The sequence below is a fragment of the Mirounga leonina genome, unplaced genomic scaffold (genome assembly GCF_011800145.1).
Source record: "Mirounga leonina isolate KUSES-001 unplaced genomic scaffold, KU_Mleo_1.0 Mir_101799, whole genome shotgun sequence".
Taxonomy (NCBI): domain Eukaryota; kingdom Metazoa; phylum Chordata; class Mammalia; order Carnivora; family Phocidae; genus Mirounga; species Mirounga leonina.
Window position 1 is genome coordinate 2,538,790 of NW_023270210.1, and position 72,089 is coordinate 2,610,878.

Genomic DNA, 72,089 nt, shown 5'->3' on the forward strand with positions numbered 1-72,089 from the left:
AAATGGGCACAGGCTGATGTGGTCCCTGGGATCTTCATGCAAAATGTGCCCTAGCAGGACAGCTGAAGCTGAATTGGATGCAAGCCATGGTGTCCCAAGGTGTTTAGCGCAGTCGGTGCCCCGGTGGAGCTACTGAAGCCAAGGCCAGGTGCAGGTGGGCATGTTCCAGGGTGCTCCATGTAGGGGGTGCCCTGATGGGTTGGTTGACACTGATGCTGGCGCAAGCCTGGGGTTCCTGGGGTGCTCCTCTTAGGGGACACCCTGGCAAGGTGGCTGGATTTAAAACAGACATCAGCTGAGGTGTTCCAGAGAGCTCTGCACCAGGGCTGCCCTAGCAAGCCATCTGAAGCCAAAGTGTGTGGGCCTGGAGTGTTCTGGGGTGCTTTGTGCCTGTGTCACCTTGGCATGAAGGCTGGGGCTGTAGTGAACACTAACTAGTGGTGTCCCAGTGTTCACTGCTCTTTGGCCACCGTGGTGGGTCAGCTGGGGCTGGTGTGGGCTAGGGGCCTGGGGTTCACTGAGGCAACAGGCCAGTTAGGGTGCCCAGACTATGCACTGGTCTGTGATTTCAAGGTGGAGGTGGAGGTGGAGTGTAGAATGTGTCTGTTAGCCCCTCCCACCTGGGGATTGTTCCAGCAGCCCCCGCCACTGGTGGAGTTCTAGGGCTGACTCTTAATTTTTTTAATTTTTAATTTTTAAAGATTTATTTATTTTATTTGGGGGGGAGGGGCAGAGGGAGAAGGGGAGAGAGAATTCCAAGCAGACTGCCAGACAAGGGCAGAGCCTGTCTCGGGCTTGAACTCACGACCCTGAGATCATGACCTGAGCAGAGATCATGAGTCTGTTGCTCAATGGACTGAGCCACGCAGGCATCCCAGGCCTGACTCTTTAACATGATAGTTGATATTTAAAATTGTGGCTTTTTAAAGAAAGAAAATAATAATATAAAATAATTTTTAAAATAAATAAAAGAGAGAAAAGAAAAAGAAGCAAAAAAGAAAAGACAAAACAAAACTAAAAAGAACAACAACGAAAAAACCAAACAAAACAAAAACCAAAAACCAAAACCAAACAAACGAACAAAAAACCCCAAATAACAACACACCCCATGGCTTACTTTCTGTTACCCAGTGCTACTGGGGCTGGTGTGGGCTTGTGGACTCTGAGCTCACTGTGGTCTCAAGCTCGCTGTGATGACCAGAACTGCCAGTTATGGCAGTTGGACCCTGCTCCCTTCTGGGCTTTTAAGCTGGAGCGGGAATGTAAATGTGTTTTTTTCCAGTCTCTCTGACCTGGAGAGTGTTCCCACAGCTCCTCCACCATTTGGCAGAGTTCTAGTGGTTGTCTTTTTTACATGCCAGTTGCTTTTGTTTTTGTTTTTGTTTTTGCTAATTGCTCTTTTAAACTGTGGCTTTCGATAGTATGTACCCTTGATATGATGTCATGAGAGTAGCACTTTCTCTTTGTGTTATTCCTCCCCAAAAACCATAACCCCAGTATCTTTATGACAAAATCATCAGAAGAATTTCAAGAGTGGCATCCTATAATATACCTGGCCAGTAGTCCTCAAAATTGTCAAAGTCATAAAAAATAAGGAATGCCTAAGAAACTGTTATAGTCAAGAGTATTGTAAGGAGGCATGATGACTAAATGTATTGTGGGATTCTGGATAGGATTCTGGAACAGAAAAAGATCATTAGATAAAAACTAAGGAAATCTTAAAGAAAAAACTAAGGAAATCTGAATAAAGTATGAATTTGTGTTATTAACATTATAACGATATTGGCTCATTAGTTGTGACAAATGTACCATGTGAATATAAGATGTTAATAAAGAGGAAACCAAGTATTGAGCATATGGAAACTCTTTATACTATCTTTGCAAATTTTTTGTAATTCTAAAACTATTCTAAAATAAAAAGCTTATTAACAAATGAATAAAAGGGAAAATTTAGCCAACTAGATAAAGGATATGTATGAAAAATCTACAGTAAACATCATACATGTATGAGGAAAAGTTGAAAGGTTTTAATTTGAAATTGGGAACTAGACAAGGATACCTGCTGTTACCATCTATTCAATATTTTGATAGAAATACTAGCCAATGCAGTAATGAAAAGCAAAAAAAAAAAAAAAAAGACATAGAGATCAGAAAAACAAGAAACAAAGCTTCCATGATTAACAGATGATTAGATTGCATGTGAAGAAAATTCAAAAGTACTAAAGTTAAACTATGCAGTCAATAAAAGTGTACATAAAGGTTGCTGGGTTTAATATCAATGTACAAAAAGTAAACTTTTTTCCTACAACAACAAACAGAGAAAAATGTAATTTGTAACCTCTCATACCAAAATATCAACTAACAAGAATAATTCTAGCCAAAGAATATCTAAGAACTTCATGGAAAAAAAATACAAAAATGCTATTTAGATAAATTAATGAAGAACTACACAAATACAAAATATAATATGATCATGGGTGTGAAGATTCAACAAGTTAGTTCTCCCTAAAATTAATCTATAGATTGACTGTAATTCTAATACAAAACCCCAAATCTGTGGGTGAATGTGTGTATTTATGTGTATGTGTGTATGAAACATGACACAATGATTCTAAAATTTAAACTGAGGTGCAGTAGGCCATAAATGGCCATGGCACTTTTGAGATAATAGCAGATAAGGGGAGTTACACTACTAGATATGTGAGAATTGTTAAAATGCTATAGTAATTAAGTTTGTGGTGGATGCAGGGGTTAACAAATAGACGAATGGAACTGAATAGAGCCCTGAAACAAAGATGCTTATTATAGGCCCTTGATTTATGAAAATGGTATAATTTCAGAGCAATGGGGAAAGGACAGTCTTTCAAATAAATGACAACAAAACAATTGGATATCCATATAGAAAACAAAATGCAATTGGAACCCTCCTGTCTACACAAAAGTCAATTACAGAGGAATTAAAAACCTCTATTTAAAATTGTTATTTTTTAAAATTTATTTTTATTAGTTTCAGAGGTAGAATTTAGTGATTCATCCATTGTGTACAACACTCAGTGCTCATTCCATCAAGTGCCCTCCTTAAAGCCCATCACCCAATTACCCCCCCATCTGCCCTCCAGCAACCCTCAGTTTGTTTCCTAGAGTTCAGATCTCTTATGGTTTGTCTCCCTCTCAATTTTCATCTTATTTTTCCTTCTTTTCCCCAATGTTCATCTATCTGTTTCTTAAATTGCACATATGAGTGAGATCATATGGCATTTGTCTTTCTCTGATTGACTTATTTCGCTCAGCATGATACTTTCTAGCTCTATCCATGGGGTTGTAAATGGCAAAATTTCATTCTTTTTGATGGCTGACTAATATTTCGCTATATAATATTCCTATACACACACACACCACCTCTTCTTTATTCATTCATCTGTAGATGGACATCTGGACTCTTTCCATACTTTAGCTATTGTGGACATTTTTGCTATAAACATTGTTATTATAAAAATATTCAACTGCACATATAAGTATACACAACAGTAAAATGATCCTTTATATTTCTATAATCTGGAGAGCCGGCAGTCCCGGTCAAGTAGGACATGGATAGTGCTGGAGAGGAAAAGACTAAAAGAGGCTGGGGATATTGGTCAAATCAGTAACAAAAAAGGTGGAGATTATATGAATTAGGGAGGAGGAACAAAAATGGTAGCCTCTTTTGCCCCTTTGTGGCCAACATTGATGGCTTTGCCACCTTCATGGGCCTTTGCTTTCAAAGAGCAGGACCTGGTACTTAGCAGTGGCTTGGGAGAAAGCTACCTGGGCCAATAATCTGTTTATTGGGCCTCCTACCAGACCAATCTTTCTCCTGATCTCTGGAGCTCTGGAGAGTATGTCTTGACACACTCATACATGTATGACTTGACAGTACAATTCCAGAGACTCATGGCAATGAGATGTTGGGCTGACTACAGACACCCTGAACCATCCCACTGGTCCTTTACTGACTTAGAGTCAGTGCCAGGTTGTTGACATGTGATGGGAGCAGAGTCCTCCCTCCCTCCCCACTTGGATTAGAGCTCTTGCTAGGGGGAAGGATTTGGACGCCTTGGCCCCACTACTTTTTTGCTCTGGTGAAGGTGACCTGCAGATCCTGTTGTCTTGTAGAAAACCCTTTCTGTAGACCCCCACTACTGGGGCTTGGGGGACTTAATGGAGTAATGGAAGGGTCTCGCTCCTCCCTGAGGTCAGGAGTACTCTAAGTGGGGAGAAGATAGGAATCATGTAATGATTCCACAGTGGTCAGGGAGCTAGTAAGAGCACCTCCCCTTCTACCACATGAACTACCACCAGTCTGGGCAGGATGTCATGGAAGTGTCTAACAAATCCCTCCACCATAAAAATAGGATTTGAAGCTCCTAATTGGAAAGGCTTCAGGCTCACAATCTTATTGTCTAAGAATGGCATTACCCATAAATAGGGCCATAAGGTTATTAGCTGAGGGGACCCCACAGGAGGAAGGAGTCCATTTTGATTATTTGATTCACCCATGGGGAGTTGCTACTCAGAAATGAGCCCATCCCGTGGCTGCTCTACACACCTTTTTTTTTTTTTCAGCTGCTCTCACTCTTGACAGGACTCACAGAAGAATTCAGAAATATTCAGAAATCCTGAGATCCCAAAAGAAGTTTACTTGTAGTTTTGTCAGAGATTTCAGATTTCAGTGGAGGCTTGAGTTATCTCCAGGTCTACTTTGCTCAGGACCAAGTCAGCCCAGAGTGGGTGAAAAGACAAATTGGAGTCCTGTCCATAGGGAAGGGGAGGGTACAACTTCCTCCAGAGGCCAGAAGGTTCTCCTGTAAGAATGGCAAACACTCGGTTGCAGGCTGCCCCTCCAAGAGCAGAGGCAGCAAGAGGATGTGTGTGTCTTGCACAGGTCCATGTGGGGAGAGCAGTGGGGACGGAGACTGGCACCACCTTCTGGTCTCCAGATGTCCAAAATTGGAAGGAGAAAGATGGTGGAGGAGTAGGAGACCTAAATTTCGTCTGGTCCCAGGAATTCAGCTAGATAGGGATCAAACATTCTGAACACCTATGAACTCAACAGGAGATCAAAGAAAAGAAGAGCAGAAACTCTCTGAACAGAAAAGCGACCACTTTCTGGAAGGTAGGATGTGAGGAGAAGTGCATCTGAGGCGATATTCGGGAAGATGGACCACGGGGGAAGGGAGCCTCTGTCGGCCACTACCAGCAAGTGATAGAGCAGCGGAGCATAAAATTGGAACTTTTAGAAGTCTGCTCCGCTGAGGGACATCACTCCAGTGGCTAAGCAGGGGGTGGAACCCTCGCTGGGACAGTGTGGTCTCAGGACCCTCGGGGTCACAGAAAGACCGGGGGTGCCTGAGTGCGGCAGAGTGCCCAGGTATTGGAGCAGGGAAGCCGGCCACAGAGACAGAGCCGAGGAGTGGGCTTTCAGCTCAGGGTTGCCATAGACCATGATCTGCGGCACAGTTGGGCCACTGCTCTTCCAGCAGGGACCCAACAAGCGGCAGATCCGGGGACACTCCCCTTCCTCCCCCGGGAGGAGTGGCACGGTAGCACACCGCATGGATCTGCTGGGTTTGGAGTCTCCACACGGGTTTGGGTGCCAACGATAGAAATCCTTGGTAACAGGCCGGGTGAGCATGGAGTGCGGCTGGAGACGGGGGAGACAGGAGTGATTGCTTTTCTCTTGGGGTGCACTGGGGAATGGGGCCCCGAGTTCTCGGCTCCTCTGGGGTGGAGATGGGGAGGCCACCATTTTCACTCTTGCCCTCCAAAGCTGTGCTGAAAGCTTGCAGGGAACAAAAGCTACGGAAACCAAACCCGAGCAGATTATTTAGCCTGGTCCCAGCAAGGGTGGGGCAATGCTGCCTCAGGCAAAGGCATCTGAGAACCACAGCAACAGGCTCCTCCCCCAGAAGATCAACAAGAACAGCCAGCCAAGACCAAGTTCACTGAACAATGAGAACGGCAGAACTCCAGTGCTAGGGGAATATAGCACATAGAATTTATGGCTTTTTTCCCCCCTGATTCTTTAGTCTCTCAAAGTTAATTTTTTTAAATTTTCTTTTTTTAAAATTTTTCTTTTTCCCTTTTTCAACCAACATCTTATCAACTGCTTTTTAAAAAATCTTTTTATTTTTCATCTTTAGAGTCATATTCTATCTCTTCATTGTAGTTATCTTTATTTTTGGTATACATATATGTTGTTCTCTCTTTAAAATTTTGGGATACAGTTTCTTCTAACAGACCAAAATATACCCTAAATCTTTAGTGTATGGCTTTGTTCTAGTCTCCTGCCTGATCACATTCTCTCCCCCCCTTTTTAAACTTTCTCTTCTTTCTTTCTTCAACCAATTTCTTATCTTATAAATTCCTTTTATAAAATCTTTTATAATTTTCATCTTTACAGTCATATTCCATCCCTTCATCGTATTTACCCTTATTTTTTACATATATAAGCTTTTCTTTCTTTAAAATTTTGGGAGGCAGTTTCTTCAACAGACCAAAATATGCCCAAAATCTAGTGTGTGACACTGATTTATTCACCAACCTGGTCATATTTGATCATATTCTTTTCTTTTTGTATCTTTTTCTTTTTCTTTCTTTCCCTTTCTTTTCCCCAGGTTTCAGGTCTCTTCTGATTTGTTTAGTGTCTATTTTTCTGGGGTCATTGTTACCCTGTTAATTTTGTTCTCTCATTCATCTATTCTCCTCTGGACAAAATGACAAGATGGAAAAATTGACCCCCCCCCAAAAAAAAGAACAAGAGGCAGTACCGACTGCCAGGGACCTAATCAATATGGACATTAGTAAGCTGTCGGAACTAGAGTTGAGAATGACAATTATAAAGATACTAGTTGGGCTTGAAAAAAGCATGGAATATAGTAGAGAAACCCTTTCTGGAGAAATAAAAGAACTAAAATCTAACCAAGTTGAAATAAAAAAAGGCTATGAATGAGGTGCAATAAAAAATGGAAGCTCTAACTGCTAGGATAAATGAGGCAGAAGAGAGAATTAGTGGTATAGAAGAGCAAATGATGGAAAATAAAGAAGCTGAGAAAAAGAGAGATAAACAACTACTGGATCACGAGGGCAGAATTCAAGAGATAAGTGATACCGTAAGATGAAACAACATTAGAATAATTGGGATCCCAGAAGAAGAAGAAAGAGAGAGAAGGGCAGAAGGTATATTGGAGCAAATTATAGCAGAGAACTTCCCTAATTTGGGGGACGAAACAGGCATCAAAACCCAGGAGGCACAGAAAACCCCCCTCAAAATCAATAAAAATAGGTCTACACCCCAACATCTAGTAGTAAAATGTATGAGTCTCAGAGACAAAGAGAAAATCCTGAAAGCAGCTCAGAATAAGAGATCTGTAACCTACAAGGGTAGAAACATTAGATTGGCAACAGACCTATCCACAGAGACCTGGCAGACCAGAAAGGACTGGCAGGATATATTCAGAGCACTAAATGAGAAAAATATGCAGCCAAGAATACTAGATCCAGCTAGGCTGTCATTGAAAATAGAAGGGGAGATAAAAAGCTTCCAGGACAAACAAAAACTAAAGGAATTTACAAACACAAAACCAGCCCTACAAGAAATATTGAAAGGGGTCCTCTAAGCAAAGAGAGAGCCTAAAAATAACATAGACCAGAAAGGAACACAGACAATATAGAGTAACAGTCACCTTACAGGCAATACAATGGCACTAAATTCCTATCTTTCAATAGTTACCCTGAATGTAAATGGGCTAAATGCCCTAATCAAAAGACACAGGGTATCAGATCGGATAAAAAAAAAAAACAAGACCATCGATATGCTGTCAGCAAGAGACTCATTTTAGACCCAAAGACACGCCCAGATTGAAAGTGAGGGTGTGGAAAACCATTTACCATGCTAATGGACACCAAAAGAAAGCTGGGGTGGCAATCCTTGTATCAGACAAATTAGATTTCAAACAAAAGATTATAATAAGAGATGAGGAAGGACACTATATCCTACTTAAAGGGTCTATTCAACAAGAAGATCTAGCAATTGTAAATATCTATGCCCCTAACATGGGAGCAGCCAATTATATAAGCCAATTAATAACAAAATCAAAGAAACACATCAACAACAATACAATAATAGTAGGGGACTTTAACACCCCCCTCACTGAAATGGACAGATCATTTGAGCAAAAGATCAGCAAGGAAATAAAGACTTTAAATGACACACTGGACCAAATGGACTTCACAGATATATTCAGAACATTCCATCCCAAAGCAACAGAATACACATTCTTCTCTAGTGCCCATGGAACATTCTCCAGAATAGACCACATCCTAGGTCACAAAACAGGTCTCAACTGGTACCAAAAGATTGGGATCATTCCCTGCCTATTTTCAGACCACAAGGCTTTGAAACTAGAATTCAATCACAAGAGGAAAGTCAGAAAGAACTCAAATACATGGAGGCTAAAGAGCATCCTACTGAAGAATGCATGCGTCAACCAGGAAATTAAAGAAGATTTAAAAAAAATTCACGGAAACAATGAAAATGAAAACACAACTATTCAAAATCTTTGGGATGCAGCAAAGGCAGTCCTAAGAGGAAAGTATATAGCAATACAAGCCTTTCTCAAGAAACAAGAAAGGTCTCAAGTACACAACTGAACCCTACACCTAAAGGAGCTGGAGAAAGAACAGCAAATAAAGCCTAAACTCAGCAGGAGAAGAGAAATAATAAAGATCAGAGCAGAAATCAATGAAATAGAAACCAAAAGAACAGTAGAATAGATCAACGAAACTAGGAGTTGGTTCTTTGAAAGAATTAATAAGATTGATAACCCCCTGCCCAGACTTATCAAAAAGAAAGGAGAAATGACCCCAATAAATAAAATCATGAATGAAAGAGGAGAGATCACAACCAACACCAAAGAAATACAAACAGGTATAAGAACATATTACGAGCAACTCTATGCCAGCAAATTAGATAATCTGGAAGAAATGGATGCATTCCTAGAGGTGTATCAACTACCAAAACTGAACCAGGAAGAAATAGAAAACCTGAACAGACCTATAACCACTAAGGAAATTGAAGCAGTCATCAAAAATCTCCCAACAAACAAGAGCTCAGGGCCAGATGGCTTCCCAGGGGAATTCTACCAAACATTTCAAGAAGAATTAATACATATTCTTCTGAAACTGTCCTAAAAAATAGAAATGGAAGGAAAACTTCCAAATTCATTTTATGAGGCCAGCATTACCTTGATCCCAAAATCAGACAAAGATGCTATCAAAAAGGACAATTACAGACCAATATCCCTGATGAACATGGATGCAAAAAATTCTCACCAAAATACTAGCCAATAGGATCCAACAGTACATTAAAAGGATTATTCACCACGACCAAGTGGGATTTATCCCTGGGCTGCAAGTTTGGTTCAACATCCACAAATCAATCAATGTGATACAATACATTAATAAAAGGAAGAACAAGAACCGTATGATCCTCTCAATAGATGCAGAAAAAGTTTCTGACAAAGTACAGCATCCTTTCTTGATCAAAACTCTTCAGAGTATAGGCATAGAGGGTACATACCTCAATATCATAAAAGCCATCTATGAAAAACCCACAGCGAATATCATTCTCAATGGGGAAAAGCTGAGAGCTTTCCCCTTAAGGTCAGGAACACAGCAGGGATGTCCACTATCACCGCTGCTATTCAACATAGTACTAGAAGTCCTAGCCACAGCAATCAGACAACAAAAAGAAATCAAAGGCATCCAAATTGGCAAAGAAGTAGTCAAACTCTCACTCTTTGCAGATGATATGATACTTTATGTAGAAAACCCAAAGACTCCACCCCAAAACTGCCAGAACTCATACAGGAATTCAGTAAAGTGGCAGGATATAAAATCAATGCACAGAAATCAGTGGCATTTCTATACACCAACAACAAGACAGAAGAAAGAGAAATCAAGGAGTTGATCCCATTTACAATTGCACCCAAAACCTAGGAATTAATCTAACCAAAGAGGCAAAGAATCTGTACTCAGAAAACTATAAAATACTCATGAAAGAAATTGAGGAAGACACAAAGAAATGGAAAAATGTTCCATGCTCATGGATTGGAAGAACAAATATTGTGAAGATGTCAATGCTACCTAGAGCAATCTACACATTTAATGCAATCCCTATCAAAATACCATCCACTTTTTTCAAAGAAATGGAACAAATAATCCTAAAATTTGTATGGAACCAGAAAAGACCCTGCATAGCCAGAGGAATGTTGAAAAAGAAAAGCAAAGCGGGCAGTATCACAATTCCAGACTTCAAGCTCTATTACAAAGCTGTCATCATCAAGACAGTATGGTACTGGCACAAAAACAAGCACATAGATCAATGGGACAGAATAGAGAGCCCAGAAATGGACCCTCAACTCTATGGCCAACTCATCTTTGACAAAGCAGAAAAGAATGTCCAATGGAAAAAAGACAGTCTCTTCAACAAATGGTGTTGGGAAAATTGGACAGCCACATGCAGAAGACTGAAACTGGACCATTTCCTTACACCACACACAAAAACAGACTCCAAATGGTTGAAAGACCTCAACGTGAGACAGGAGTCCATCAAAATCCTAAAGGAGAACACAGGCAGCAACCTCTTCGACCTCAGCCGCAGCAACTTCTTCCTAGAAACATCACCAAAGGCGAGGGCAAAAATGAACTATTGGGACTTCATCAAGATAAAATGCTTTTGCACAGCAAAGGAAACAGTCAACAAAACCAAAAGACAACCGACAGAATGGGAGAAGATATTTGCAAATGACATATCAGATAAAGGGCTAGTATCCAAAATCTATAGAGAACTTATCAGACTCAACACCCAAACAACAAATAATCCAATCAAGAAATGGGCAGAAGACATGAACAGGTATTTCTGCAAAGAAGACGTCCAAATGGCCAACAGACACATGAAAAAGTGCTCAATATCGCTCGGCATCAGGGAAATCCAAATCAAAACCTCAATGAGATATCACCTCACACCAGTCAGAATGGCTAAAATTAACAAGTCAGGAAACGACAGATGTTGGCGGGGATGTGGAGAAAAGGGAACCCTCCTACACTGTTAGTGGGAATGGAAGCTGGTACAGCCACTCTGGATAATAGTATGGATGTTCCTCAAAAAGTTGAAAATAGAGCTACCCTATGACCCAGCAATTGCACTACTGGGTATTTACCCCAAAGATACAAATGTAGTGAATTGAAGGGGTATGCGCACCCCGATGTTTATAGCAACAATGTCCACAATAGCCAAACTATGGAAAGAGCCAAGATGTCCATCGACAGATGAATGGATAAAGAAGAGGTGGTATATATATACAATGGAATATTATGCAGCCATCAAAAGGAATGAGATCTTGCCATTTGCAACGACGTGGATGGAACTGGAGGGTATTATGCTGAGCGAAATAAGTCAAACAGAGAAAGACATGTATCAAATGACCTCACTGATATGAAGAATTCTTAATCTCAGGAAACAAACTGAGGGTTGCTGGAGTGGTGGGGGGTGGGAGGGATGTGGTGGCTAGGTGATAGACATTGGGGAGGGTATGTGCTATGGTGAGCGCTGTGAATTGTGTAACACCAATGAATCACAGACCTGTACCTCTGAAACAAAGAATACAGTACATGTTAAAAAAAAAAAGAAGATAGTAGGAAAGGAAAAATGAAAGGGGGAAATCAGAGGGGGAGATGAACCATGAGAGACTATGGACTCTGAAAAACAAACTGAGGGTTCTAGAAGGGAGGGGGGTGAGGGGATGGGTTACCCCACTGATGGGTATTAAGGAGGGCACGTATTGAATGGAGCAGTGGGTCTTATATGCAAAGAATGAATCATGGAACACTACATCAAAAACTAATGATGTAATGTATGGTGATTAACATAATATAATAAAATTAAATTAAAAAAAAGATGTCCAAAATTATAAAAAAAAAGAATGGCAAACACTCTCTCTGATGATTGGCAATATTTTGGAATTTTAATATATTTTGCTGGTTCATGTGTCAAAGTTAAAGATGAGAAAACTACTACAAAGGAGGGCATAGGTACCTCTGAGCGGTGAGAAGAGCAAGTAATATCCCTGCAAAGATCAAGGGAAACTCCCAATGGTTGTCATTAGTACTTCTCAGTGATATGTGGTTCACCTCTCCTGGGTACATAGCAAACTAAATGTCCTGGCTATTCATAGTTATGTCGGGGTATAATCTCTAGTTAATGAGTTGTGAGTACATGTGTATCCTTTTTGAATGTAGCATTTAATCACTAGTGTGAGACCCCACCCCCAACTTTCCCTTCCTTCCACTACAAAGATTGGAGAAGCACATGCCAGTGATGCCTCTGTCAGCTTGTCCTCGAGTGGCTACCATGAGCAGAAGTTCCCCTGATGATGTGCATTGGACACACAATATGAGATGGAAGTACAGATATTTTGGGCTTAAGTTACTGGGATTTTGGGATTGTTATTACAAGCAGCACTCACCTAACCTTTCCGCATGGATTATCCTATAACTAGACATTACATGGCTAGCCATTCTCTGGTGGTGTGATGGGGTGGAGTCCCTTCTACTCACTGACTCATTGGACAGGAAGGTGGGGGTCTCACTTCCCTTAGCAAAGTATCCACATATTCCTCTATGTAGAGAGTGCCAGGATGGAGACTCTCCTGGAGCCCTGGTCTATGCCAAACCACAAACAGAGGGTCTTTGGTGAGGTGCAAAATTGTATGCTGAAAGAAGTATACCAACATTAGTAATAGTAAAATGTGTTTGTATTGTGGCCATGGAGGTGTGCCACTCAGATGTTTAGCAAGAGAATCTATTTTAGGGGGGCATAGTTACTTGCCATCCTCAGCTGCATTTGCAAGAAGGCTGCACTTCTCCTGGGCTGTTCCCATCCAATGATAAAGCATGGTAGATATAATAGTGCTGGCCTGTTTCAGCCTAAGTAGTACCAGAGGACTCAATGACCTGAGCAAATAGCTCAGACCCCCATACCACCCACTACAGTTGCACCTATAACGATATGGGATTCCTCTAGGCCCTGGCTGGTTTAAGCATGGGCTGGTTTAGTATGTGGGTGTAAGCTGAAAATGGATGGCACTTGGGGGTGGTCTTGAAAGAGTGGGAAGGGAAAATCTTAATGGGCAGAGCTTTGAGCAGAGCACCAGGCCTAGGGTAAGAATGGGATGGGAAAGGAGAGGACTGGAAGAGGCCCCCAAATGAACAGGGTCTTGCCCAAGGGCACACAGAGTATTCTAGACAGAAGGGGGACTGGAGTCCACTATCTCCAATAAATTTTTAACCTCTGTCCCCCCATGCGATATTAAAGGGAGACTTTCTAAGAGGCTGATTTGGTTTTTCTTAAAAAATTTTATTTATTTATTTGAGAGAGAGAGAGGCAGAGGGAGAGGGAGAAGCAGACTCCCTGCTGAGCAGGGACTTCCCCCCTCCCCCGCCCCACCTGCCCCACCTGCCCCACGGCTCGATCCCAAGACCCTGAGATCATGATCTGAGCTGAAGGCAGACACTTAATGACTGAGCCACCCAGGTGCCCCTAAGAAACTGATTTGTAATTGAAATAGAGAAATCTAGAGTCAAGGATGCTGAACTGCATTCTGTTGCAGCAAATCTTAGGTTGGCCATGGGAAGAGTTCATGTTCAAATTCTGGCACTTGCACATTGGGGGTAGTTTCTGAGCTGCTTTCAGACCATTGGACAGGAATGCATTTAAATCTCATGATAAATAGTTTCTTATCCCCTATTACTTTTAAAAATATCAGTATAAAATGCACTTAAGGTTATTAAAAAATAAAACAAATCTGCTTCAGTTCTGTGTTCCTTGCTAATTCTCTTGAGATTCTGGTCCGGAGGCAAGCTTAGGAGAGACTTGGACTGGGTAAGCAGTACCAGGGCAGTACCAAGGGGCCCCTGGGAGGCCCTGCTAGGGATTAGAGGAAGCTGAGCCAACATGGGAAGCTGGGAAGACAGGCCTTGCCGAAAGCCTAGAGAGATTGTGGCAAGGGCTCTTTTACCCTAAGGGAAGCTGTAAAGGGAGAGGGAGGCCATATCCCCCTTCTTCCACCCTATCCCTTAAGGTAGTTGTATGATCAGTGGGCGGCAAGTGACAGTAGAACCATTCAAGGGCAGCAAGCTCCACTTGGGGTCGCTGGCCACCTTCAAAGCCTGACTTATAAAAAAGTATACAAAACCTGACTTGTGGCAAGAACTTAGGCCCAGAACTCAGTAGCTAACAGTAGGCTCCAGGTGTGCTGTGAAAACTCTTTCTTACCTCCACATGCATTTTCTCCTGTGTGTACCTGTAACAACACCAGGCCCCTCCCACCATGGGCAGATCAGCAAAGCAGGGTGTGAAGGCACTGCTCTCCTGGCTTGTTTGGGCACAAAAGGGACCACAGAGGAGGAGCTATCAGGTTAGGGTTCCTGTTGTAACTCCAAGGTTTTCATCAAAAGGTGGTTGAAGGTGGATGCACCAGCAGCACGCTACCTACACTTGTGAGCTCATTGGCCAGCCAGGGGCCTCAACCCCAAGCTCTAACAATGTTCAGGACTCTACAAAGTTTTTAAAACCTGAGCATGCCCTCTTTGCACCCCCATAGGGCTTTCTTGCTCTCTATTCTGTACATCCACATTGGCAAAAGAGATTTTTTTAATGTTCTTAATAAAGATCCCCCTGCCAATGGAAATAAATGTTCACTTGTTTTACAATTTCTGTTTTATTTATTTATTTATTATTTATTGACTTTTATTTTCTATTATGTTCAGTTAGCCAGCATATAGTACCTCATTAGTTTTGAGGTAGTGTTCAACGGTTCACTAGTTGCGTGTAACACCCAGGGCTCATCAAAACACGTGCCTTTTGTTTTAAATGATTAAATGATTAAAATAGCTTGTGTGAAAGTGTAAAGTAATTTCAGTTGTATATTACTACTTCCACTCTGCTTGAAAACCATGGAGTCAAATATCTTAGGGCATGAGTAGGTCAATGTGCAAAGCCTTGGGGAGGCTAAGGTGAACAGTGGAAACCAGAGGCTTCCTGGGCCCAGGTGGAACTCCTTTCCAATCAGACAGAGAGGAAACACAACAACCGGTAAGTGTATTTGCCATTATATATATTTATTTTCTCCTTTTGACTATTTATAAACCTTTATTTCAGCATATTTTTCAGAAGCATAATTTTATGTTTCTTCTTGTTTTCCTTCTTTGAAGTCCAGCCTGGTCAAGGTCTTTTTCATGCAAAAATGTACATCTAATGAAGACAAAGAGGGAACTGGGTCATCTTGGGGGGGGGTCTCTGCTGTTCTGCACCCTTCTGCAGGTCAGGCCAATAAGACACGTGGGTCTTGGTCCTCCTCCTCTCTTGGTTTCCTTAAAGACCTCCATGTTTGTGGTGTTACTGTATTTCATCTGCCTCAGAATGGCACGGCTTTGCCTATCTGAAGAATTCTCTGGCACTGTCCAAAGTCAGGCACCACAGCCAGTCTCACTACACTCGGGCACCTTCAGTTCTGCTGACGACTCCTGACCCCAGGGATACAGTCCGGCAAGATATAGTGGGTGCAAAGTCTCACACATGTTGAATTAACAGAGGTGGCCCTGACCAACTGGGCCTATTTTATAATTGAAATATACCAGAGAGACACTGTAACACCCTCCCCCCTCCCTACCCTGAAAACCCAACACTGATAATAGAGATTTCATATTGATCACAGGACACTACACAACAAACACAAACACACTGCACTTTCAGTAGGACAAGTCACAATTTCCTTTGATGCTCATTACCACGGCAAGGCACCATGCAGGTTGATAGCTTAGCAAATGCATTCATTAGTTAATAGCTCAAAGGGTTAGTTCTTTTATGTACAGAATAAAGAAACCTCATTAGGAATGGCCACAGTCTCAGAAAGCTCAGTTCTAAATATGCAAAGACATTACAGCCTTGCTATTAACAAGATGACACAGACTGTAAGAATACATTTTAGAAGCTCCAGTAAGACCCAACAGATCATCCGTTATCTCTGTAAAGGCCCAGGTCCTTAGAACAAAATGCCGCTCTGAAGAGACAGAGGGTAGCCTTCCTGTGGTAGTGGTGGAGAAGGAATTCTAGGGGGAAAGTTAATGGGATGGCCCATGTGAGGAAGAGGAAAGATAGGTAGAAAAGTGAAGTGAGGGTTGCTCCATCCCGGACTCAACGAGATCCTTCCTTCTGCCCGAGCTCCAAATTATCTCACCACAAGCACTCTCTGATTGGCTGGGGCTGAGAAAGTCTCTGTGGGCTGAACCCTATTAGTGCCCTGCCAGATGCTCTGCATTTCCAGAGTTATTTGGTGCGAGTGAGGAGTGGGACGGGATGTAGGCAGCTAGCTGAGGATGGGGCTCCATAATGACGCTGACAACAGAACACACAGAACACAACAAGGGGAGATCTGGCAATTTTCAGGCTAAAACAACCAAGTCCACGACAAACTCAGAAGGTTCAAATTTCAGCAAAGCTGTCATTGCCAAACCTCCACCTCACCTTGACACATAACCTCACACAGTGTGAGTTGCAGTCGAGTTCAACTGCTCTCATTGCAGCACTTTAGGGCAAGATGTTCTTTTTAAGATATAAATATTTTTATCTAGCTACATGGATCTACAGAGATATTTACAACTGGCCTCTCTGCCCCTCTTCTGTGCTTGAACCTTCCTGTGCTTTGCTGTGAGACACATCTTCAAACTTACTTTCTGGTCCCCACTGCTCCAGTCTCTTTGTATGACATCACCCCAAGTAAACCGCTCATTTCCCACGGGGCTCAAAAGCCCCCCAGGGTTCTGGAAACCCAAATCCCAATCAATCAACCAATGTTCAGGCTCCAGGAAGCAAGTCTTTCAATAGTCATGATGGGAGCCTCAGATGTGGGGGTCATTTCTCTCCTCCCAACCTGGATCTTTCTGTGAGAGGTGTCCACAAAGAGAGAGGCAATCTTAGATATTCCAGTGGCAACTTTTTTTATTTTTAGCTGTTTTAAAAGTTTGTGTGTGTGCATGCACACGAATATGAGGGTAATCGTGTGTGACTGTGCATGTGAATATATATGTGGCTGTGAGCGTGCATGTGTTTGTGCATACCTCTGGTGCTGAGCGTGAGTGCCCACATGTGTGTACATGTATGCGTGACTGTGTGGGTCTCTGTGGGCGTGTATGTGTAGGAGGCTATATGTGTATGCTGTGTGTATGGAAAAGAAGAGAGATGGCAAACTGGGCTGATCTAGGTAGTCACACCCTGGGGCTCCTTTGCCCCTCTCTCCTTGGTCAATCCTCTCACCCCTCTGATGATCCCTTTCCCTGGAGTGGGTGGGAGGAGGGAGTTCTGGACTCCAAATCCAAGGCCATCCCAAGATGCAGGATGGGTTACTACAGTGCTCCTGCCCCCGAAAGGGCCCACCCCCACTGTCCATGCCTGCAGCCCTCTCCCAAACACCTTTGGTTCTCTGCATCCAGTGCTGCAGTTGATACCCTGGGCTATTTCCTCACATCACCCACATGCTTTTGGCTGCCTTCAGCCCCCACACGTGTCGGGCTTACAATGTGATTGCAATAAGGGGATGAGTTACAAAGGCTATACACAAGTCCCTCTCTAGTTCTTTAGCTTTCCCCACCCATTGTCTACATCATATATCTGTTCTTAATGCATCTTCAAGGCACCCCCCCCCCCGACACACACCCAAACCCTGCCTTTGTTACTCAAACATGTCGTTTCAGGACAAAGCAAAATGCTCTACACTCCCAGCTTATCCCATGTTTGAGCACTTCCTATCTCAAGGCACTAAACTGTCACTTCCTGGGACTACATTCACTTCTCCTGTGTCTTCTGTCCAGGAGACAGCACAGATGGGTGGAGGAAGGAGGAGAAGAGTGATTGGGGACCGGGAGACACTGCCCCCTGGAACAGGGAATTGGAAAGAAACAGTCAGTTAACCAGCCCGGCCAAATATGGCCGCCCACTTAGGTGAGAACAGGCCAAAGGAATTCAGGTGGTTCTAGAAGAGCCACCAACAGGAAATACATATGCTTTTGGGTGGATTTCCTTTCACACTCATTCAAATCAGATGAATAAACATGGGTGTGCACATATGCTCTCATACACACATAGCATATACCCACGTGCATACACACAGGCACACACACTCTTTCCCAGGGGTGTGCATACACAAACACGCATCCACACGTTGTTATATATACACTCTTATACACACCGATATAGATTTACATCGATATCCATAGAGCTGTACAGCTTCTCAAAACGGTTGTATGTACATACAGAATTACTCAGCTATACACAGAAACACAAACACAGAAACACAGTTAAAAGGGTAGGTGGCTGAGGGGCTGCAGGAGAGGCTGCCTAGGCAGGAAGGAGAAACATAGGCCGAGTGCTTGGCAAGTCTTGTTCCCCCATGGCCTCCATTAAAGAGGTGGAGCTGCTAGGAAAGCTGGAGTGCAGGCTACTTTCTATTTCCCTTCGTGGCCCCACTGGGTGGGCAGTACCCACGTTCCATGTGCTTGGTTCACACTCACTGGCTGGTCACTGGCCACTTCCTGCAGAGATGTTCCAGGTGCTATGTAATGAGGTCTGGGGCCTGGCAAAGAAGCAGAACCTGATGGAGCACCCCCATTTGTAAAGAGGGGAGGAGGAAGGGGAGCACTTTAGTTGAGAGAGTTAAGAGGATAAGAAGAAAGAAGAGCAAGTGGAGTGGCTCTACCACTTACTACCTTACTACTTCTACCACTTACCGTCCTTAGGCATGATACATAAGCTCCATTTTTTCCCCTTGGAACACTGGGGACAATGTGCTTTGCCTTCCCTGGCTTACTGGGCTCCTGTGAGGGCATAACAATGTGATGGGTCAGTGAGCTTGCTGACATTTGCTATGCACTAGACACACAGGGTTACTATAGAGATTCACAATTGTTCGTCTGCTGTTCTAGACCAGGTGATGAAATAGCAAGTCAGAAATTTCCTGACCCTCGTCTTCATTCAGCAAGTGCTTGCTCTGTCACTAGTGATCAAGTCAGCATCTGACCTAGACAGACGTACCCAGTACCCAGTCTGTATTATCAAGAATTGTGAAGCAGAATTATAGACAAGAGAAGTTCCAATCCCTCCATAGATGCCAGTTCAATCTGGGAATCTCCAACTTGACCTCATCACCTCCTGCAAGCTCCTGCTGGAAACATGATCTCTCACTTACCCTGACATCTCACTCAGTACCCCTACCCACCCACATTCCACTCCCAACCCCACACCACAACACCACACTCGAAATACAACAGAAAACAATAGTGGGGAAGAGATTTCCCCAAGTTGCCTAGAGCCAGCCCCTTGCACTTTCAAGCCATGGCTAGTGCTTCCCCTGTGTACCCCTGCTCAGCCCAGCTTGACTTTCTCCTGTAAAACCTTAATCAGGGGGTGAGCAAGGACTAAATTCTTAGGAGGGAAAAACAGAATAAAAAAAGTAATGAAAAAGAAAATTCAACACATGGTCGGGGGCAGCAAAACCCTCAGAAATGTTTATGCGCAGGGCTTGGATCCTTCCTCTGTCTCCCAGCCTGGCTTTGTCCTCCAAACATTTCCAGGGGCTTTTCTGTGCTTCACAGATATTAGAAGTCTTTGAAAAGGTGATAGTCTTCTAGCAAAAAAGGAAAATCAATGTGCTATTTACCTCCAAGTCCTCCTCAATCCCTTTCCTTCCAGCTAGAACACATCCTTTTCAACTACTTCCCACCTCATGTTTATAAAGAGAAAGGCAGAACTAATTCAACTGCCCAAATAACCACAAAATAAAATGAACCAAGAAAAGAAGGCAAAATGGAATCAAGAGGAACCATGAAAGGGGCACTATGGGACTAATTGATATGAAATGCCCAGTAGACAATGTTGAACACCACAAAGGAAAGAGGGAAGAGGATCCGGGACCACCTGTCAACCTCAGGGACATAGTCAGGGTCAAAGAGCTTGGAGGAGAACCCTTCACTGAAGGAGCACCCAGGACTCGGGGGGCAACTGTCATCAGACTCTGAGTTACTGTCCTTGCCTTGGTCAAAGCCCATGAAATCATCAACATTAAGGCTCCAGGTACTGTTAAGATCACACCTGAGTTGCTTCTCAAGGTCAAGGTAGCCGCTCTCAACTCTGATGTCATCAGGCAATCTACGGATCTCATCAAGGTTGCTATGAATCTCATTAAGGTTGCTATGGATCTCATCAAGGCTGCAGCTTGCTTCCTGCACACACCTGTGACCATAGACAAGCAGATGCCTCCCACTAGGGCCATGGCCATGACCCTCATCCGAGCTCGTGTTCTCTTCAGGGTCTTCTGGGTCACGGGTATCAGCATGGCCGTGGGCGTCAGCACGGTTGCGGATTTCAGTAGGAATAACACTGTCATCAATCTCAGAACCATTAAAGCGAATGCCATAGCTGGGCAGGGCCTGCTCTGAGGTGGAGGGGAGATCACTCAGGCTTTCTCTAGAGGCCAGCCAGGCCTGCTCTGAGAGAGAAGATAGTGAGCTGAAGCTTTCTGAGGTGGCCAGTGGGGCCTGCTCTGGGATGGAGATCAAAGAGCTGAGGCTTTCTAGGCTTGCCAGGCAGGCCTGCACTGGTCTGGAGGAAAGAGAGTCACTTTCATCTTCTATGCTAACCTGGGCATCCTTCAAGGAGATAGTAGATAGATTTCTGAAGTCAGGAGGTTCATATTCTACATGAATAAGCACTGGTGGTGGGGAGGAAGGAAGAGGGAAAGGGCTTTCCTCATCAGCACTTGCAATGTGACTGTTGATCTCTTCCACTGACAGAATCATCTCTTCTTGGGATCTCCGGTGTGCAAGGGGCTGAGGAACAGGACCAAGAGGCTGTTAGCATGTAAGGGAAATCCACGGTGGCTGCCAAGCCTGGGTCTTCCTGGGGCAGCTGCTCTCTCTGGAGTGCTATGTGGTGGATGGAGGCAAGGCCTCCTCAGGCGGATGTGGCTGGGCTTCCTGGGAAGGAAGGGGGCACTGCTGGACATTAATGTACTGCCAGCAACAAAAGTCTCAGCACGGCTTTGGGAATTGAAAGAGCAAAGGAAGGAGGGGTAGGCTAACCCCTCTGGTGTCTTTCTCTTCCTTTCAGCCTCCCTGTGCTCCTTTGCCCTCTGGGTCCTTCACCTGCCCTTGAAAATATGCTAAGTGGACTGGATTTGAAGTCAAAAGGTCTGGGAAAATCTAGTTCTGCCACTTACTGCCTTGGGACCTTGCAACAATGATTTGACCTATAAAGGAGTGATGATAAATTGTTCTATTTCTTTGCTATCTGATGTGTGCGTGTGTGTGTGTTGTGCGAGGATTAAAGGAACGAAGAAATGTGAAAGGGTCAAGGGCTAAGCTTAGGCTTAAGAAGGTGCCTAATCCCTAATCAGGGAAAGCTGATTGTTAATCAAAAAGCCAAACCTGCAGCATCACTTCCCGGTAGCGGTAGCGGGCCATGACTCTTTGGGCTCTCCTGTGTCGCCTTTGGTTGCGCCGGGATCCTCCTCGGCTGTAGAAAAGATAGTTGATGTAGACATACTCCAGCAAGGACAGGAACACGAAGAAGAAGCATACGACCATATAGATGTCAATGGCCTTAATACAGGCAACTTGGGGGAGTTTATCCCGCAGATGTGAGTTGATGGCATTCAGGATGAGCATTGAAGTCAGACCTATAAAGAACATGGCGCAGGGTTAGCCTCCTCAGGTGGCTGAAGTTCTTGGCAAGCCATCAGGCCCACATCCTACGGGAAGGGAGCAACCATCATCTCTGGAGCGGGGAGGGCCCTCAGCAAAAGGCCTTCAGTTCTCTAGGCCTGGGGACTTCGCTCAAGTGCTCTCTTTGCTCTTCCTCCCCAGCTCTACACCCAGCCCATGCTTTGATGATTCCATGACTTTCTCATTGCTCTTCGGATCAAGTCCAAAATCTCCAGCCATGGTTTCACAGTGGGACTTATATCTCCAGCCTCTTTTGCCTTCCAGCACATAGGCTTTCTTTTAGATCACATCCCTCAGAAAGGTTTGTGAGCCTTTAAAAAATTACACACATATTGAAGGTTTAGTCCAACATGTGCTCCTTAAGAAAGAGGCTGAGGAGTCTGCCCCAAAGACGGTGAAGGAAAAACCAGACCTGGATGTGGGGCACACTGGGACCAGATAAACTTGGGAGCTGATTCTCTAGGCCCCTCCCTGGTACTGCTCAAAACCCTCTGGTTCTCCCCATTGCTTGGACATGAAGTTCTAACTGCTTAAACTGGAACTTCAAGGTCTTTTCAAGTCACTCCTCCTGTCTCTCTGTGACTCTCCCTATTTCCCCACAGCTCCTGCCCTAGGCACCCTTTGACTTAGTCCCCTTTTAGGGCCCCTGTGCCTTTTAATAGTGATTTCCTATTTTGGTGAATGACAAGTCTTATGCCTCTGCCTCCTACAAGTCTTGAAAATGCAGCTTGAGCAAGACTTTTTTGGTGCAGTTTTAGCCAACAAGATCTGGGTCGTTTCCTTCTTTGGCATCTCACAGTATCTATCCCAGCATTCCACCAGATACTCATTGAGGACAGCTTCTCTGGAAGTCCTCTACTGCCATTTTGATGGGCATTTTGATATGTTGCTTAATCAACGTTTGTTGTATTGCATTTCTGATCTAAATTTATGACGTGTTCATTCATGTATCCAGCAAATAATGCATTCTAATACTTTGGGTCCAACATACCAAGATCCCAGCCCTGATGTTTTTTTCACACTTGTCTGCAATATCGGTCTCTCTGCTGGGGATTGGCTAAGCCCCTGGATAAATGCCTGCTGGGCAGGCACCATATTGCTTCCTTGCCCGTGCAGTCACATACCACCCCAAGTATTCCTCTCTTACTCTTGACTTTTTTTCTGAGCAAGATGATCCAAGTTCCTCCCTGGGATGAGGACAGGACCTACCAACTGTCACCCTGGCTGCAGAAGATTCATAGTTCATCCAAAACGATATCCAAGAGACAACAGTGGTGAGAACAGTAGGCCAATAGATCTGCACAAGGTAGCTGGTGACTTCCCTCTGGACCAGGAACCTCAGTATCAGGCGCACATAGGAACCTGGCAAGGAGACATCCTGGTATTAGGGTCGCAGGGCTGAGGGGATTTTCAGGGTCAAGTACAGGATGGAGGAGGGGAAGCCCCTAATATTCCAGCCTGGGCAGCCTGCCAATCTGACCCTATTTGCCTGCCGCCTTAAGGCCCGTGACAATGGCATATCAGTAGGCCCATATGGCATGGCAAGTCTGTTCTCTCCTCCTTCCTTCCTCACTTGTTTCATGTCAACTGGAGATTCGAAATGGGAGATATAGTAAATATTTCAAAGTGACAAATGGGGGCGGGGGGGAGGCTGGCTCATGAGAGGAGGCCTGTTTTTATCAGGAAGAGCATGAACATTTTACACCTGTAGAGTGTCAAACTTGGCCAAGTGCTTCCACACCCGTTTCTTCATTTGAAGTGGGTTTTGGAAAGTGTCTAGAGCCAGAAGGAAATAGGACAGGAGGCAACAGAGAGTGTAGAGGTCAAAGGCAGACAGATGTCCAGGAATGTACCAGGGTACAAAAGAAAGACGAAATGGGAGAGAAGATCAGACCCACCTGTGTAGAAAAACACCTCTTTGCTAGTCATTATCTTTCCCAGGAAGCTGAACTGAGGAATGTGCAGCTTCTCAGTCCCTTGGATGGCATTCCCATTGCCTTCCCAGTATAATACGATGTCTTCAACCGTGTAGCCATCTGGGAGAGGGAGAGAAACAGAGTCAGTCTGAGAAAGCAGGCATAGGCAGATTTCACACCAGGGCAGGCTGTGGAAACCAAAGGATGGTCGGAACCTGCACTCTTGGGGCACCTTTGAGGTTTTCTGAGTCTGAGCACAGAGGAGAGGGGCACTTGGAAAGGGAATTCTCACTTTGGAGCTTCTTAGCCAGGAAAGAAAACAGAGCAAAGAGATGTGCTCCTATCCACTAGCTTGTACATAATTTCCCAATAGCAAAGTACAATTTCCCCGGAGGACTGACTATTCACACATGAAAGGCCACCTTCTCCCAGACGTTTTGTATATACTTCTGTCTGTTCATCTGTTGAACAGAGAGAGAATGGGGAAGAAGGGAGTAGGGGAATAATGCCCTCCCTGTCACTGTCTACTCTGCCTTTGGTTTCTGGATGACTGTGACCCCAGGTAGGAAAGAAGAGGCCTTGGAAGATATACGTACAGCTCTCCACTTCCAGCTTGCAGGTCTGCTTGTCCAGAGGGAATTTTTGCAGATCCAGGGAACAAGCTGCTGTGGTGGTAAGTCTGCAGAGGAAAAGCAAAAGGAAGGGAAAAGCGAGTCAAGTCCAGGCAAGCAACCGTTCCTGAGAGAACTGGGAGGTACTCCACATACTGACCCACCTAACACTGTCCCAAACTGCCTACACTCGAACTGGGTCTTCCTTTCCTCCCTCCAGTTTTTCTTTCCCTCGTTTTCCTCTTCCTTTCCTTCCTCCTAGAGGAAAGCTGGGTCACAGTTGTGTAGGAGGAGAGAGGGAATGTGTATGTGACAGAGAAACCAAGAGGTCTGACAGGGAACCTCAGGGCAGCAGAATGGGAAGGGCCCTTGAGGAAACTGGATGGAGGGACAGAAAGTGGACCTTCTTGCTGAAGAAGGAGCAAGGCTGTCAATAGGAAATGGTGCCACACTGAAGCAGCTGAGGGGCCCGATCCAATGTGGAGTGCCCGTATGGATGTGAGTCGTAGCCCAGGCCCTCCTTTGGCTGTGGGGCCTCTGCTCCCACAGCGCTCTCTTCTCTATGTGTCTGCCCGTATGCACATAGGCCACTGGGGCTGAGCAACACGACAGTAGGAGGTATAAATGGGTAGGAAGTATTAACATATCTAAGGTGGGCTGTGGAGTGTTGGGCAGGGGCTTCAAGATGCCACATGGTGGGTCTGTGAGGGGAATCTGAAGAAGGATCTCGGAGGAGCTGCGGAAGTGGGAGAAGGGACCCACCACACAGAAGGGAGACGAGGCCTTGTCCCTTTCAACCCTTGAAGTGATTTCCATTTTGTACGCTGGGTAGGGTGTGTGTGTGTGTGTGTGTGTGTGTGTGTGTGTCCCTTCCATGAATCCTCCACGCAGCATTTATCAGCTGAGGCCCCCTTTGAATGAAACAAGTATGACCAGTGACCTTGTTCTCTGCAAGCTTTGTTGTTGTTTTCACTCTAGCACCTTGCACCATGGAGAAAGCAGAGAGAAACAAAGGGATAGAGCAGGAGCACCCCAGAGAAAGAGAGACTCAGAGACAGGGGCTGAACCCTGGTGCCACTACCTCTTGGAGAAATTTTCTGAGCTACACTTATCTCTTATGCTTGTCTTAAGTGATAGTTTGTAAGAGATGATGCCGTGAGGAGAGCCTCAGTGACTATAAATAAACCAGGGAGGATTTCCAGCGTGTGTGTATCCCATGTGCAGGGAACCATAGACAACAGACATATATTGCACACCCTGGGCCCCCTGCATGATGCAGATATGACCAACGACAGAGATTGGGCCCCCTCCCTCAGCATTCATTTGTCTCCCTCCCTCACATCATGGGAGAGAAAAGAAACAAAGATAAATAACAGAATGTGTACAATGCTAAGGTGGAGGGAGAGCTCTTCGAATTGAGAAAATCAAGGAGGGTGTCTTGACAAAGAGGGCATTTAAGTTAGGGACTGAAGGATGGGCAAGGTGTGGGGACAGGAGAGCCAAGGATGGCTGTGGGAAACTCTGAAGGTTTCCCTTTGACTACTGGATAGGATGGGTGAGGGGGCAGTGCAAGACAGCAACAGGGTCCTTCGTGTGTCCCTTACAGTGCATTCATAGGCTACTCAGGGGGAAGAAGGAAGCCTGCCAGGATGGTCCCCAAGCCCCTGGGGAAACTCACCGGATGCCATACCGCACTGTTCCATCTGGGTGAAGCTGAAACACGCGATTTTCCACAGTCACATCATGCACAAAATCATCCTTGCTATTTAGAAAGTAGCAGTCAGGGACCCACAACTTCTCCAGCATCCGATAGTCCAGGGTCAAGTTCAGGTTGGTCTCATGGTATGCTAAACGTGGATCTTTCCAGGTTTGATGAAAAAACATCGTGATCGTATAGTCCTGAGGAGAGAAAGGTAACTCCCAGTCTTAAGTGGGGTTGTCCAGCTCTCCATCTTCAAAGAGTGTGTGTGTGTGTGTGTGTGTGTGCACGCATGCAGGTGTAAAAAATACATCCCAAATATAGATGAGTATTGGAACATGCAAGAATGTTAAATGTTAAGAATAAACTGAGCTTCATGTAATTAAAATCCAGGTTAAGAAATCAAATATTACCAATAACTTTCGAGTTTCAATGTGTTTCTTCCAGAACATATTCCCCACATCTACCTCCCAGCAGTATCCATTATCTTAGGTTTTAATGATAATAGCTCTGTTGCTTTTTGTTAGAGTTTTATTGCCTATGTCTGTATTTCTAGGAAACATATTGCTTACTTGGACCTATTTTTAAATTTTTCTTCCAAATGGAATTATACTGTATGTATTCCTAATTTGTTTCTTTCGCTCAAAATTCTATTTGTGAGATCCTTTCATGTTGATGTCTGTAATTAAAGTTTGTTCACTTGCACTGGAGAGAATATTCTCTCATGTGAATATACTATGTATATACTATTATGTGAACAGACAATACGCACCAAAATCAACATGAAATAAAAGTAATGACATGAACGTTCCACTTTACCCCCTCACCCAGGGCAGATGAGAGTTCCCAATACTGGTATTGTCTGACTTTTGACTTATGCCAGTCTGGTGGGATGGAATGGATTCTTGCTCTGGTCTTATTTTGCATTTCATTGATTAATAATAAAGTCAAACATATTTGCACATGTCCATCTGCTACTTGGTTTTCTTCACAAAAGTGAAGTTCCTGTTCAAATTTTCTAAACATTTTTCTATTGTTTAAAAAACATTCTTATTGGGATGCCTGGGTAGCTCAGTTGGTTAGGTGTCTGCCTTTGGCTCAGGTCATGATCCTGGCGTCCCGGGACTGAGTCCCACATCGGGCTCCCTATTCAGTGGGGAGCCTGCTTCTCCCTCTGCCTGCAGCAACCCCTGCCTATGCTCTTTCTGCCTCCAATAAATAAATAATTAAATAAATATTCTTATTAATTCACAGGAATTATGTATATTTTCAATAGCAGTTCTTTCTGTTGCATATATCTTAGTCCACTCTGACTTATCCTTTTACAGCTGTTATACTGGTTTTATTTGTCTGGCAAAACAAAAGTTCTAGAAGTTTTGGCTAGATAGAATTTTTTAAAGATTTTATTTATTTATTTGAGACAGAGCACCAGGTGGGTGGGGAGGGGCAGAGGGAGAGGGAGAAGCAGACTCCCCACTGAGCAGGGAGCCTGAGGTGGGACTTGATCCCAGGACCCTGATATCATGACCCGAGCTGAAGGCAGATGCTTAACCGACTGAGTCACCCAGGTGCCTCTAGATAGAATTTTAATATAGTTGAAATTACCAGTATTTCTTTTTATGGCTTCTGTTTCCTATGACTTTTTAAAGAAGTCCTACCACAAAGACAGTATTCTATATTCTCTTTTAAAAACTTCATAAGCCTTTAACCTTTAGGTTTATAACTCACTTGGATTTATTTATGTTTTGTTCCAGGTGGCTGTAGTTTCCCAAACCTACCATGTTCATTTATGTGGGCTCTGTTGCAGGTCAGAACAATTGGAGTTGGCTTATGACCCTGCTCCTTGCCCCATGTTCCCCGTTCCCAGGCCCATGGCTGAAGCTGGCACACTTACCATAGTCATTTCTGAGATCTGTTCAATACTGGAGACATAGATAGATACTCCCACGGGCACAGGGGCACCTACAGCACAGGAAGACACTATTACATGCAGGGTATGATAAAGCATGGACTCAGGAGCCAGACTGCCTGGGTGTGGGTGTAAATATGTGGGTTGTCTATGGGAGCCTGTTTACCTGTGAATGTATTTGTCAGCAGGTCCACGTTTGAGTAGATGCATGTTCATGTTTGTATGTTAAAGATGCTTTTACATGAGTGTATGTATGTTTGTGTACTGAATGGATGGGTCTGTGTGTCCATGTGTATGAGCATAGTCATGTGTAAGTCTGTGTGTGAGCACGTTAAGTGCATGTGTGAGGGAATGTGTAAATGAAAGTGTTTGTGTGAGTGAATGTTGGGGAATGTAAGTGAAATTCTGAGTGTGTGACTTACAGTCAGTGTGAGTGAGCATGTTCGTTGTGTGACTATGTTTGTGTGGGTGACCTTATTTGTATGCAAGTTATAAATGTGATTAGTGATCATGTTTACATACTCACACTCATCACACTTATATATGTGGGTGTCTGAGTGTATACAAGCACCTTTATGTGCTTGAGTGGATGTGTGAGCATGTTTGTGTGTGATTAAATATGAGTGTACATGAGTGTGTTTGTGTGTAATTGAATGTGTGACCATGCTGATGTACAAGTGAGTCCATGAGCATATTCATGTGTGTTCATGTGTCACTGTGCAGGTATGAGTGAATGTGTGAGCATGTTAATGTGAGTGTGTGCATGTGGATGTGTACGTGTGTTAATGTGTGAGCCTGTTCATATATGGGCATGTCTGTGTGAACGGGTAAATAGGTGGTTATGATTGTGTGCGCATGTTCACGTGTGTGAGCAAGCTCCTATATGAGTGAATGCATTAGCCTGTTTGCATGCAAGCATGTTAATGTGCACGTATAAGCCTGTGCAGATCAGTGTATGTGTGTAAGCATTTTTTGCATGTGGGTTAATAGGAGTTATTTATCTGTATGAATGAATGTGTGGACATGTCAATATGTATGTCCATGCATGTGAATATCCAAGCATGCGTGTGTGCATCTTTGTATGTATATAAGTGAATTTGGCAGTGCGAGTGTAAGTGAATGTGGGAGCATAAGCATGTGAATATGTCTGTGTGTATGAATACATTTTTTGAAAGAGTTCATTTATTTATTTGAGAGAGAGAGAGCACGAGTGGTGGGGAGGGGCAGAGGGAGAGGGAGAGGGACAAGCAGACTCCCTGCTGAGCCGGAGGTTTGATCCCAGGACCCGAAGATCACGACCTGAGTGGAAGTCAGCCACTTAGCCATCTGAGCCACCCAGGCAGCCCTGTGTGTGGATAAACTTTTGAGTGTGTTTGTGAGAACATGTTCATGCGTGTATGTGTACACATGTTCGTATGTACACAGATGTGTGAGCATGTAAAAATATGTGAGCAGGCGCATGTGAGGGTAGGTAAGTGTGTAGACTGAATTTGTGAGTTTGTTCCTGCGAGTGCATGTGTGAGGGTGTCTGGGTATGTTAATATCTGAGTGTGACTGGAATGTGTGTCTGAGTGTCTTTCTGTCTCCGGGCTTTCTTTTTCAGTCCCAGGTGTTAGCACTGCCCACTCAAATGTGATAATGGATTTGAAAATATGTAGTAAACTCTAAGGTGCTGTGGTAAAACACTTTTTGTTGTTTCCTGTTGGCTGAAAGCTGTCTTTACCTAGCCCCACAGCTAAGCCATTATTCTATATGTGTTACGCTATGGGAACATGCATGACATAAATGCATGACACTTGCAATTTAGCCTGCTGGCTTCACTGCAGGCTGATAGCCCAGGAGCTGAGCTGCCAAGAGGGAAAAGTGTTATTCCTACCCCAATGTTTCAAGCAGTGACATGGGGTTGGGCATCAGCATACGAATGGCAGCTGAGAAGTAAATGGGCCCAGACTCCAGCAATACACGTAGTGACAGGGGTTTCTAGAAATGTAGTTCTTTCTTATAGCCTTTCAGGCTCCCTACATGCCTTTAGAGGGTGAAAAGCATGTTAAGCAGGCAACAAGCTCCAGAGGGGCCATGCAGCCCTCCCCGCCCCCACCTCACTCTTGGATCAGACTTCTCATCTTAGACCACTTTGTGCTACTCAGGCAACCCCATCCCTTACAGTGGAATCCTGGGGGACCTGAACCCTAAAGGGCCAGGACACAGTCCTGTCCAAGGGCCCTCAGTGGAAGGGGTATGTGGGAGCTGAAATGCAGTCCACATTTCCCTCACCAAGCTATGAGTCCTGGCCTGGGGATGTAGCCTGGAGGAAGGAGACCTGGGGCTGTTTTCTAATTTACCCATCTAGTGGGGACACCTTATGAGAGTTTAGCCACGGTATTCCATGGAGGGGGAACAAGAAATTTCCAGATAAGGTGTCTAAATTCTATCTCTGTTTTGATGGCCTCAGCCTCACATCCCTTTGTTACCCTCCTGATGGGCTCAGGAAGGCAGAAAGAAAATTTCGCTCTTGGAAATTTTGCTACCACAAGCCCTTGTCCTCCTTAGCAGCCACCAGAGTAGCAGAGGAAGAACAGATAAATGAAGGAATGATGAAGATGTCCCCCTCGTTCCTTCACTCTATACCTAGGTCATGCCAGGTGCTGAACTAGGTGAAGTCCTCAAGGGCCTGCCTTTGGCAACACTGTGGAATCCCACTTCTCTTGTCCAGAAAGAAGCAGCTGGCCCTTTCTCCTCCTCCTCTCAAGGAAGTAATGAGGCTCCCACAGCCTCATTACTGACCCACCGAACCTGACAACAGTCAGGTGAGGCCTCTGTATGTGGTGTGTGTGTGTTGTGTGTCCTTGAATCTCTATTTCACTTCAGACAGAGGGGAATTTGATTCTGTGTCTAGTGGGAGGCATTAAAGGGAGTCCTGGGCTACCCCAACCCTGAAACCCCTGACCCAGTGTCCCATTGATCGGCACCCCCCCCACCCCAGCCCATATAACAGTCCCAGATGGAGGATGTAGTGCCTCCTTCTCTCTAAATGCTAGACGGTCCTGCACTGTCCTTGCTCTGCCACCTTCATCAGGGACCCATCTTTTCTCATATGCTCCAGGTCTACATGCCCATAAAGTTTAGTGTAACTTAGGAGGTTAGGCATTGGGTGTAAATAAATCCAAGTTAGCTCAAAAGACGGTGGTGAGGTGCCTTGGAGCTACTGTGGACCAGCCACACCTGATAATCCCCAGAGGCTGGTCCTTGCCCCTGCTCCCTCCCCCTGGCCCCGGATGTCTGCGGAGATGGCAACCGGAAACAGTGGAAAGGGTGTGCTTGGTGTACTTGAATGGCTGTTGGTCAGCCTTTGTTGAGAAACGTGAAAATGAGGAAAGCAGAAAGTGTAGTAGAAACCAGTGTCACACAAGGTGCTGGCTGTGCCCTAGCATCTGAATCCCCACACTGAAAGCGCCTTCCTTCTGCCCTCTCCACTCCAGCTTTCTAATGCCCAGTGCACACTCACCTTGGATCCAGGACTGTACCTTCTGTCCCCACACTCAGAGGGAGCAACACAGCAAAGGTGACACCAGTTAAGTGTCCCACTTCCAAAGCTTTGGGGCTTTGGTTTTCCAGGTGGCCCTCCAGGCAAATCACAGAGCCCCACACTGGTCTACCACACTGTAGACCTCACTGGCTGTGTGCCCTTTAGGGTGAAGGGATTGTGTATTCGGAAGACCTCTATTCATATGTGCAAATGTGAACCATTAGCATTCATTAACTCTTTAGAGCAGGTGTCTAGTTCTACCACCTGCAGGAAGTGGAGTGCTTTCTCCAACTTAGCCACTCTGATTTTTAGCTCTTTCTCTGTTTCCTTTGAGCCGAAATGTGACTAACTTCTATTTAGTACACCCTTCCTTTTGTCTGTCCTTGGTCTAGGTTTCCTGGGTGGCCCCTGGGCCAAAGAATGCTACTCCTGTTCTGTGGGGTTGGAGCAGATTGCTTGTCCCTTAAAGCTGTGTGATTGAGCCCAGTCACCCTTTTGAGGGTGGAGACAGGCAGGAATTAAAGGAGAAACTGATCTATGGGCTTCCTGTTTCAGTTTCCTTGTCATTTCTCATCTCTGTGCTTGAGGTCTGAGTGTGAGGCTAAGGAGTTTGGATTATACCTGGCAGTTAAATAATGCCATCAAAAGTTCGTGAGGTGATCAGGCTGGATTTATAAAGATCACACTGACTGTAGTGTGTTGAATGAACTGAACTTGGTGGGAGCTGAAGGCTTTGGGAAGGGGTGGCAGAGGTGGAAGTGCCCGGGACCCCGGTGGGAAAAGTAAACTAGACGGAGAAGACCATGCCCTTAGTTTTGAACTAGCTGCACTAGCTAATCACTTTGCAAGTGTCTAAGGTGCAAAGAATGTGTGATCAAGTAGAAGAATGTGTGCCCCTCCCATAGATGTAGCGGAAAACTGGAGAGCCTGTGAAACCCAGCAGTTTTGTCTGTGGTTACTGCTTCTCCAGCCACACCAGGGAGCGCACTTCAGGCTGTTGTAAGGGAGGGAGCAGAAAGGCCCCTTGCATAAGAAGGCGAAGAAGTGGGAAATTGCCGGGGCAGAGCAAAAGGCCTGGGGGTTGGGGGCCTGGAAGTGCTCTGATGCAGGTTGTCCACAGTGGTAGGAAGGTAGGGAGTGCCACTGGTCAGCGTCCTGAGTGGGGGTGTCTCGTTGCATCAGTCTCAGCTCTTTTCCCACCTAACACAAAGGCTTCTAGTATGTGGACGGGTCTTACCTCCAAAATTTGGCCTCAGACGGACATCATATCTTGACAGCACCCTGTCCAAAATCTTGTGAACCACAGCTTCATTTGCACAATTTTTGCTGAAACAGAGAAGTCATCAGTAAATGCCACATTGCTTCTCAGGGAACAAACAACAAAGAACACCCCAGGTATCAACATGCCAGGGCCTTCTTTGCTCCCGCACACATGCAGACATGTACAGTCAAACCTGTACCCATCTCTCCCTGCTCCTCTCCCTCCCTACAGTGAGTCAGCCAGAAGCGCAGCCCTGTCGCAGGCTCTTTTTCCCCTCCCCCCTTCCGCTTTTATCTAGAGAATGGGGCACAAAGACTGGATACTTATTACCAGGCAGGATTGGGGAGGAGGGGGGCATGAGGCGGGGAGACTGTAGGAGAAGTGGAGAGGGGAGGGAGTGGGCAGGTTCAAGCCCTGAGATAAATGCCTTACTTCAACCCCTTAAGAAGCCCCATCTTGCCATCAGCCTGGATGCAGCTTTCCAGGTCGGTGGGAGTCCTTCCAGGGGCACCTGCTTGCCTCAGGAAAGGTCATCTTCCACCCTCAGTGTCCCCCTGAGCTGAGCCAGCCAGTTCGCATTCTCCAGCTCAGTCACATTTCCCCTACCTAGGCTAGGACTGGGCATTTTGTTCTCACGTCTATGTAAATCTTGTGTTTATACAACTCTGCTTTTTAAGACTTGATATATGGCACATGACGCAGAGAGAGCCTTGCTCATGTAGCAGAGATTAAAGACCCTCACCCAATCAAACCATTTTAGATTTTGGGGGCCCAAGGGCTGTCCTCAAAAAGACATGTATTCTGGGAACAGACATCTCTCTGGCTAAGCATAGGCTTCCAGCCTAGACGTGTTTTGGGTGAGCCCATGTAAGTGGACCCAGCTCAGCCCTGCAGAGAGCTGGCCTTTCTAGAAGTCTCTGAAGCTCAGCCAATTCACCTAGACATTCAGTGGGGCTCTTTTCCCCAAAAGGGGTTTGTGAATGAGAACAGGCCCTGGGCTTCACTATGACTCTTAGGATCTTTGACGCATTGACCAGGGAACAGACATCAGTCCCTGCAAATCACAGTGTGCACGTGTGTGTGTGTGTGTGTGTGTGTGTGAGAGAGAGAGAGAGAGAGAGAGAGAGAGAGAGAGAGAGAGAGAGAGTTCACTAGCGCAGTCTGGTATGTCGGGTGGAGGACATTGCAGGGCTGTCTGCTGGAACCTTGCCAGACTATACGCCCCCACCCCCCACTTTTTTCTGAATACACGTTCATTTCTGGCTTGTCATTTAAAAATTATTTCTAATCATCTTTAATGACAAAATTTCATTTTGCATCATTCCAAAGTGTACACATGTACTATTCCCGAATTAAAACAACGCATTCCCGCCTGTTTAGTACCACACATTACCCATAGGACAGCGCTCAGGATCCGTGGCTCCTGCAAATACACATTTTTGTATGAGCTACATGTAAAGTCTGCTTGTTTTAACATCTCTTCAGATATTTGCAGACCCAAACTTGAAATCAAACACAGAAAAAAGCCGTTGGATCTTCAAATGTTTTCACAGGAGTAAGCACAAAAGGCCACACAGCTGTACGGTCATGCAGCCACTGACTGCACTGTCTGGGCTCCGATGAGGTTGAGCCAATAATTTCTATCTGCGGCACTGGAAAATGTCTCTCACCGCTCAACACACACAAACATACGCACGCGCTTCAGGGAACAGACGAAAATCCGGACTCAAACAGGTGTCTCTATACTCTCTCTGTTTTGTGAGTTGTCCATCACTCTGTACTGCCACCACCCCAATCCCACAGGTGCCAATGGATATGACTGGGAAAACCTGCCCAGGGCCTTGGCAGACGCTGGGGTGAGGGCACCGTCCTCCCCCCCCCCTCAGGGCTGCAGTTTGGGCACACGCGGGGCTCCGTGAGGCGCCGCTGTAACAGGTGGGCTGAAGCACAGAGCTCTCTTTCAATCGGCCACCCCCACTGCCACCCCATCCCCCTCCAGGGACCGGCAGGCAGGACCCAAGTGCCAGGGCTCGGCGAACCGGGTTCAAGTTACCCCAGCCCGCTCCGTCCAAGAGGCCGCCCGCGGGTCCCTGTCGCCGCCATGCCCAGGCTGGCGGTACCCGCTTACCAGCTGAAGAGGTTCAAGATGACCTCGGGCACGGTAGGGGAGAGCTCGAAGTGGAATTTTGGGGTAGGACTGCGGTCGTTGCCCTCCGCGAGCCAGGTCCTGATGAGGAGCAGGAGCACGGCGGCTCGCAGCATCGCTCTGATACCCATGGCCACACTGCTCCGGGCTAGAAGGCGCGAGAGACGGCAGTCTGCGGCGGGGGAAAGGGATGCGATGGAGGCAGTGCGGGGCGAGAGGGAGCTGGGGGGTCGCTCGGAGTCTCTAAGGAGACACCAGCGAGGGTATGGGAAGCAGGGAACGCGGGGGTCGAGCTGGAGCCCAGAGCCCAGAGCCCAGGAGGAGCAGCCCCCCAGCAGCTCTGCCCCACGCAGCGGCCCCAAGGTGCACCTGCAGCGGCGAAGTGCGCTCCGTCTGCGACCGCTTCTGGCTGCGACTGGCCTCCAAGCCCGGCGCCCGGCTGGCTCCGCCCACTCCGACGGCAGCGCTGACCGAACCAATCCAGCAGGGGCCAGGAGCCGCACAAAAAGGCGCGCGCTGCTGCCTCCGCCCGCCGCCTGCGCTCCGCGCGGCCCCCCGCCCCTTCAGGCCTCTGCAGTCCTACCCCGGCCAGCTTCAGACACTGGCAGGGGCGGGGCCGGGGGGGGGAAGGGGGCGGGGGTGGGAATCTGGCTGCTGGGGGAGGGGCACAGATCCGCGCCTTGGGGCACCCAGTGGGTCCTACTCTTCCTCTCTGCAAAAATGCGAAATGTGCTTTTTTCTTGGAATAGCGTGTGCCCAAGAGTTTGTTCGGGATTTTTGTTGTTGCTGTTTGTTTTTTGCGGTGACAGGAGTGAGGTGATTTGAATGCCCTGGCTGAATCTGCGTTCTGAAAGAGCTGGACACATTTGGAGCTAGAACATAACTGACTGCAGCTCATTCCCAAACCCTTGACGCACCAGTAATCCCGCGTCCCTTGCCTCCGGGTGGAGTGGTGGGGGATCACCAGTGGGTTTTATGACAGAGCTCTAGCCATGCAGGAGTGCCCCTCCATCAGGCTGGAAATTGGATTCCAATAGCCCAAGAGTTTCTTAAAGACTAATTTTTCGGAATGCCCTTGCCCCAAGTTTAGGTCCCCAGGACAAAGTTCAGGGAACTGGAAGGATTCACCAATCAGGATCACTCTGAGATGTGACTCTGTCACACAGCCAGCATGCAGAGTTGAAGTGAGGATCCAGGGCTCATACCTTGAAGGGGAAAGAAAGCAAAGGCCAGCGTTTCAGATATTCGAGGGAGTTAGCCTTTGAAGAGCCGTCCACTGCAACGCTTTTGCATTCTGGCCCCACCGTGTGGAAAAGCCTGGCATTTTGACTAGAGGGCTCTTATTCTTCCCACTACCCTGAATACTGTCCTATGAAACAAAAGGATGTCAGAGGATAAGGAAATTCCTCCACTTAATCCCTCTGTCTTTCCCATCTTTGATACATGACAAAACAAGTTCAGAAAGACGGCCCTTGAACCCATGGGCCAGATGGGCAAGCAACAAATAGACCTCAGTCACTTTTACTAACACTGAACCTCTTAAGGAGGGTTGCAATGAAAATGAATTTCAAGGTCACTCTTGGTTAGCTAGAACATTCACACAGAAATACAGCCCTCTCCCACTTTCCCTCAATATTTGGTGAAGTGAGTTGGAACTGCTTGTGCCCAGCAAAGCTTCAGTTGCCGGGTTAGCTGTTTCCTGCAGCTTTCTTAACCATTTTAGAAGCAAACTTTTAAAAAATGTGTATCATACTTCCCTGTTTTCTTTTAAGAGCAGAACACCCTCACACCTTCCTTTGCCATCTCCTTGCCCCCTCTTTCCCTTGCCATTGCAGCAAATGCTCTCCTTTCCACATAGGTGCAGAAATAAAAAAGGATGGTGGGATCCATATGTCACTATCACATACAGAAGTGGGTCAATTGAACCCACTCCTACTGCTGTTAGTTATGCCCCCATCATCCCTGCTCACCCAGGCATCCTTCTAGAGAAAATCCTTGCTTGATGAACATGGAAGGGCCATTCTAGGTCATTTTGTCCAACCATCTGGATTGTAATATAGGGACACCGAGGCTCAGAGAAGGAAAGGGGATTGGCCTGAGGTCACATAACAGTGGAGGTCCAAACTATAATCCTTGTTTCCAGGTTTGTCTACTTCCAGAACGTTGTTTTGTTTTTTGGTGTGATTCAACTTTGGCTGGATGTTCAGGCAATCGCCAGCAGGTGGGAGTAGATTTATTTAGATGCAGGATGTTCCCAGCACCCTGGAATCAAATTTCACAGGCAATCCATCTCTCATTTTTCATGAAAAACAAGCCTGAAGCTTGAAATTTTATTCCTAGGTGCCCCTGTGACTATGAAGATTGACAAAAAGTTGATGATGGTGATGAATTCACTTCCAGACCTCACATCCCAGGGGATCTTCCCCCCACTTCTGCTCTCCCTAGAGGTAATGCTGGGTTGAAATTTCTTTTTTTTTAAGATTTTAATTAATTAATTAATGGTTTAATTGGGTCAGAGGGGGAGGGAAAGGGAGATGGGGAGAAGTTAGTTAGACCATCTGTGTTCTGGACCCAGGTCTGCCACATGACAGTGAGTGTTCCAGTTCGACTGGAGTGTAGGTAAATTTGGAGTAAGAAAGGGGTAAGAGAGGTAAAAGGCAAGAGATTAAGCAGAACCTGCCCTAGAGAGGACCACCCACTCAGTGTACAGTAAATAAATGGAGCAAGAAAGAGATATTTGGACCTAATTGTACAAACTAAGAAATTCGATTTTCATTTTAGAATCAACATTAAGCTTTTGAAGGGTTTGTGCAAGGGAATGACTCAATCAGAGTGGTATCTTGGAATAATCACAGTTACTTTGTAAAGGAGGAACTGGAAAGAAGAGAGACTGAGGGCAATGAAAGCAGTTAGGCGGGTATTGTATATCTCTGCTGCTTGTAATGTCAGTCTAGGTAATTTGGACTAACAGTCCCAATGAAGACAAGTAAATAAACTGGATGAAATATAGGAAGAAAAAACTAAAAATAATGAAACTTATCAAAATTCCAATGGCATTTTTCACAGAAATAGAAAAATCCTGCCATTCATACAGAACCACAAAAGACCCCAAATAGCTAAAGCAATCCCGAGAAAGAACAAACCTGGAGGCATCATAATTCCTGATTTTAAAACTTTAGTACAAACCTACAGTAATTGAAAGAGTGTTACTGGCATTAAAAATAGATACATAGACCAGTGGAACAGAATTGAGAGCCCAAAGAAAAGCTCTTGCATATACAGTCAACTAATATTTGACAAGAAAGTCAAGAAGACTTAATAGGAAGGGATAGTTTCCTCAATAAATGGTGTTGGGAAAACTGGATAACCGCATGCAGAAAAATGAAATTGTACCCCATTTTACACCACTGATAACTTGAAATGAATTAAAGACTTAAATGTAATACCTGAAACTGTAAAACTACCATAGAAAACACACAGAAAAAGCTCTTTGGCATTGGTCTTGGCAACTATTTTTTGGATATGGCACCGAAATTACAAGCAACAAAAGCAAAAATCAACAAGTGGGGCTATATCAAACTAAAAAGTTTCTTCACAGCAAAAGAAACAATAAGCAAGATAAAAAGGCAACCTACAGAATGGGAGAAAAATATTTGCAAACCACACATCTGATAAGGGGTTAATATCCATAATATATAAGGAACTCATACAGCTCAATAGCAAAACAAAGCAAAACAAAACCCAAACCCAACCCCCCCAAATAAATAAATAAAAAACAAAAAACAACCATAAACAATCCAACTAGAAAATGGGTAGAGGAACTAAATAAATATTTTCCCAAGAGATACAGATGGCCAAGAGGTACATGAAAAGGTGCTCAACATTGTTCATTATCAGGGAAATGCAAATCAAAGCTACAAGGAGGTATCACCTCACACCTGTTAGAACGTCTAGTATCAAAAAGACAAGAGATAACAAATGTTGGTGAGGCTGTAGAGAAAAAACAACCCTTGTGCCCTGCTGGTGCAGCCACTGTGGAAAACAGTATGGGGTTTCCTCAAAAAATTAAAAACAGAACTGCCATATAATCCAGTAATCCTGATTTTGGATATATATTTGAAGAAAATTAAAATCAGGATTTCAAAGAGATATCAGTATTTTCATGTTCATTGCAACATTATTTACAATAGGCAAGACACAGAAACAACATGAGAGCTCATCAATAGATGAATGCATAAAGAAGAGGTGATACACACACACACACACATACACACACACACAATTGAATATTATTCAACCATAAAAAGAAGAAAATCTTGTCATTTGCAACAACATGGGTAGACCTTGAGAGCATTATGCTATGTGAAATAAGTCAGAGAAAAATAAATATTGTATGTTCTCACATGTGGAATCTAAAAAAGCTGAACTCAAAAAGATAGAGACAGAATGGTGGTTGCCAGGGGCTGGGGTTGGGGGAAATGGGGAGAGTTTGGCCAAAGGATACAAACTTCCAGCCATAAGATGAATAAGTTCTGGGGATCTAATGTACAGCATGGTGACTATAATTAATAATAATGTATTATATATTTGGAAGAACTTAAAAATTATCACCACACAAAGAAAGGTAATTATGTGAGGGGATAGAGATGTTAATTAATCTTACTGTGGCAATAATTTCACAATATATATGTGTATCAAATCATCATGTTGTACACTTTAAATTTACATATATGTCGATAATATCTCATTAAAGCTGAAAAAAACCCTCATAAAGCTATGAGGCTAAAATGTAGAAGAAGACAAAAACCCAGAGAGGTAAGTCAAGCACTAGAAGCCATTTTTGCTGTGAGGGCATTTAATTAATCAGAAGAGAGTCATGAAACTTAGCTCTGGTTTTGGTGACCTCATGAGCAAAGGGGACAAAAGTTTAATTTCAAGGCCCAAACAAGTGGGAGATTTGATAAGCCTTCAAGATAATGGTGAACCAAAGGTAACCAGCCCTTGCAAGGACTTTTAGCCTAGATACCCATCACTTAGGTGGTCCCAGGAATCTCAAGCCCTGAACTTAAATTAAAGTGGCCTTGGACAGGTAGTAACCCCTGGTGAAACAACTGAAGAGAGAATTATTGAATTGGAAGGTAGGTCAAAAGATATTGTCCATGTTTCTGTTTGGGGAAACAAATTATATGGAAAAAAGAAAAAGATGGATAAGAGACACAAAGAATATAGTGAGAAGACTAACATATATTTAATTGAAGTCTCAGAAGGAGAAAAGAGAGAAATGGGGAAGAAAATGATGGCTAAAACTTTGAATCCACAAATTTAAGAAGCCCAATGGATTCTACATAGGATAAATAATAAGTCTACTCCTAGAGACATCATAATGAAAGTGCAGAAAATCAGAGACAAAGTAAACTATGATCAAAGTCAGAGATAATGAGGTCCTAATTAAGGGCACAAGCAGGAGACATTGAGACAGGGGGATGGGGGTTAGACCCTGGTTTTTAGAATGCTTTTTACTCAAATTTTCCATGAAAGACAATTTAATAAAGGTGCTATCCACTTCTTTCTCAATCAATAAAATGTATTTTTAAAAATTGGATTACTCAGAACAACCTGACTTAATAGGAGCCCTTCCCACTTGCCATGCATGGAAGGCCATCTTCCCATGTCTTCCTTATCTCATGGGCCATGAAAGAGGCAAATGTTCTCTATGGGTCTGAAATGCTAGCTGCAGTTGATTTCTGAGGCTGGAAAAATGTGCTTCTATAAGTCTTTCTAAGACTAAGCATAATAAAATGAATCTTTGTAGAAAGGCTTCCTTTTGCTTACTCTTTCCTAAATTTTCACTTTAAGGAAAGGTTTGTAAAATAAACAATTTGTGCTTTTCAGGGTATCTTAATATACCCTTCAAACATAAACATGTATACTCACTCACTGGGCTATCTGATGCTGGACTGCAGTTAAATTCCTGCAGGACTTTATATTTCTAACAAACAGAACTAAAAATGCAATGGACTGTATTCTGAGAGAGTGAACTCCTGACTTGTAACCAGAGCTTTTCATACAAAGACTGACTTAATGGTTGCCTGTCAGGGATGGCCAAATAACATCAGAGTTTATGTGGTCTCCTGTACCTCTGAAATTCCCTGACAACTACCTAAGTTGAAAATATCTGTCTATAATGGCTTCTAAGAGGAATTTTGAGTGTTTTGGCTCAAACTCCTTCATGCATTTCTTCTATTTGAAGGACATTTGGAGGGCTGGCAAGTTTTTTCTATTTTCTAACTCAAGTCAGTCAGAAAGTTGTCCAACAGCAAAGATGTAAACCTACCTTCATTTGTGGCATGCAATATGTGAACACCAATTTTGACCAAATGTCGTTAAGAGAGGAGTTTCTGGGACTTTGATTCTGAGTTTTCAGGGTTTATTCACTTTTGCTGGGCATTCACAATTTGTGTGCTTAACAGCTTCCCCCCAAAGTATGCAGAAGCCTGCTTTTTAATATATGGCATCTTAGCTTTGAAAGGAAGGAATAGGGAGAATGCTCCACTAACTCATTTATTTCCTCGGGAACTGGTTGTAGCATAGTGTGCTAAAAGGGCATTTGACTATAAATCTGAAGATCTAGATTAAAACTCCATCATCAGCTACCTAAGCATGTGCCACTGCCTCTGAATTTCAGTTCGCTCATCTGAAATATGGGGTAGTAATAACGTCTACTTGTTAGTGGAACAATATAGACAGAAGAGAATCCCTGTCCATCCCAACTTCCTAGCCCTGGGGCTTCACCTCACTTCCTCAATGACCCCACCAGGTTTCTCATGATCCCCATCCGGAAGGACTGCTGTAATTACCACTGCTAGCCACCAGGGGTCCTTAGCTCTTAGTCTAATTGTGGACTAACCTTTCTATTTATCTAATTGTTTTCCTGAATCCAGGTGAGTCAGGCTGACATTTACATAAGAATTTCTTCAAAAGCTCGGTGAAACAGTGGGATAAGCACAGGGAGCAGAGATTCTTCTGAAGGAAGGAGTTCTAATGCACAAGTGGGTGGACCTCTGCTTCTACACTGGAGTTCTAGCTGCCACAGGCTACTTTGCCCTTCAAAGGGACTGCTGATGGCTGGTCTCAGGCACCTCTGCTCCTGTTCCCAGGGGACGAAAAGCAGGGATCCTATACAAATGGTGAATGGGTAGCTCCTGGAGTTGTGCAGGATGCAGCCTGCATGGCTGTATGAGGTGCCCCTATTGAGAAGGGCTCCTCTCTTAAATGTGACTCCCAGAGCCCTCCTGGGTGATAGAGGGCCTGCACTAGTTCTGCACCAGTCCTCAGTTCCTTTACAGTTCCATTGTTTCCACCCCCCCACTTTTGACTCCTAATTATTGCATATTTGTGTCCTTACCATGTTCTCTTCTGCTCCTCTTTCAGGTTACATTCTATCAGAGCAGGAGATTTTCTTTTAGATAGTTTTACAATCTCAGTCTAATCTGCATTTGTGGTAACAGCACTAATTCATAAGGCATTTCAACTGTCAGCAACTCTTACACTTCCCCAAATTGCTCAAAACAGCCCTTTTCTCCATGATCTCGAGACAGAGTTGGTAGTGCTTACCAAGTATTCCAGGTGCTGCCTGCATTCCCCAGCCCCCTTTCAGTTGGTTGGGTGGTGTGACTAGTTCTAGATAATAAAATGCAAACATTTAAGAGCCAGTGTATGATCCATTAGCTCGCTCTTCCCTTGACCTAGTGATGCCAAAAGCCAGATGTTGAAATGGTGATGTCAAAGTTGGAGGACCGAGACCCTGAATCCTCAGGTGGAAGAGAGAGCTGATGACTTGGAACTGATCTTGTATGATTTGGAAATCAAGCTTTGTTGTGCTAAATTGTTGAAATTTGGGGACTTTATTATTTCAGTAAAGCCTAGCCTATCTTGATGAATACATTCCTTGTCCTGCACTCCTTTCAATACCTATACCATTATTATAAAGGCCCATGGGCAATTCTTTCTGTATGGTTCATAGTTTCTTTGAATCCAAAACACTCCAAGATCATTCCGGTCCCCTGTAAATATGGTCCTTTTTGAGTATCCTTAATCTCTGTGAATTGATACGCAGTTGTGACCTGATGGTGACCTAGAAGTCATCTATGCCATTTCCTTCTATCTCTTCATCCCAATATTCATTTCTTCATTTATCAGCTATTTATTGAGTACCTATTATATGCCAGATACTTATCTGAGAACTGGGATATAATAGTAGGAAAAACAAAAAACAGTAAAAAAATCCTTGCCATCATGTAATATGATGTACATTCTAGGAGGGGAAGGCAGAGAACACACAAGTGAAATGAGTAAAATATTTTGTCTGTCTGATGATAAGAACAACAGAGCAAAATAAATCAGAGAAGGAAGTAGAGAATGCTGGGCGAATGGGATGGTGGTGGTTGGGGGATGAGGATGTCATTTAAAATAATTTGATCAGGGAAGGACTCATTTTTAAAGTAACACTTGAACAAAAAGACCTGAAACAGGAGAGTGTGGGGAAAGAGGATACTAGGAGAGGGAACAGCATGGGGAAAGGCCTGAAGGTGGAAGCATGTTTTGTGTATTCTAAGAAGAACAAGGAGGCCACCGAGGCTGGAAGAGAGTGAGCGAGGGGGAGAGAAATAGGAGATGAGGTCAGAGTAGAAACAGGGAGGACAGGTCATGTGAGATCTTGCAACCCATTGTAAGAACTTTGGCTTCATGGAGTGAGCTGGAAAGCCACTGGTGGATTTTACACACAGAAGTGACATGATTATACTTATGTTTTAGAGGGATCACTCTAACCACTGTGTAGAGAATAGGGTGTGGGGGGAAAGGACAGAGGCAGGGAGGTCAGTTGGGAAGCTACTGTAATAACCCAGGTAGCAGATGATGGGCTTGGACCAGGGTAGTAGCAGTGGAAGTGGTGAGATTCTGGATATCTTTTTGAGGTAGAACCAAAAGAATTCCCTCACAGATTGGATGTAAAATGTGAAAGAAAGAGGGAATAAAAAAAGACTCTAAGAGTTTTGGCCTGGGCAGTTGGGATAATGGACTTAACATTAACAGAGCTGTGTAAGACTCTGGGAAGAAGTTAAAGGTACATGGGAAGCCAAGGATTTGGTTTTGAACATCACAAGTTTCCTTTGACTATTAAATGCCTAAGTGATGATGTTGATTTGAATATATGATATCCCCCTTCTCTGTACTGTGCCTTCCTACTCATCCTTCAGCCCAGCTGTTATGAAGCTTTTATCAACTAGCCAAGCAGAAATAGTGACTCCTTCCTTCATGCTCCAAGAGCACATTCAACAGTCTTCTAGAATAGCATTTTGTTCCTGTATTGTCTTATTGCCTCTCATCTTTCTTCCATGATGGACTGAGAGCTCCTGCAGTCTGGGGAATGTTTCTTATTCATCTTGTGGCTGCTTAGAACCCAGTCCAGAGTCTACCTTATAGTATGAGCACTCAAGAGACATCTGTTGAATGAAATATCCCAGAAATGAAGAAAGGGGAAAATTTCCCAAAGTCGGGGCTCATGGAGGATGAGGGTTTGAAAGGGGCCATCATACTTATTGGTTAGAAGGCTCAAAACTGACACCTGGGATTGTAGAAGCCTAAGGGCCACATGTTGAGGAGTCAGGCTTTGAAATGTGGTCTTATTTGGCTTTCATTTTGATGAAAGGGATCCAGAAGATTTGTGTCCCTAACTGTACCTCAAAGAGGACATCCTTTTCCCAAAAGGGACGTTATAACTCTGTCAATGGGTAGGATTTACAGGCAGACAGATTTTGGCTTAGATTTAGTTCTAATGGAGGAAGTGTTAGATAGATTTAGGGGCTGAAATCCCAGCTCTGCCACTCACCATCTGCATGACCTTGGACAAGTCATTTTCTCTATCTGATCCTCAATTTCTTCATCTGTAACATTTGAGGATTAAATGAGGATTAAATGACATCAAGATGGTAAAGCACCTAGAGTAGTTACTGACACAGTAATTGTTATGGAAGGGTAGATAAAAGAGAAACAATATTTAGGACAAGCAAAAGATGGAATGAGTTCCACATCACTGGAGATGTTCAAGGACAGACTACATGACCACTTCATGGGAATATTATGGAGAGAATATTAATGGTTGGGTGAGCTGAGCATGGAGGTCCTTTCCAGTCTTGAGTTTTATAATTCTAAGAATCCCAAGCAGTAGAAATGCATACACAAAGGTAGTTACTGAGACCACTCTGCTAATAATAGAGTGCTCATGCCCAGATGGGGTCTTTTTGGAGAAATTGGCCTAAGGGTGAGAGTACGTGCCATCCAAGGGTCTGTGTGTATGCAACAATGTTCAGGGGGGTATTAGTACTGTCTCAAATTTGAGAGTACATTCCCGGCTGTGTTGCTTGCTGCTACACACCTGGCATATTGCCTTAGCATTACATTTTCTTCCAATAATCAAATAAGCACCTAAAGTGACTGCATGTTCCTTTTACTCCTTGACTCAGTCAACTGGGGCTTTCCATACTAATCTTTCATTTACTCTTCTGCAGTTTTATTATAATTGACTCCTGTTTTATGAGAAGATTTTAAGAGCTGATTCAGGGAGATTGTTTCTTGATTATCTTGGCTTTTCTGTGTGACTCACTATATCTTTTTCAACTTGACTTCAAAGCTTTCTCCATGATGCTTCTCCCCACTGTGTCCTTCTCACACCACTGCTCTCATCCCTCCAGTTCTTGCCTTCATGCTTGACTTGGACTCTTGCAATAGTCTTCTAATTGGTTTTCCCTTTTGTATTAGCTTTCTCTTTAATCTATACTGCATTCAACCCATTTACCATCTGATTCCAACCTACCCTTCTAGCTCTATCCTCCCACTAACTTCCTGTCATGCATACCCAGCTCTCATCCAGAGGGGCTACTGGCCTTTCCCTGAACAACCTCCTTTTGGTGGAAATTCAGTTTGCTACCTACATCTGCCTAAATCCAATCTATTTTTTAAAGCCAAGATTATATACCCTTCTCCCCAAAGCCATCTGTGAGGGCTCTGACTGCATGCCCTGATCATGTAGTGTTTTTTTATTAGAGCTCTGTGTATGCATGGCTTATTTCCCTTAAAAGTCTGTAAGCTTCATTTCTCTCATCATTAGCTACATTCCATCAATATCTCTTCTCATTTTAAAAACAGATTCTTTTTGCCCACCATGATTTCTCCCCTGAATTCTTACCTCATTTAACAAATGAACCCAATCATGATTTGTGTGGGTGTACTGAAAAGTAATTTTAACACCTGACATCCTAAAAGCACAAATTACATGTCATTTTAGGTACTAATTGACAATGTAGAAATCTGAGTGAAAAAACAATAGCAACGCAGGCTATAAGTGATGGATTCCACCAAATGTTGTGTAAGCATTCTTACTTAATCAACAAGGAACCACATTTGCTCCCCCAGCACCCCTTTCTCTCTTTTAGAAATGCTAAAACCCAAGGGAAAGTTTGCTTACACTATTTATTTGATTTATTTCTCAGCTTTTGAGCTTGACTGGCGTAAGCCTTTTGGTTTGCTCTTAGGGATTATGGGGTTTTTAAGAATTGAGCCATTCTCTAGTTTGCTCTTCAGAATGTGGACGTATTGCATTCATTTGATCTCTTGAATTTACAGAACATAGAAACCAGAGGTGAGTATAGCATTTATTTTGGTGTCATGAATTTCCATAAAACAAGATGTCAGGAACCCACTTCAGTTCTTCTGATGGCTCTCGTGTTCCTCGTGTTGTTTATGGGAACATTGCCCATTATAGTGAATTGGTTCCTCTAGATTTGTTTCTCCCACATGGAACCTATTAAGTTGAGATGGAGCATGAGGAGCCAACATGTCTTAGTGGATGAACAACTACCAAGGATATGCTTGCTAACATCAACACCACTAGAGTGGGACAAAAGGCTTTCAGAACAGGGTGTGCACATATTCAAGTGCATAAGCTTATTCCACAAGTTACTAGGTCCATGAAAGCTTTTCTGTGAGTTTATAGATGTTACTTAAGAGTCAGTTTTGGAAATGAAGTCAAAGTGACCCTTCTTGTGGTCCATTAAATATAAATATGTTAAGAGAGCTTCTTTCCAATGAAATGCATTATTATGGAGCTATGTTTATGCAGAACTTCATTTTATGTTCACTTAGGTTTATTAAAATAAATGGAAATTCTTGTTCTAAATTATGTCTGGAACTTAATTTGTTAAATGTACTCCAAATCCCAGCCCACTTGGCAGAAAAAGGCCACCCTGCTCCAGAGGGCTAATGATAATAATTTAGTCCTCACAACAACCCTGTAAGCCAGGTACTGTTTTTCAGCCAGGAGTGGAAAGGATATGATGGAAGTCAGATCTTGGGCTCTGAAGCCAGACTGCCTGGGTTTAAATCCCAGCTCTGACACTCACTTGCTGTGTGACCTTAAGCAAGTTACTTAACATCTCTGTGCCTCAGTTTCCTCATCTCTAAAGTGACATAACAGGACTTCCTCATAGGGTAAAATGAATTAATAGGTGGAAAATATCTAAAACAATTGTGGAGCACATACTCAAGGCACAAGCAATGTAAGATCTTCTGGAATTAGCTAACCATTTCTGGCCAACCAGTAGGACAAGTGGGATGAAAGGAAGGAAAAAATGTGAGTCATTGGGAGCAGGCTGACCTTACACAGTTTCTTGAGATGATCTGTGTGACTTTGGTAAGGGACAGAAGCAGATGTATAGAAGGGTTGCAGAATGCAGGTCAGGGGGATCCAGCTCCTGTGATGTGTCCCAAATGTGTCTGCCTCCCTGGAGTTCAGGAGATAATAAAAGGCCTTTTCCTACATCGACCAGACTCCAGGAAGAATTTAGAACCTCAAGGAATAAATTGCTAAGCATATGAATGAATAAATCACACTTCATTTTAAACTACTAATTTATCTTCTTAATTTAGATGTGGTAATTTATGAAACAGCTGACCACTCATGATACGCTTTCCCTGGGGGACCTGGAACACAGTTGCTGGTGTATCCAGTAGGGTTGTCGAAAACCTGAGTCACATGAGAATTATCATCTTACACCGGAATTTCTAATGATTTCACCTGGTGTTTTATTGTCATCGTATAATTTAGATGTTTCAAATATGATTGTGTTCAAAGCTTTCAGTCCATGTTGGACTAATTGATGCCTCCCCTTTACTTTCTAGAAACACTTTCAGGGCGGTTTCTATAGCAGTGGCTTTGGCATTTATATCTTGATGTCAGCAGCTTCATCTCAGATATGTGGACATGGCTCTGTTTCATAATGATTCACAAAGCCAAAATACAGAATTTCTTCATGTTTCTGATTTGGCATAATGAGGTATAGTGTATTTAAAGAGACCATACATTCCCCTGGGGAGAAAAGGGAAAATTCAGCCCAACATAGTGTTTTTGGCTCAAGTAAGCCTGATCACATGTTTTTCACTTGGAGTTGAATTCCAGTTTCTGACTACCCAAAGGATTTTACAATGCATGCTGAAAGATGTAGCCCCATCCAGCAACACAGGCAATAGATGAGAAGTCATAAAGGCCCCTTAATAGAGAGAGATTCACCAGGCCACTGAATGGATAGATTCAAGGTGATATGGTATTCCTTCATCCATTTCTTTCTTTCTTTCTTTCTTTTTTAAATAGCAGCTTTATTAAGATATAGCTGACATACCACACAACTCACTATTTTAAAGTGTACAATTCAATGGATTTTAGTATATTCACAGTGTTGTGTAATCATCCATCTATCTAGTTACAAAACATTTTCATCACTCTTGAAGAAGACCCTATAACCATTAACAGTCATTTCCCATTATCCCCTCTTCCCCCCAACCTTGTCAATCACTAAACTGCTTTCTGAATCTATGGATTTGTCTATTCTGGACATTTCCATCCAAACAGAATCATACAATATGTGACCTTTTGTGATTAGCTTCCTTTGCTTAGTATAATGTTTTCAAGGTTTATCCATGCTGTAGCATAGAACAGTATTACATTCCTTTTCAAGGCTGAATAATGTCCCATTGTATAGATATACTCTATTTTATTTATCCATTCATCAGTTAATGGACATTTGGGTGGTGTCCACCATTTGGTTAGTGTGAAAAGTTCTGCTATGAACATTCATGTATAAGTCTTCACCTTGTATACACCTTGTGAAAACATTTGTTTTCAATTCTCTAGGGTATATTGAGAAGTGGGAGTGCTGGATCATATGGTGAATCTACACTTAACTTATTCAACAATCAGCACCCTTGAATTCCTGGGATAAATTCCACATGGTCATGAGATACACTTTTTAAAAAATGTGTTGCTGGATTCAGTTTGCTAGTATTTTGCTGAAGATTTTTGCATCTATGTTCATAAAGGATAGTGGCCTGTGGTTTTCTTTTCTTGTCTGGCATTGGTATCAGGGTAGTGCTGACCTCACAGAATGTGTTAGAAAGTGTTCCTTACTTTTCTATTTTCTGGGACTTTGAAAATGATTGGTGTTAATTCTTTAAATGTTTGGTAGAATTCCCCAGTCAAGCCAGCTGGTCCTGGGCTTTTCTTTTTTGGGATGTTTTTGATTACTGATTCAGTATCTTGTTACAGGTCTATTTAGACTTTGTATTTTCTCTTGAGTCAGTTTTGGGTGCTTGTGCATTTCTAGGAATTCGTTTGCTAATCTTTTTCATCCATTCTTAGAATGATGTTTATTGAGATTACACAATGTGCCAGGCACTATACCATGCACAATGCTCTGCTCCTGGGGAAGGGAAAATTTGGTATAAATATAGATGATAAAAGAAGAGATTCTGATACAGTGTGATGCTATGATATGCATAAGAGGGTCTCCTAAACCAGGCTTGATGGTTCAGGAAAAATCCTCAGGGGTGGCTGGGACAGGAGTGGTTGGAACTTTATATCTTTTATATACTCTTTTATATCTTTTTTATCAACACTGCCTCGATCTATAAAGAAGTCTTATCTTCATAGTAAAATATTAAATCCAACCATTTTTCAAACCTTTACCTTTTTCCACTCTGGTTCAAATTATCATCAACTTTTCAGGGGGATTCTTTGTCCTTCAGTGTGCCTGCAATTGTGGCAGAGAGGCTAATTGCAGGATGCTAGGCTGACTGCCAGCCCCACCCACCAATGAGCCTGCAGCAGCCATAGCCAGGCCTCTCAACAGTGTGGGGAGCAACCCTACCCAGTGTGCCCAAAGCAGACAAAATGGATCATTATAGTTGACTGAGCTGAACGCAATGATGATTTTGCCACAATAGGAGGACACACACAACCCACATAGGGGAAACCCCTTGAGGTCCTGGATCTGCTGACCAAGGGGGATTGCACCATAGGGCACCAATGACCTCTTCTATACAAAGCCACTATTTTCAAGACCAGAAGATGTAGCTGACCTACCTAATACATAGAAATAAACACAGAGAGTTAGATAAAATGAGGAGACAGAGGAATATGGCCCAAATGAAAGAACAAGACAAAAATCACAGTAAAGGAGCTAAATAAATGAAACAGGGATAAGCAATATGCCTAATACAGAATTCAAAGTAATGGTCATAAAGATACTCACTGGACTTGAGAAAAGAGTGAATGAACTCAGTGAGACCTTCAACAAAGATATAGAAAATATAAAAAAGAACCAGTCAGAATTGAAGAATTCAATGAATTGAATTGAAAAATGAATTGAACTAAATGAAATGAAATGAAATGAAATTGAAATGAAATGAAATGAAACTGAAATGAAAAATACGCTAGAGGGATTCAACAACAGATTAGAGGATGCAGACAAGCAGATCAACAATCTGGAAGACAGGATAATGGAAAGCAACCAAGCTGAACAGCAAAAAGAAAAAAGAATAATACAAAGTGAAAATAGATTAAGAGTCACCATCAAGTGTGACACCATCAAGCACAATAACATTTGCATTATAGGGATTTCAGAAGGAGGAGAGTAAAGGGGGCAGAAAACTTATTTGAAGAAATAATAGCTGAAAATTTTCTTAATCTGGGGAAGACATCTCCAGACATCCACTTGCAGGGAGCATAGAGAGCCCCTAACAAGATGAACCCAAGGAGGTCCACACCAAGAAACATAATTAAAATGGCAAAATGTAATGATAAGGAAAGAATTTTAAAAGCAGCAAGAGAAGAGAAAAGTTACATACAAGGGAAACCTTATAAGACCATCAGCTGATTTTTTAGCAGAAACGTTGATGGCTAGAAGGAAGTGGCATGATATAGTCACTGTTGAAAGGAAAAATCCTACAACCAAGAATATACTACACAGGAAGGTTGTCATTCAGAATAGGAGGAAAGAAAAGAGTTCTTAGACAAACAAAAATTAAAGGAGTTCATCACCAATAAACCAGCCTAACAAGATGTGAAAGGGAATTCTTTAAGTGGAAAGAAAAGACCATAATTAGAAGTAAGAAAAGTAAGAAAGGAACAAATTTCACAGGTAAAAGCAAACATATAGTAACGGTAGTAGATTAATTGCTTATAACACCAGTATAGAGATTAAATCACAAAAGTAGTAAAATCAATTATATCTACAAAAATTAGTCAAGGAATACACAACATAAAAAGATGTAAAATGTGACATCATGTGCATAAAGTGTGGTGGGAGGAGTAAAAATATAGCACTTCTAGAATGTGTTCAAACTTAAGCTAACATCAACTTAATATAGACTGCTATACAAATAAGGTGTTATATATGTGTTATGACCCAGCAATTGCACTATAAGGTATTTATCCAAAGGTCACAAAAATACTGATTCAAAGGGGCACATGCACCCCAGTGTTTATAGCAGCATTATTAACAATAGCCATATTATGGAAAGAGCCCAAATGTCCATGGACAGATGAATGGATAAGGAAGATGTGGTATCTATATATCTATATCTATATCATCTATATCTCTGTAGATACACACACACACACACACACACACACTGAAATATTACTCAGCCGTCAAAAAAGAATGAAATCTTGCTATTTGCAATGACATGGATAGAGTTAGAGTATTTTATGCTAAGCGAAATACATTTGTCAGAGAAAGACAAATACCATATGATTTCACTCATATGTGGAATTTAAGAAACAAAACAGATGAACATAGGGAAAGGGGGAAAAAAGAGAGAGGGAAGCAAACCATAAGAGGCTCTTAACTGTAGAGACCAAACTGAGGGTTGATGGAGGGAATGGGTGCGGGATGGGCTAAAAAAAGCTGGGCACTTGTTATGATGGGCACTGTGTATTATATGTAAGTGATGAATCACTAAATTCTACACCTGAAACGAATTTTACCATATATGTTAACTAAAATTGAAATAATAAAAAAAAAAAGAATAGAAAGCAAAAAAAAAAAAAAAAAGACAAAGCATGATTGAATGGATAAACATCCAAGACCTATCTATATGCTGCCTACAAGAGACTCACTTCAGAACTAAAGGTACATACAGACTGAAAGTGAAGGAATGGAAAAACATATACCGTGCAAGTGCAAGTGAAAAAAATAGCTTGGTTACCAATACTAATATCGGGCAAAATAGACTTTAAAACAAAGACTGTATCAAAAAACAAGGAAGGGCATTACATAATGATAAAGGGGTCAATCCAACAAGTGGATATATCAATTGTAAATATCTATGCACCCAACATTGGAGCACCTAAATACTTAAAACAAATGTTAACAGATACAAAGGGAGAAAATTGACAGTAATATAATAATAATAATAGGGGAATTTAACATCCCACTTACTTCAATGCATAGATCATCCACATAAAATCAATAATGAAATGGTGGCTTTGAACAATACATTAGACCAGATGGTCCTAACAGATTAAATATACAGAACATTTCATCCCAAACTAGCAGAATACACATTCTTTTCAAGTGCACGTGGAACATTCTTCAGGATGGATCACATGTTAGGCCACGAAAAAGTCTCAATAAGTTTAAGAAGATTGAAATCATATCAAGCATCTTTTCCAACCACAATGGTACAAAACCAGAAATCAAGCAAGAAAAAACTGCAGGGATTGATTCCGAGGTATCTTACGGTTTTTGGTGCTATTGTAAATTGAAGTGATTCTCTAACTTCTCTTTCTACAGTTGCATTGTTAGTGTATAAGAAAGCAACTGATTTCTGTGCATTGATTTTGTATCCTGCCACATTACTGAATTGCTGGATGAGTTCTAGTAATTTGGGGGTGGAGTCTTTTGGGTTTTCCGCATAAAGTATCATGTCATCTGTGAAGAGAGAGAGTTTGACTTCTTCTTTGTCAATTTGAATACCCTTTATTTCTTTTTGTTGTCTGATTGCTGTTGCTAGGACGCCTAGTACTATGTTGAACAACAGTGGCAAGAGTGGGCATCCTTGACGTGTTCCTGATCTTAAAGGAAAGGCTCTCATCTTTTCCCCATTGAGGATGATATTCACTATGGGTTTTTCATAGATGGATTTTATGAACTTGAGGAATGTTTCCTCTATCCCTACACTCTGATGAGTTTTAATCAGGAAAGGATGCTGTATTTTGTCAAATGCTTTTCCTGCATCAATTGCGAGGACCATATGGTTCTTCTCTCTCCTCTTATTAATGTGTTCTATCTCATTGATTGATTTGCAAATGTTGAACCACCCTTGCATGCCTGGGATAAATCCCACTTGGTCATGGTGGCTGATCCTTTTAACGTATTGTTGGATCCTATTAGCTAGGGCAGAAGACTTGAACAGACACTTCAAAGAAGACATACAAATGGCTAACAGACACATGAAAAAATATTCATCATCATTAGCCATCAGGGAAATTCAAATCAAAACCACATTGAGATACCACCATACACCAGTTAGAATGGCAAAACTCGACAAGGCAAGAAACAACAAATGTTGGAGAGGTTGTGGAGAAAGGGGAACCCTCTTACACTGTTGGTGGGAATGCAAGTGGGTACAACCACTTCGGAAAACAGTGTGGAGGTGCCTCAAAAAATTAAAAATAGAGCTACCCTATGACCCAGCAATTGCCCTCCTGGGTATTTACCCCAAAGACAAGGATAGTGAAAAGAAGGGCCATATGCACCCCAATGTTCATAGCAGCAATGTCTGCGATAGCCAAACTGTGGAAAGAGCCAAGATGCTCTTCAAGAGATGAATGGATAAAGAAGATGTGGTCCATATATACAATGGAATATTACTCAGCCATCAGAAAGGATGAATACCCAACTTTTACATCCACATGGATGGCACTGGAGGAGATTATGCTAAGTGAAATAAGTCAAACAGAGAAAGTCAATTATCGTATGGTTTCACTTATTTGTGGAACATAAGGAATAGCATGGAGGACACTAGGAGAAGGAAGGGAAAAATGAAGGGGGGAAAATCGGAGGGGGAGATGAACCATGAGAGACTATGGACTCCGAGAAACAAGCTGAGGGTTTTAGAGGGGTGGGGGAGTAAGGAGATGGGTTACCCTAGTGATGGGTATTAAGGAGGGTACATACTGCATGGAGCACTGGGTGTTATACGAAAACAATGACTCATGGATCACTACATCAAAAACTAATGATGTATTGTATGGTGATTACCATAACATAATAAAATTAAATTAAATTAAAAAAACTGCAGGAAACAGAGGAGGAGGCTCACATGGAAGCTAAACAACATACTAATAACAATCAATGGGTCAATGAAGAAATCAAAGAGGAAATTAATAAATACATGAAGAGAAATGAAAATAAAAATACAATGGTCCAAAAATTGAGGTGGAGTATTATAATAGCCTCTAACTGGTTTCCCAACTTCTGATATTGTCTCCTGTCACAAACATCATGTATTAGCTTACTTGACCTCATTCCAACCCCAATCATAGCATACCTTACTAAATGATAGAGGTTGGAGAGCTAAGTTTATATATCCAGAAGTTTCTCTTGTCTGGATTCCACAGGTAACCCTAACCTCTGCCAAGCAGATGGATCTGCATGTAATTTGAAAAAGTAGGTGGAGAAGAGTTCATGCTTTTGCTTCTGCAATTTCTGGTTTTTGATAGTGAGCATGGTCTTGGAAGTTTTTGCTTTTTCTGCATGAGCAGTAACAGACGTCCCAAGGTGTGGTTCCTAGTTTTGTGGGCATCAAAAGGCAGGTCATGGGGTATCCACTTTATTTAGATAGAGAATGAGGCAATGTGATCTTGGAGCCAAGATTTGTATAATCTCAGCAGAGAAGATGTGGTCCTGGAAGCAGCTGTGGGGATGGTGGCTTCCTGAATCTCCAGCTTCCTGATGGTGCCAATTATTTGATGTTATTATGGGAAATGGTTCTGGCAATTTAACCGAGAGTATGTTCTTCTGATTCTTGCAACACTTTTGTAAGCATCTAATTCCAAATCCTTTCTGTTTAAATGGGTGAAAGTGGTTCTGTTATCTGTAACATAACTCTACAGTCTACTCTCTACACAGAAGCTAAAGGAAATGTTTATGAAATAGAAACCAGATGCTATAACTTTGTTGCTCAAAACCCTCCAATGCCTTCCTGGGCCACTTGCAACAAAATTCATACTCCTAACTTCCCCCCACTCTCTCCAGGCTCACTTCACTGAAGCTTTACTTGCTTTCTTGCTATTCCTCAAACTCACCAAGTACACTCCTGCCCAAGGGCCTGGCATTTGCTGATCCCTCTACCTGGAATACTCCTCTTCCAGATAGGTGCATGGGTAAACTTTTCAATTCATGCCAGACATCTCCTTGTAATCTAATATTATTCCAGCTTCACTTTCTATGACATTGCTCTCTTGATAGTCTTCAGAACATGCATCACTCACTGAGATCATTTTGCTCTCTCTTCATCTGTCTCTCTTCACTGGAATATAAGTTACATGAGGGTAGGGACCCTGTCTGACTCTTTTAGTGAATTTGACAGAAAAGCCGTGACCCATACACATTGAGAAAATCACAAGGAATTCAGGAGGAGGAAAAAGAAATAGAAGACACTAGGCATTTCTGAGCACTGCTGGGATGTTTAGGGAGTGTCAGAAGGCAAAACACCAAGGACTGAAAACTCAAATCACTTGAGAAAGGTGGTGATTTCTGAAGAATATTTTTGCAATTGTGAAATAGAAATTATATATGCAAGCAGTGTGAAGAACAACCAGACCTGTGTTTGTAATAAGTGTCATTACATCATTGATATCCAATTAGAAGTCTTGTTCATGACCTGCTCTGCAGCTCGTTTAGGATTTTCTTCTATAAAAGCATGTACTTGGTCTGGTTTGGTCATCTGAGGAGTAATAAAACAGGGTGTTGAGGTTCATGTCATTTTGAGGAGTAACAAAACACTTTGAAATCCTCTGCTGTTTATTCAGTCCAGCACTAGCCATTCTGGGATGGATCTGAGAAAGGCAAAAACCACAGACTCTACCTGCAAGAGAGAAGGGTAGATAATATGTTGTCCAATGAGAAGGAACTAACTAGGAGAAGATTGACCTGTAGGAATCAGATAGGGTGGGTTCTCTGGAGAGGGAAGAGGATAGGAAAACAGAGAATCAGAAACCATGCCATCAGTGAACAGGAGACCCTGAAGTGCTTTGGAACTAGGGAAGAATTCAATGCCCAACTTCTCAGCTTCTATTACCAAGAGCTGCTAGGCAACTAAGAAAACAAGTATCAATTAAGCTATTCAGGACCACAGCCAATGCCCTGTATCTCACCTCTGTCCAGGGCCTCAGGTGGCTAAAGCTTGTTTGCTCATTGCTGCCAGCCCCTGTCACATTAACTCTATCATTATAAATTCACAATCAACAGTTTCATCTGGATCTTCAACATTGCTTAGTATTCCTACTCTGTTCCTCTAGCCACCTATCTCATCCTCCCCCTACAATTATTTTTATTTTATATGTGCTCTGTAAGCATTCTCTCACATAGAAGATAAACTTACCCTTCATTTTCATGGAGAAAACAGAGAACTCCAAACTCTAAATGGGAATTCCCTCAATTTCCTGCCATCAAACTTCCAGTTGCTTACATCAGTCTCCAGCCTCTCATCTCTCTAGCTTGGACATGATAGAGGCTTTCAGGCTGAGTTTGCACAGAGTACTTCTGGGGTCACTGACTGGCTGTGACCAAGTCCCCCTATCAGTGCAACATTCCACTGTCTTGGTGCTTTTGTTCATATGAACAGATCTCCTTTGGGACTGAATTGATCAGATATTTTTTATTCATGCAGCCAGAATGGAGGGAAATATCAGGTTCTGCAGTGTTGATTTCCCATGTCCCTGGATCACCAGCAATAGAATCTCAAGGTGTATTTATTCAAAATGAAGATTTCCCCTTCCCGCCCCTTCTTCTACTAAGAATGGCTCCAATGATTTGACAACTTAACAATCTTCCCATAAAGGAATTTGTGTGTTCACTGTTTTGAGAGCCACTGATATTGGCCATAGCTAATTTGTTAAGTGAAAAGTTCTGGAATGGGTTTTTCATCATAAATCAGGGTTCTTTAAAAGGTGTTTCTTTAAAAGGTAGGATCCATAAGAAACCAGGGGAATCCTCTTAGACCATTTTCTTGTGAGACAAATTTAAAAATGGTATGTCACATACTATATCCCACTCCACTAATTCCATCTCCACCAAAACACACATACACATCCAGAATGTACTCTAATGTGGAACATGCTATTTCCCAAATTTAACCCAGTAAAATGACTCAGCTGTGAGAGTATTACAGTACTATACAATATTTAAGCTATTTTTGTGAACTATAACACATCTATAGAAAAGTGCATAAAATATAAATATATGGTATAAGGAATAATTATAAGGTGGACATTCATGTAAGCACTGCCTAATTCAAAGAAAACATGACTTGTCCTCCAGAATCCCCCCATGCTCATTTCCAACACGAGCTCCCTGGTTATTGTGTATCAGTTTTATAATCTACTTATGCATGCCTGCCTTTAACTTTATAAAAATGGTCTCATACAGTATATATTCTTGTGTGTCTGGCTTCTTTGACTCAGTATTTTGCTTATGAGATTCATCTAGGCTTTTTACATATGGCATAGTGTGTTCATTTCCTTTACTGAATGATATTGAATTTATAGATATACTGCAATTTGTATAGTCACTCAACTTCTTTTGGTATTTGGATTGTGTCCTGTTTAGGACTGTTACAAGTATTGCCACTCTGGGTCTTCTGGACCATGTCTTTGAGGGCATGTGTGCATGGGATTCTCTAGGCTAATGGAATTTGCCTAATAGTGGTATTGCTGGGTCGCAGGGTAAGCATATTTAAAATGTTATGGAATACTGACATAGAGTGTTTTTATTAATTTCTAAATATTTATTAATTTCCAGTGAACTTCTCTACCTCATACTAGCCATGCTCTCCCACAGACACCTTCTGGGTTTATTCTCCACCAGAAACTACTCTACCTCTGAATGCATACATTAAAACATCACAGATCACAACCTCTTAGCCATTCTGCTCTCTCATTCTTCTTCTACATCTCTTCTCTGATCTTACTGAGATCTCTGTAACTTGACATTTCTATTTCCTGCCCATCTGTCCTCTCTTTCCTCTCCCTCATCTCCTCGTTGATTTGGTGCAGTGAAATTCTCTTCTCTACTTTCTTTTCCTGTTTACAAGCAGACTTACTAAGTTATCAATACATCCACTACCACTTATCTCCCTGTAATAGCAACATCTCCTCTATCCCTACATCTAGTCATGGCCCATATGCAATCAATTGTTTCTAAATTCTATGTACTTCTCATTGTGTCTTCTAATACTACTTTCAGTATTTCTCACATAAATTTTGCTGTAGTTTGTAATACATTGTTGCCCTTTGATCCTTTCTTCACATTGCTTCTGGAATGACACTTCCAAAACACAAATCACTTCCCTAATTGAAGCCTTCTAATGGCTTCTTTTTTTTTTTAAGATTTTATTTATTTATTTGACAGAGAGAGACACAGTGAGAGAGGGAACACAAGCAGGGGGAGTGGGAGAGGGAGAAGGAGACTTACCGTGGAGCAGGGAGCCCAATGATGCGGAGTTCGATCCCAGCACCCTGGGGTCATGACCTGAGCCGAAGGCAGATGCTTAACGACTGAGCCAGCCAGGTGCCCCTCTAATGGCTTCTTATAGCCTTAAGGATAAGTCCAAATTACTGACTCTGGCATCCAAAGCTCCTTCCTGCCTCTTTACTCTTGTCTTCCACCATTCCATCTCTCAAAATCCTTTGGTACACTCACACTGAAACATTGGGAGTACCCCAAATGCATAGTACTCTCTCATGACTCGGATTTTCTTTGAACATGCTCTTCCTTCTGCTTGGAAATCCCTCATCCCTTTACCACCTTTCTAAATACTTCCTCATAATTCAAAACTTAACTTTCCTCATACTTCTGTGTGCTCACTTTGCACTATTGTGGCATTTGTCCAACTGAACTATGGTCATTTACTCTGCCAGTTGAGAGACTTTTTACCACTAGACTTTGAGCAGCTTTGAGATCAGAATTCATGTCTTGTTCTTTCTGTCCTTAGTTGTGAGATCAAGGCAAGAAAAACAGTAGGTTTTTACCCCCCTTTCTCTCTCTGTAACAGTAGCTCAGTTATTGAGAGCTTACTTGAACTATGTGCTGTGCTCAATTCACTGACTCCTTACAACCCTGAAGGATAATAATTATTATTACCTCCATTTTACAGATGAGGTGCCTGAGTTCTAGAGAAGTAAAAAAAAAGTTGCTCAAGGTCACACCTCTAGTGGGAGAAGGTAGGATTTGAACCCACGAGGTTTTACTCCAGGGCTAGGGTCCTAAAGCACTATGGACCTTCCTGGGTTTGCAAACAACTTAACCATGCATTAAAGGAACAAGAATCATTTTAGGCAAATTGAAGTTACTTCCCCTAAAAAACATTAGAGTTACTACCTCAGGAGGACTACAGTTAACAGCCTGTTGGCTGGAGATGTTTGAACAGGCCTAAAACTTGATATCCCGGTGTCAGTAAATGCTCTTTTAATACATTTTTGTTGGTTGAATGAAGAAATGATCTAATGTGGTCTTAATGATGCCTTGGAAAAAGTAACACAATATTTTTTTCCAGGCTTTAGGGAATTTGTTTCTCACAAGATAGAGCTTAGTCAGAGTAAAACCTCTTATTTTGTACCTCAAATTAAATGTGAGTCAGATAGATTGCTGTAAAGGCTGTCCAGAGACCTGTCATCTAGATACAGCTTGCCAAAAGACCACCTCAAACTAAATCCTTGGGTTTATCAATAAGTCTTAAGAGACTAAGAAACAAATTTAAATTCTTGGAAGTCTGAGTAGTTGGGATACATGATGAAGATTGATATAAAGGAGACCTGTGCAGTTTTGGGCCTTAGTAGGCCAACTCCTCCATGGTTTAAGGTACACCAGATAATGCATAGACAAAGTAGCATCAATGTCATTGACTTTCCTCAGCCACACACTGAGGAACCAAAAGCCCAGCGTCACTGAAAGACAAAGTTATTAGCCCAAGTGAAGCTGTGAGGAGACTTACAAGGTAGTCTTTTTTTTTTTTTTATTCTTATGTTAATCCCCATACATTACATCATTAGTTTTAGATGTAGTGTTCCATGATTCATTGTTTGTGCATAACACCCAGTGCTCCATGCAGAACGTGCCCTCCTCAATACCCACCACCAGGCTAACCCATCCTCCCACCCCCCACCCAGAACCCTCAGTTTGTTTTTCAGAGTCCATCGTCTCTCATGGTTCATCTACCCCTCCGATTTCCCCCGCTTCATTCTTCCCCTCCTGCTACCTTCTTCTTCTTCTTCTTCTTTTTTCCTTAACATATGTTGCATTATTTGTTTCAGAGGTACAGATTTGAGATTTAACAGTCTTGCACAATTCACAGCGCTTACCATAGCACATACCCTCCCCAGTGTCTATCACCCAGTCACCCCAACCCTCCCACCCCACCCCCCACTCCAGCAACACTCAGTTTGTTTCCTGCGATTAAGAATTCCTCATATCAGTGAGGTCATATGATACGTGTCTTTCTCTGTTTGACTTATTTCGCTCAACATAATACGCTCCAGTTCCATCCACATCGTTGCAAATGGCAAGATCTCATTCCTTTTGATGGCTGCATAATATTCCATTGTATATATATACCACTTCTCCTTTATCCATTCATCTGTCGATGGACATCTTGGCTCTTTCCACAGTTTGGCTATTGTGGACATTGCTGCTATAAACATTGGGGTGCACGTACCCTTTCGGATCCCTACTTTTGTATCTTTGGGGTAAATACCCAGTAGTGCAATTGCTGGATCGTATGGTAGTTCTATTTTCAACTTTTTGAGGAAACTTCATACTGTTTTCCAGAGTGGCTGCACCTGCTTGCATTCCCACCAACAGTGTAGGGACATTCCCCTTTCTCCGCATCTTTGCCAACATCTGTCGTTTCCTGACTTGCTAATTTTAGCCATTCTGACTGGTGTGAGGTGGTATCTCATTGACGTTTTGATTTGGATTTCCCTGATACCGAGCGATATTGAGCACTCTTTCATGTGTCTGTTGGCCATTTGGATGTCTTCTTTGGAAAAATGTCTGTTCATGTCTTCTGCCCATTTCTTGATTGGATACTTTGTTCTTTGGGTGTTGAGTTTGATGAGTTCTTTATAGATTTTGGATACTAGCCCTTTATCTGATATGTCATTTGCAAATATCTTCTCCCATTCTGTCGGTTGTCTTTTGGTTTTGTTGACTGTTTCCTTTGCTTTGCAAAAGCTTTTTATCTTGATGAAGTCCCAATAGTTCATTTTTGCCCTCGCTTCCCTTGCCTTTGGCGATGTTTCTAGGAAGAAGTTGCTTCGGCTGAGGTCAAAGAGGTTGCTGCCTGTGTTCTCCTTTAGGATTTGGATGGACTCCTGTCTCACATTGAGGTCTTTCAACCATTTGGAGTCTATTTTTGTGTGTGGTATAAGGAATTGGTCCAGTTTCATTCTTCTGCATGTGGCTATCCAATTTTCCCAACACCATTTGTTGAAGAGACTGTCTTTTTTCCATTGGACATTCTTTCCTGCTTTGTCAAAGATAAGTTGACCGTAGAGTTGAGGGTCCATTTCTGGGCTCTCTATTCTGTTCCATTGATCTATGTGCCTGTTTTTGTGCCAGTACCATACTGTCTTGATGATGACAGCTTTGTAATAGAGCTGGAAGTCCGGAACTGTGATGCCGCCAGCTTTTCTTTTCTTTTCCAACATTCCTCTGGCTATGCGGGGTCTTTTCTGGTTCCATACAAATTTTAGGATTATTTGTTCCATTTCTTTGAAAAAAGTGGATGGTATTTTGATGGGGATTGCATTGAATGTGTAGATTGCTCTAGGTAGCATTGACATCTTCACAATATTTGTTCTTCCAATCCATGAGCATGGAACATTTTTCCATTTCTTTGTGTCTTCCTCAATTTCTTTCATGAGTATTTTATAGTTTTCTGAGTACAGATCCTTTGCCTCTTTGGTTAGATTTATTCCTAGTTATCTTATGGTTTTGGGTGCAATTGTAAATGGGATCGACTCCTTAATTTCTCTTTCTTCTGTCTTGTTGCTGGTGTACAGGAATGCCACTGACTTCTGTGCATTGATTTTATATCCTGCCACTTGACTGAATTCCTGTATGAGTTCTAGCAGTTTTGGGGTGGAGTCTTTTGGGTTTTCCACATAAAGTATCATATCATCTGCAAAGAGTGAGAGTTTGACTACTTCTTTGCCAATTTGGATGCCTTTGATTTCTTTTTGTTGTCTGATTGCTGTGGTTAGGACTTCTAATACTATGTTGAATAGCAGTGGTGATAGTGGACATCCCTGCCGTGTTCCTGACCTTAGGGGGAAAGCTCTCAGTTTTCCCCAGTGAGAATGATATTCACTGTAGGGTTTTCATAGATAGCTTTTAAGATATTGAGGTATGTACCCTCTATCCCTATACTCTGAAGAGTTTTGCTCAAGAAAGGATGCTGTACTTTGTCAAATGCTTTTTCTGCATCTATTGAGAGGATCATATGGTTCTTGTTCTTTCTTTTATTAATGTATTGTATCACACTGATTGATTTGTGGATGTTGAACCAACCTTGCAGCCCAGGGATAAATCCCACTTGGTCGTGGTGAATAATCCTTTTAATGTACTGTTGGATCCTATTGGCTAGTATTTTGGTGAGAATTTTTTGCATCCATGTTCATCAGGGATATTGGTCTGTAATTCTCCTTTTTGATGGGGTCTTTGTCTGGTTTTGGGATCAAGGTAATGGTGGCTTCATAAAATGCGTTTGGAAGTTTTCCATCCATTCCTATTTTTTGGAACAGTTTCAGAAGAATGGGTATTAATTCTTCTTTAAATGTTTGGTAGAATTCCCCTAGGAAGCCATCTGGCCCTGGGCTTTTGTTTGTTGGGAGATTTTTGATGACTGCTTCAATTTCCTTAGTGGTTATAGGTCTGTTCAGGTTTTCTATTTCTTCCTGGTTCAGTTTTGGTGGTTGATACATCTCTAGGAATATATCCATTTCTTCCAGGTTATCTAATTTGCTGGCATAGAGTTGCTCATAATATGTTCTTATAATTGTTTGTATTTCTTTGGTGTTGGTTGTGATCTCTCCTCTTTCATTCATGATTTTGTTGATTTGGGTCCTTTCTCTTTTCTCTTTGATAAGTCTGGCCAGGGGTTTATCAATCTTGTTAATTCTTTCAAAGAACCAGGTCCTAGTTTCATTGATTTGTTCTACTGTTCTTTTGGTTTCTATTTCATTGATTTCTGCTCTGATCTTTATTATTTCTCTTGTCCTGCTGAGTTTAGGCTTTATTTCCTGTTCTTTCTCCAGCTCCTTTAGGTGTATGGTTAGGTTATGTACTTGAGACCTTTCTTGTTTCTTGAGAAAGGCTTGTATTGCTATATACTTTCCTCTTAAGACTGCATTTGCTGCATCCCAAAGATTTTGAACAGTTGTGTTTTCATTTTCATTGGTTTCCATGAATTTTTTAAATTCTTCTTTAATTTCCTGGTTGACCCATTCATTCTTCAGTAGGATGCTCTTTAGCCTCCATGTATCTGAGTTCTTTCCGACTTTCCTCTTGTGATTGAGTTCTAGTTTCAAAGCATTGTGGTCTGAAAATAGGTAGGGAATGATCCCAATCTTTTGGTACCGGTTGAGACCTGATTTATGACCTAGGATGTGATCTATTCTGGAGAATGTTCCATGGGCACTAGAGAAGAATGTGTATTCCGTTGCTTTGGGATGGAATGTTCTGAATATGTCTGTGAAGTCCATTTGGTCCAGTGTGTCATTTAGTGTCTTTATTTCCTTGTTGATCTTTTGCTTAGACGATCTGTCCATTTCAGTGAGGGGAGTGTTAAAGTCCCCCACTATTATTCTATTGTTGTCAATGTGTTTCTTTGCTTTTGTTATCAATTGCCTTATATAATTGGCTGCTCCCATGTTAGGGGCATAGATATTTACAATTGTTAGATCTTCTTGTTGGATAGACCCTTTAAGTGTGATATAGTATCCTTCCTCATCTCTTATTACAGTCTTTGGTTTAAAATCTAATTTGTCTAATATAAGGATTGCCACCCCAGCTTTCTTTTGGTGTCCATTAGCATGGTAAATGGTCTTCCATCCCCTCACTTTCAATCTGGGGGTGTCTTTGGGTCTAAACTGAGTCTCTTGAAGACAGCATATCAATGGGTGTTTTTTTTTTTTTATCCAATCTGATAGCCTGTGTCTTTTGATTGGGGCATTTAGCCCATTTACATTCAGGGTAACTATTGAAAGATAGGAATTTAGTGCCATTGTATTGCCTGTAAGGTGACTGTTACTGTATATTGTCTGTGTTCCTTTCTGGTCTATGTTGCTTTTAGGGTCTCTCTTTGCTTAGAGGACCCCTTTCAAGATTTCTTGTAGGACTGGTTTCGCGTTTGCAAATTTCTTTAGTTTTTGATTGTCCTGGAAGCTTTTTATCTCTCCTTCAATTTTCAATGACAGCCTAGCTGGATATAGTATTCTTGGCTGCATATTTTTCTCATTTAGTGCTCTGAAGATATCCTGCCAGTCCTTTCTGGCCTGCCAGGTCTCTGTGGATAGGTCTGTTGCCAATCTAATGTTTCTACAATTATATTTTCCAGGTCTCTTGTCCTGAGCTGCTTTCAGGATTTTCTCCTTATCTCTGAGACTCGTAAGTTTTACTATTAGATGTCCGGGTGTTGGCCTATTTTTATTGATTTAGAGAGGGGTTCTCTGTACTTCCTGGATTTTGATGCCTGTTTCCTTCCCCAAATGAGGGAAGTTCTCTGCTATAATTTGCTCCAGTATACCTTCTGCCCCTCTCTCTTCTTCTTCTGGGATCCCAATTATTTTAATGTTGTTTCGTCTATGGTATCGCTTATCTCTTGAATTCTGCCCTCGTGATCCAGTAGTTGTTTATCTCTCTTTTTCTCAGCTTCTTTATTTTACCCCATTTGGTCTTCTATATCACTGATTCTCTCTTTTGCCTCATTTATCCTAGCAGTAGCGCCCCCATATTTGATTACACCTCATTAATAGCCTTTTTGATTTTGAGTTGGTTAGATTTTAGTTCTTTTACTTCTCCAGAAAGGGTTTCTCTAATAACTTCCATGCTTTTTTCAAGCCCAGCTAGTATCTTTAAAGTGATGATTCTGAACTCTAGATCCAACATCGTACTAATGTCTGTATTGAGTAGGTCCCTGGCCGTCGGTACTGCCTCTTGTTCTTTTTGTTGAGGTGATTTTTTCCGTCTTGTCATTTTGTCGAGAGGAGAATAGATTAATGAGAGAACAAAATGCTAACAGGGTAACAATGTCCCCAGAAAATATACTCTAAACAAATCAGAAAAGATCTGAAGCAGGGGGAAAAGAAAGGGAAATAGAGAAAAAAGAAAAAGAAAAAAAAAGAAAAAGATAAAGATAAAAACAAACAAAAACAGAACAAAACAAAAAAAAAAACCAGAATATGATCAAATATGATCAGGCTGGTACATAGATAAGTGCTACACATTAGATTTTGTGTGTATTTTGGTCTGTTAGAAGAAAGTGCCTCCCCCAATTTTTTTTTTAAAGATTTTATTTATTTATTTGAGAGAGAGAGAACACATGAGAGGGGATTGGATCAGAGGACAAAGCAGACTCCCTGCCGAGCAGGGAGCCCGATGCGGGACTCGATCCAGGGACTCCAGGATCATGACCTGAGCTGAAGGCAGTCGCTTAACCAACTGAGCCACCCAGGCGCCCAGCCTCCCAAAATTTTAAAGAAAGAAAAACTTATATATGTACATAAATAAGGGTTGATATGATGAAGGGATGGAATATGACTGTAAAGATGAAAATTATAAAAAATTTTATAAAAGGAATTGACAAGAAGTTGTTTGAAAAAAGAAAGAAGAGGATTTAAAAAGAAAAAGAAAGGGAGAGAATGTGATCTAGCAGGGGAGTAGAAAAAAACCATACACTAGAGATTTAGGGTATATTTTGATCTGTTAGAAGAAACTATCTCAAAATTTTAAAGAGATAACAACTTATATATATATGCCAAAAATACAGGTAACTACTATGAAGGGATAGAATATGACTCTAAAAATGAAAAATGAAAATGTTTTTTAAAAAAGGGATTGATAAGATGTTGGTTGAAAAAGGGAAAAAGAAAAATTAAAAAAAAAAAGACAGTTAAAAAAAATTCACTTTGAAAGACTAAAGAATCATGGTAAAAAAGCCGTGAATTCTATGTGCAGTATTCCCCTAGCGCTGGAGTTCTGCCGTTCTCATTGATCGGTAAACTTGGTCTTGGCCGGCTGTTCCTGCTGATCTTCTGGGGAGGGGCCTGTTGCCGTGGTTTCCAAATGTCTCTGCCGGAGGCGGAATTGCCCCGCCCTTGCCCCCTCCCGGCTAAGTCATCTGCTCGGCTTTGCTCTCCGGGGCTTTTGTTCCCTGCGAGCTTTCCCTACAGCTTTGGAGGCGGAGAGTGAAAATGTCGGCCTCCCAATCTCCACCCCGGAGGAGCCGAGAACTCGGGGCCCGCTGCTCAGTGAGCCCCCAGAGAAAAGCCGTCAGTCACTCCCGTCTCCCCGGTCTCCGGCCGCACTCCGTGCTCACCCGGCCCGTGACCGCACGTTTCTATCTCCGGCACCGACCCCGGGTGGAGTCTCCAAACCCAGCAGATCCCTGCCGTGCGCTCCCGTACAGCTCCTCCCGGGGGAGGAAGGTGAGTCTCCCCGGATCTACCGCTTGTCGGGTCCCTGCTGGAGGAGCAGTGGCCCGACTGTGCCGCGGATCACGGTCAATGGCCACCCCGAGCTGAGAGCCCGCGCCTGGGCTCCGCCTCTGCAGCCGGCTTCCTCGCTCCGATAGGTGGGAGCTCTGTGACACTCAGGCACCCCTGGTGGTTCTGTGACCCCGAGGGTCCTGAGACCACACTGTCCCGGAGGGTTCCACCCCCCGCTTAGCCACCGGAGTGATGTCCCTCGGAGCAGACTTTTAAAAGTTCCGATTTTGTGCTCCGCGGCTCTATCACTTGCCAGAAGCGGCCGACGGAGGCCCCTCCCCCGCCGTCTATCCTCCCGAATATCGCCTCGGATTCACTTCTCCGCACGTCCTACCTTCCAGAAAGTGGTCTCTTTTCTGTTCAGAGAGTTGTTGCTATTCTTTTCTTCGATCTGTTGAGTTTGTAGGTGTTCAGAATGGTTTGATCCCTATCCAGCTGAATTCCTGAGACCAGACAAAATCTGGGTCTCCTATTCCTCCGCCATCTTGCTCCGCCTCCTAAAGTAAATGATTATTAATTGACTGAATGAATGGATACATGAATGAATAAACAAATGACTATAAGAATGGGTAAGACTTCAACAACAAAGATGACACAGAGAGCAGAGAAAGGCCAAAGCTTATTTGAGGGCTACCAAATAGGTTGGTATTGCTAGGTATACCGAGCTAATGGAGCCTTTTTGTGTAATTCTTGAACAATATGCTTATTTTTATGCAGTAGAGTCCACAAAAGTTTCCTTACAGGAATTTGGCATGGTTAGAGTTGGGTTTTAGAAAGTTTAATTTGGCATTAAGATGAAGAATGGGCATGTGGGGAAAGAGAAAAGTTAGGATGGAAAGTAGGAGCAAAAGGCAGTAAGTAGTGAAGGTAATAACACTGAGAGTTCATGAGAATATGGAACATATAGAGTTCTTATCCTCTGACATTAGGAATACAAATTGGTACAACCATTTTGCAAGTTAATTGGCATCACCTAGCAAAATTGAAGTGGCAGGACCTGATGGCCCAGAAATTTCATGCATAGGCATATACTCTAGATCAGGGTTGCTCAACCTCAGCATCATTGACATTTGGGGACAGATAATTCTTTGTTCTGGATTCTGTCCCGTGCACTGTAGAATGTTTAGCAGCATTCCTGGGCTCTACCCATTAAATGCCAGTAGTACTTCTACAGGCAAAACCAAAAATGTCTCCAGAGATTGACAAATGTCCCCCAAGGGGACTAAATTGCCCCCCCCATTGAGAACTACTGCCCTAGAGATACTCTTGTACATGGACATCAGGGGATAAACATGAGAAGGTTCATAGCACCATAATTTGCAAAAGCATAAAACTGGAAGCAACCCTCATGTCCATCAACAGGAGGATGAATAAATTATGGGATTTTCATATAATGAATAACTATTTTTTTTTTAAGATTTTATTTATTTATTTGAGAGAGAGAGACACAGCGAGAGAGGGAACACAAGCAGGGGGAGTGGGAGAGGGAGAAGCAGGTTCCCCGCAAAGCAGGGAGCCCGATGCGGGACTCGATCCCAGGACCCTGGGATCATGACCTGAGCTGAAGGCAGTCGCTTAACCAACTGAGCCACCCAGGCGCCCTATAATGAATAACTAAATAGCAGTGAAAATTAATTATTATAGCTATACACATCAACATAGATAAATTTCAAAGTTGGGAGAGCAAAGGAAGAAGGAAAATATAATACAAAAAGTATGATTACATTTATACTAAGTCTCCAAATAGATAAGAAAAATAACATATTGTTTAATGAAACATACCAATAAAGTGAACTTATAAAGACAAGCAAGGGAATGATAACAAAATTCAAGGTAGTGGTTACTTCTGGGAGGGAATGAGGAGCTGACTCAGTGAGAACACATGTGGGTTTCAGAGGCATTGATTATATTCCAGTTCTCAAGCTTGGTGATAGGTATACAGGTTTTCATTTTATTATGATGCATACTGTTGTGAAAGCAGCTATTCCAAACCTGCTGCCCCTCTTTGGGATTGTCCAATTACTGCCCTGAGGCTGGAACATTTTTTTATATGAATATAGTTATCTTTTGGCCCTGAATTTTTCTTTCTTATTAGAAGACTTTTCTCTGTTCTGGGTATGAGGTGAATGTCCTTGTACTGCTTAAATGTGAGTGTCATATGGCACCTGGCCAGCTCCATCAGTATATCTGCCCCACTGTGGGAAATGAACAGGGTCTTAACATTTCCTAAGTGTGTGAGGGAGAGGAAACTGGCCTTTTCCTAGAAGAGACACAGGGTTTTCAAGGTTGAAGGACTGTCGGACTTGCTGAGCACATATTTTACCCATGTGAAAATAGAAAAACCCACAAATACGCAGATAAACAGGAAATGCAGGAAATGGTCCTGACCTGATATGGGGATGAGCGCTCAGAGACTCAGAGAAGCCTGTTACATTAGAACTATATCAAACTGCAGAGAGAGACAAGTTTAACTTCTGAGTGTGGACATTGGAGGGGGAGCAGGGCCCAGAGAGAAAGCTTCTGAGTTACCCAGAGTTTGTACTGAGGTAAGAGCCAGAAGTCTTACTCTAAGCTCAATGCCTTTGTTGTTCCAGAGGTTAAGTTTCCCATCAAAAGCCATGGATATTGCTATTCTGAATGTTAAAGCAGGAAGTAACCTTAGATTTTGTAGATTTGGTAAAATTCTCCCTTTATAATGGTGAGAAAACTGAGACCAGAGAAGAGAACTGGTAAAATTTACATATACACAGGGCAAGCAATGGGGAAGGGAAGATGAATGGAAGGTGGGGGAGAGCAAGGACAGGCTGGGACCCACAAGCATGGATTGGAACCCACAGGATGGACAAAACCCATGATAGTTCTTTTTTTTTTTAGGATTGTTTATGTTTATACCTTCATGGAAACTTTGTTTTCAGTGTCAGCTACTGTGTATTCAAAACTGTCTTTCCCATGTTAGTTCTTTTTGCCTTTACCCTTGATGATGTGCCTTTGCCTTCTGCCCTTCAGAAGTTGGGTATTTGGCCCTTTGTCATTGAGTTAAACATACACCTGGTCCAGAGGTCAGAAAATTTGAAAAAGAGTCCAGAGGAAGGTGGAGCATTTGCAGGCTTGGCTACTGTCTTATGCCAACAAGGTGAGTCAACAGATAAAGGACACTGTGTGTAAGTTACAAAATGGTGGCTGCTTCCTTCCACCATCCAAATCTCTCACAAGAATCTCTCTTGTGGCCCATTGTAACCTACAGGAAAGGTAATTCTGTGAAATGTAGTTCAGTTTTGCCAGGTTGACACATTATAATGCCAAGTACTATGTGAAGACATAGGTGAGGAGTACCACCTGATTGGAAGGGAGAGAAGGTATCAGGCTGAAGGGCATAGATGGGAGGTGTGGAATATGTGTGGGAACCAGCAAGTAGTCTAGTTTGTCAGATGCTTGGGTTATATGTAGGAAATATGCAGATATTATCCTGAAAAAGGAGGCTTGGTACAATAGTAAGTGGCTCTTGAATACCAGACTGATGAAATTAATACCATAATAAACATAATAAATGGAGAAATCACTGAAGGTTGTTGAACAGGTGAATGGCATTTTTGGAAACTTAATCTGTCAGCAAGTACAGGATAGATCAAAGGGGAGACACTGGTAGGAGAAAATCTTGGTGCAAACAGAAGACTTTAGCTCATTTCTGCTTTATTCCAGCCTTCAAGCAGAGAGACTTGAGAAGGAATAGGAATTGCTCAACTTCTCCAAGGCACTCAGTTGCCAGCTCTTCTTTTCTATCTGATCCTGCAGACTCTGGCCCTAGTCACCAAATGCTCTCATCTCTCAAATTTTCTTCTCCCTATTAAGAGATTTTGCAACTATCAGTGGTTATTCTGAAAATGAAAAAGGCAGGGTTTTCCTGAAAGGATGGGTGTCCAGGGATATCTCAAGGGGTTGTTAGAAGCTGGCTGTAGACCCAGACCAATCACGCGCTGCTCTGGGAGGTACAGATGGACACATTTGCACGTTTGGGAGAAAGAAGATGAAAGGAGAAGCCCCCTCTTGGCTTTAGACTTTGCAATAACTCTTCAGTTCTTACCTTAGTAGGTAGTGGAAAGCAAGCATCTCACCAGTGAATCTACCACACTTAGTATGTGTTTGGAAAGTCCAAGCAGATCAGTCCCCAAGCCCCAGCCGTGGAACTTGGAGTCAGAGCCCCAGTTTCAAACAATCACTCTTCCTCTCAGAGCCTCAGTTTCTTCATGAGTAGAATTGAAGTAATAATAATCCCTGCATTACCTACTTCAGAGCTGTAGTAAGGGTCCTGTGAGATGGCAGCTGTGAAAGTACTTGGTAAACTATAAAGAGGTGAGTCATCATTGTGGTTATTAGAAAAGAGGATCTTTACTGGGATGAGTGATGCTGTAGAACCAGTAGTGCTTAATAAAGAATTCCTGGTGCTGCTGCTGCAACTGAGCATTTGACTTATGAGAAAAAAAATTACAGTTAGAAAACAGAACCTGGGTAACTTTCATTGGGAAGTAAATGTAACACAGAAGCCATCAGTGCAGGGACCTGGGAGAAGGGGTCCCTCCTGCTGACTCCATTTCCCCTTCATTCCCTCTTTTGGATGTCTCTCTTTTCAGCTTTTGCTCCTCTCCCTTTTTTTTTTTTTTATCAACTGAATTAATCTCACAGCCCACCACCCAAACCCCTCTCCATTTCTCCTTTTCTCTAAATTCACTCTCATTCTTTCTCACTTCTTTTCTTTGTTTATTAAACTCTCCCC

General features: G+C 42.8%; 1 protein-coding gene across 1 annotated transcript; it reads right to left on the reverse strand.

The window, feature by feature from the left end:
• Positions 1–19,992: 19,992 nt before the first annotated feature.
• GABRQ (gamma-aminobutyric acid type A receptor subunit theta) lies at positions 19,993–35,069 on the reverse strand. Its single transcript, XM_035010384.1, has 10 exons — positions 34,921–35,069; positions 32,769–32,857; positions 27,991–28,058; positions 26,076–26,296; positions 24,383–24,465; positions 23,769–23,906; positions 23,080–23,232; positions 21,574–21,824; positions 20,340–20,796; positions 19,993–20,276 (listed from the first exon to the last, which is right to left on the reverse strand). Exons 1-10 carry the CDS (start codon positions 35,067–35,069, stop codon positions 19,993–19,995), a joined length of 1,893 nt encoding a protein of 630 aa, XP_034866275.1.
• Between the last annotated feature and the right edge of the window lie 37,020 nt (positions 35,070–72,089).

Excerpts from the sequence above, each read along its gene's own strand:
- GABRQ (XM_035010384.1), bottom strand. The coding sequence starts at position 35,069 with ATGGGTATCAGAGCGATGCTGCGAGCCGCCGTGCTCCTGCTCCTCATC. Across the intron at positions 28,059-32,768 it reads TCTGAGGCCAAATTTTGGAG|GTGCCCCTGTGCCCGTGGGA; the intron begins GTAAGACCCGTC and ends CCTGTGCTGTAG. Across the intron at positions 20,797-21,573 it reads ACCGGGAAGTGATGCTGCAG|GATGCCCAGGTTAGCATAGA; the intron begins GTTTGGCTTTTT and ends ATCTCCTTGAAG.